Here is a 72,089-nt window from a genome sequence, read left to right on the forward strand (position 1 = left end):
TGGTAAGATATAGTCCATGGGGCTGCCAGTAGTCGGACACGACTGAGCACACTCGCCTACTAAGGGTGCATGACTAGGAAATGGGAACCCAAATAACAGTGCCAAAGCTGCGGGTTTGAAGGCTTTGCTCTATAGCTGACATGTCAAAAGGGCCCATGGGTGGGAGCTCAGGACCAAAGCTCAAGGCTCTGGGACCCAGGATACACTTTCAAGGCCACGGCCTCCTTCCACAGCAACCTGAAGACATACGGGTCCTGGCCTTGCCTCCCTGCAGCCATCACTAGAAGGAGCTGCCGTCTGAAGGGACACAACCCCACCCGGAGGAGGGCAGCTTCAGGGGTGAACAGGGAGGAGCCATGGGGTGAGAGCAAGGCCACAGGGACGAGATGACATGGGAAGTAGGGACTATTCTGAATCCCCTCCTCCGAGTTTTACCTTAACATGTGATTCTTGCACACTGGGGAGAGAGACCCCAATCCAGCACGACTCCAAGGTAGAGGATCATGGAGGAACCATAGAATAAATTAACATGTCCGGCTCTTAAGCTCCAAAGCTGCCATCCAGGTGGAAGTCTGGAAAGATCTAGGAGTAGTCCTACCTGAGCAGGATTTTCCTGGCCTGGGAGACTGGTTCGCAGCTTCCAAGCTGGGAACCAAGGGATTGGAAATGAACAAGGATGCTGTGTCTGATGCTGAATGGAGCCTTTCAGGGCATCCCGGGGAGTGGGTGGGGATGGATGGATGATCAGCCCCTTTTTAAAAGCAAAAGCTGAAAGAGGAGGCCCCTGCAGGACCCCTGGGAGGAGACAGCCCTGAGGATGCTCCCGGGACTGGGGTGGGCAGGGGGCAGAGTGGAGATGACTAGGGGGGTCCCAGGGTCCCAGGGGCCCTGAGACACCCAGTAGGTGTCCTCTGACCCAGAAGGGATGCAGGCATGGAGCCAACCTTCCCATGGAGGAGGGGCCTGGAGTGGAACTGAAGAAGCCCCATGAAAGCCTCAACATGTCTGAAATGCTATGAACTGTGAGCCCCGAGAAGTGTCCCTGGACAGTGACATGCCATCTTCACCATCTCTCCTTATAGCCCGGTGTTTGGCTCCTTCGTGTCACCACAGAGTCCCTCTGAGCGTCGCACATTCTGGGGAAATCCTTGCAGGCGTGACAGAGCCAGCCTGGCCTCTGGGAGCCAGAGTGGTGTTAAGGACTCAGGCCAGGGCTATTACTCAAACAAACCAACAATCTCAGGGCCAGAACAGCAGCAATTATTTAAGTATTCTTGGAAACGCCAAAATTTTCTTTCTTCTAGTTTGTACTAATCTTTTCCTCTGGGCTGCAGAACAGACTTGCATTGTCAGCACAACAGCACCAACTCCCTCATTCCACCCTCCCTTCCCCAAGACACACCACACACACACACACACACACACACACACACACACACACACACACACACGCTCGGAAGAGAAACCCATGAGGCAGAGGCTTCTGTGAGTTCCCAGAAAGCCCATGACCCAGGGAACTGGAGCCCATCCTCTGTGAGCCCTGGTCAGTGTGGTGAAACCCAGCTCCCCTGCGAGATGCAGCAGGTGGAGGAACCAAGGTTGGCAGAGAGGGAGGGTGTTGGGGACAACAGCTGGAGAAAAGGGTCCTCCTCAAACAGTTCAGAGCCCTGGAGAAGCCGCCCAGCATATTTAACTACACCTTTGCCCACAGTGGATGCAGAGAGCCACTTGATCTCCTCAGACAGTAGGTGGCGCTCTTGTATCTGGTACTCAGCACGGTGGACACACTCCCTCCCCTACCTGAGGCCTGACACTCAGGCGCCTCTCCCATAATGGCCCCTGAGGACCAGTAGCTGCCACCTAGAACCAACTTCTCCAGGAACAGCAGCCTCACTCCTGTCTCCATCACCAATCACATTAGTGAGGGCCTCAGTGACTGTCAACACATCACCAGGCTTTTACCGGGGTCTCCAGTGACATCACTTCCTCCGCCCAGCTCCCCATTTTCCAGTAATTGTGCCCAGAGCATGCAAGCTAATTGAAACAAGACGTGGGCTTTTGTGCTAAAGTAGCCTTCAACAGAGAGGCAAGGGCGGCTTCTGGAAAATGTTAATGCTTTCCTGTTGGATGCAAATCCTGCTTGGAACTTAGCTTCAAACGAAACCTCATCTGTAAAATGAGGGGGTTGGACAATCCCGAAGAGCCATGCTGGCTCTGAGAGTTTATGCTACTGTGAAAAAAATTCCAACTGAGCCCTGGGTTGGGGAGCCGAAGGCTACTTCTGGTTGGCAATGGTGTTGTCACAAAGTGGTTGCAAATCAGTTTTTATTTTAGGCCCTGCAGCTGATAGGTTAATTTCTATTTTGTGGGATGTACTCTGAATAATTCCATGAAAATCTCTCCATTGACATCACCAACCACCAGATAGGAGGTCCCCAATGTGCAAACCTCAGGCTGAGTCACTTTTCAAAGACTTGGCTCCAGGCAGAAAAAACCGTTGTTTATGATTGGGACTTATGATTGGGACCCCCTAGTTGCCATAGAAACCAAGTTTCTCCCTCTCTATCGATCTTCAGGAGGTGTAAGCTTCAGAGGGTTTCCCACCTACCCATGCGCAGAACCAAATTTAAGAAGTCCAATCTTGGGTCAGGCAAATCCACCAGATATTAAAGACAGACAAAAGTTCTGTGCTCTGGACAGCCGGACAACCTGAATTTGGGAGGTGCGCACTTCACTGCTATATAATTATGGCTTGGAGGTTTATTGTTTGTTTGGTTAATTATTTCTTGTGGAATTTCTCCACGTAGGTCCAGTCTTCCTGAGACTTCCTAAGTTCTTTATTTAGAAAAGAAAAAGATCCTTTAAAAAAAGAGAGAGAGAGAGAAAAGAGGTTTATAATCATTTCAGCTGGGAGACCCGAACTACTGAGTAGAGAAATGTGTTTAGAGGAGATGAGCCAGCTACGAGAGGAACCACAGCTAAGATCAGCAGACAATTTCTAAATCGACAAAGCAAAGAGATTTCTCTTTACTCCACTTTGAAATTCTTTGGGATCCTGGAATCTCCACACTGAAAGAAGTCTGAGAAGTCACCTGATGTAACCACCCAGGTTACGGCAGCCTCTGTTCCTCCATCCCTGGCAATTGCCAGCCGACTCTCTGCTTCCCTGGGCAGTCATTCCATATTCTTATAAATTGGCTGAAAAAAAACCTCCTGAGGTTCTTAGAATGAGCTGAAATCAGCCTCCCTGTTACTCCCATTCACCAGTCACAGATTTGTTCTCAGGAGGCCCATGCAGAGAAAAAAGTACAAACTCTAGTCCCAGTGAGCTTGGACAGCACTGTTGGCTGCGGGTGCCATGTCATCTTCTCTTCTGGATGAATACCCTTAGTTCTTTTCATCTCTCCTCATTTTCAGGCATTTCCAGACCCTTCACCCTCCTGGTCACCTGCCTCTGGATGCTTTCCAAACTGTTGGCTTCCCTTTCACTCTGTGACTGGAATTCTGTGCTGATGATCTGGATTCTGAGTTGATGGACTGACGGATGTAGAAAGTGAAAGTCACTCAGTCGTGCCCGACTCCTTGCGACCCCACGGACTATACAGTCCATGGAATTCTCCAGGCCAGGATACTGGAGTGGATAGCCTTTCCCTTCTCCAGGGGAATCTTCCCAACGCAGGGATCGAACCCAGGTCTCCCACATTGCAGGCAGATTCTTTACCAGCTGAGCCACAAGGAAAGCCCAAGAATACTGGAGTGGATAGCCTATCCCTTCTCCAACGGATCTTCCCGACCCAGGAATCAAACCAGGGTCTCCTGCATCGCAGGTGGATTCTTTACCAACTGAGCTAACAGGGAAGAGACAAGCTCAAACCTGAAGCTGCGAAGCCACATACGGGTGGTTCACCAGAAACGGGCTACAGGGACATGTCCTGTCATGAAAGGACATCTTTGAGTTGCTTGCAAACACTATGGCATGTTGTCTACCAGGAGAACCACATGCTGAAGTGAAAGTGTTAGTCACTCAGTAGTGTCTGACTCTTTGCAACCCCATGGACTGTAGCCTGCCCAGGAATCCATGTAGGTTCTCCAGGCAAGAATACTGGAGTGAGTTGCCCTCCTACAGGGCAATCTTCCCAACCCATGGATCAAACCCAGGTCTCCTGCATTGCAGACAGATTCTTTACCATCTGAGCCACCAGGGAGGCCCCAACCACATGCTACGTATCCTTGAGTGTCTCTAGAGAATCAGAGTATAGTTGGAAGCGATTCCTTTTTCCTTCAGTGAACACTTTGTATCGATCTTCTAAGATTCTATCTCTGATATAGATGAAAGGCTTTGGAGCATGATAATAGATGGTCCAGTCTCTGGCCTCAAGGAGATTCACTGGGATAATCTACAGCAGCTTAACTGGCAGCTTAACTACAACATTAACTGGTTTAACGTGTGCTAGCTCTAAACAACTTTGGAAGAATTCTGCTTGTGATTTTAATAAAAAGCATAATCATAGATGATTGGAGATGGAAGGACTCTCAGAAAGCTTGAATTGATGTCCCTTGGTTTCTAAACGTGCAAACTGAGCTCCAGAATTTGTAACTCATCCGCCTGGCCATCTATCCTTCCATCCATCGACACAACAAATGTATTTATTTAGCAGCCACAATTTGCAAGTAATATATTTGGGGAGAGTCCAAAGTGAACAGCAATACCAGATAAGGGGCAGGAAGTAACTTCGTTGGTGTATGGATAAAAAGCTCGTATTGAATGATCTGGCCAACATAATCTGGTTGGTTGACAGGCATCAAAGCCAGGACTCAAAACCAGGTCTCCTGCTATCTGGCACAGGGCTTTTCCAAAGCACATGCTTTCGCTAGTAAATGACTGTTGGTAGGCAATAGAGCATCTGCTCTATATCAGGGAACCCTGTCCTGATGGAATCCTATTTAGACATTTCAGACAATACATCTGTAATTGGGGAATGTGCTGGTTGCACAGATGTAGCACTTCACCACTGAAAAGCACGATGCAGGAGATAAACATCATTTCTGTCCATCTTCCAGAAGCATAGACAGTCTCTCCTTAACTCCTTCATTCATGACTCCTCCTTGCCAACAGTTTACCAAAACTCTCTCCCAGGATCCACCAGAGAGCAAGTCCAACTTGTTTTCTTTAACTTTCCTGCTCTTTGAGGAAGAAAGAGATAGAATGAGATAGGATGAGATAGCATCCATGAGGTAGGATGCTATTGGCTTTCATATGAAGGTTTTCAAGAAAACCTTCCTTGGTTTTCATATCCTTCTCTCTCTACTGCCCACTTGCTGAAACTATCCCTTGTCAGGCCCTTAACCATGAACATTTTCAGGAATATTACCTTATACATTATAACTTCTGGATAAATATATTTGTTGAGTGGATGGATGGTTGGATGGATGGATGGATGGATTGCTAGGTGAATGAATGACAAATTCTGGAGCCCAGTTTGCACATTTATAAACCAAAGGATATTAATTCAAGCTTCCGAGGGTTCCCCATTCTTTATATTTTGCCATAATGTCTCTCTTTTGAGGACTGACTCATTCACAAACTATCGGCTATCATCTCTATGTATGAAGTTTCCAAATTTACATTCCCCACCTTGACAAGAACCCCTTGTTCCACTTGGCTCTTGTTCTGCTGCTTCAAACCCAATAGATCTCTAATCAAGCCTGATCCCCACTCTGCAAGCTGAATATCCATCTCTTTTCCACAATCCTAACCAGCAGCCCTCCATTTCAGACTCATTCTCTTAGTCCATCAGGCTCAAAACATTGAGATGAAATTCAGTTTTCCTCTCTTAAATAAACAAATCATCCACATAAAGTCATTAGAGACTTCTCTCAGCTAAGCTTAATGTTATCCATCCATCTATCTGTGAATCCATCCTTTATCCTTTGAGAATGTCCCAGCTTTCTCTGGGATGACTACGTCGTGTGTCAGATAAGCCAGATCCCTCTCCTGCAAGTTCAGGGTGATGTCACATCTCAGCTGGAGTTGCTGGTATATGGATCCCTCAGGCGTTTGAGCCATGCCCAGCCAGATGCTTCCCTCACCTTCTTTTCACCCTTGAGTACAAGTCCAAGACTGAGAGCATGTGCAGGGCCACAGAGACACCTCCCCATCAGAAGTCTTGCTGGAGAGGCAATGGTCCTCCTGCTCCTCTGGGAAGGGAACATCTCCAGGAGCTCAATGGGCCATAACCTGAAATCAGACCCTGTTTAGAACAGGCAGCTGAGAGTTCAGGGCTCCCCGGGGCTGAGCAGTCACCCCTCCAGTGCAGCCCACTCCCAACTCCCTCCCTCCTTGACCTCATTGCCTCTCTCCCCAACTTCTGCTCCTGACACCAGCATCCAGCCATTCTCTATGATTGTCTGCAAAGAGAGGGAGGGATGAGGGGGGCTGTATACTAGCTAAACATCTTTGTTTATAATTTCATTTTATTTGTTTATTTTTGGCTGTGCTGGGTCTTCGTTGCTACAAGGGTTTTTCTCTACTTGCAGTGAGCGTGGGCTACTCTCTAGTTGGATGCGTGGGCTTCTCATTGCGATGGCTTCTCTTGTTGTGGAGAACAGGCTTTAGGCATGAGGGCCTCAGTGGTTGCAGCACCGGGGCTCAGCAGTTGCAGTTCCCGGGCTCTAAAATAAGACTCAATAGTTGTGGTACATGGGCTTACCTGCTCTGTGGCATGTGGGATCTTCCTGGATCAGGGATCGAACCCATGTCTCCTGCATTGGCAGCTGGATTCTTATCCACTGAGCCATCAGGGAAGCCCCAGCCAAACATCTTTAACATGGAGGCAAATGTCCAGGAGAAAACCCCTTTGGGGAGTGTTGCAGCATGCAGAGTGGCTAGCATCCAGGCATGACCTCCCATGTACTCATGTAAAGATACTTCCAATCTGATTGCATCCAGATTTCCAGACTGTCAGAAAATTGGAGCTTTGAGGGCCCTCAGCAACCAACCAATGCAATCCTTCCCCTGTGCAGATGAGAAGACCAAGGCTCGGTGACCTCCATGCTCATTCAGTGAGGCAGAGACAGAGCTGGAACTAGAAGACAGAGGGCCAGTGTGACAGGCAGGATAGCGACAGCGAGCCACCCGCTCACTGAGCTAGACCCCACGGCAGCTCCTCCTCAAACTTTGAGTAAGATAGCTTCTGCTGGTGGAGCCAGGCGGATGGTGTGAGCCCAGAATGGCAGTAGAGAACTGGGGTGGGGGTCTGAGCGGGGTGGGGAGCACGTCCAGCGAGAGAGAGCCCATGCTTGGCCTGGGAGCCTAGCACAGTGGGAGAGGCAGACAGAGAACAGCCCCACAAGGACTTGAACTCCCTCTTCCCCACCAGGAGCCTGATCACCTGGGAAGCCAGTCAGTTTCGCAGAAGGACCCCTCCCTGGCCTCTCTGCCCGCTCACAGGGACGGCTGGCCAGGAGGCAGTCCTTCCACCCACGGCTCCCGTGGCTGCCCAGGACTCAGGCATCCTGCCCGCTCACCTCACCCCTCGCATCCAGACGTGCTCAGGAGGCAGGCTGTCTTTGCCAAGGGCCCTCAGAGGTCCAGACGATCTTGATCCACTTCCAGGGACTGAGTCTCCCAGTGTACCGAAAAATAGAAAGATGCCAAACAGGGCTCCAAAAATTGAGGTGTGTTTAAAGCATTTCCTGTGAACAAATTAACACTCTTCACACACACACACACACACACACACACACACACACCAAACATAAAGCAACATAATCATGCTATTCACAAAATAATCATAGAAATTATATAAACATTCAGAGCCCGCCCCCCCCAACCCCCAACTTGGCAACATGGCCTAGCAGTGAACAAGGATTTAAAGTTGTATGGTGAAGGTCGGCCTCAGCAACTCTCTATGACTGCATGTGTGAAACTTCTCTCAACGTGAGTTACATCTCAAGTCGAGACAGAGACCAAATGGCTCTTGGGTCCCAGACCCTCTCCTTCGGTCAGCTCCCCACCAAGGTGTGCAGTTGAGGGACCAAACCTGAGGGTGACGGGCCCCCGCGGGGACTGGGCCTGACCTGGCGGCTCCACGCCCACACCCAACCCCAAGCCCGTACCTCAGGGAGAGAGGGAGGGAAGCCAGGCCGCCCCCAGGGACAGTGCAGGAGCCTGGGCTGCCGGTGGGCCGCCAGGCCCGGCTGAATGAAGCCTTTTCATAGCACACCACCCAGGAGGGGGGTGTGATCCCTCCCCAGCCACACAGAAGCCTCTCAACCCAGGCAGCACAGTGCCCTGTTCACACAGCTCAGGAAACAAAATAAATATATTCTCCCCCGAAGACCCCACAATGGGGCTTTTTCACGGCAGAGAATCAGAAACGGCCCTCTCTCTCTCCACCCGGCTGACAGGCTACTGGTCCTTATAGCCTTTGCCTGACCCTCTCTAGACTAGCCAGGGTTCCCTAGTGGCTCAGACAGTAAAGAATTTGCCTACAATACAGGAGATCCAGGTTCAAACCCTGGGTAAGGAAGATCCTCTGGAAAAGGGAATGGTTACCCATTCCAGTATTCTTGCCTGGAGAATCCCATGGACAGAGGAGCCTGGCAAGCTACAGTTGATGGGGTCACAAAGAGCTGGACACCTCTGAGCGACTAACACTTTCTAGACTCAGGGTCCACCTGGCCCAACCCAGGCCTGTCATTCTACTTTCTGGTCAAGTGGCCTCCTGGGTAGGTATTGGGCACAGTCTGCAAGAATTCAGAGAAAGGAAGGAGACAGGACCCAATGCTTATTGATTTTCTACTAAGTGTCAGGAAAGTGAGGGACTCAATGAAGAAACCACTTCTGGATGTATTAAAGCCATCTGCAGATTAGACAGCACTGGTCACGGCTGGGGGCAGCCGCCAAGATTACTCTTAAGATTCCTGATCAGCCGTGCAAAGCTCCAGGCCAAACTGCATAGCTGGGGGGAGCACCGAATGCTCGTTAACCCCTCCATCACACCCACTCTGAGCTATCCCATGCCCCCATGTCCAGGTAGGGGCTTGCTTTCAGAGGGATGTCAACCAGCCCCAGGAAGACTTCTCTGGTACTTTTCCCCACTGCCCAGTCACAGCCAAACCAAATCATCTATGAATCCCCAACATGCTTATCTCCCCTGGATGGTGTACTTCCCTCTGTTTGGAATGCCATCTTCCTCTCTACTCTACTCTCTCTAAAATCACGGGGAATAGTGAAAAACAAATAAATAATATTTGCTGAATGTTGACTCCGGGCCAAGCACTTTTTGGAACTCAAGCATCACCTCTTACAGGAAGCTTTCCCTGACTTCACTCAGCATTGAGATCATCTGTCTAAGAACCTCTCTCTGACTTGATGGGGAGGGCCTAGAGGTCATGGCCTTGCACTCCATCTCTGAGTACCTGGGTTCCTTCCCAGAGATGACCCCTAAAGGTTGGGTGGATGTGGTTGCCTCTACTTTCCTCACCAATACACTTGCTTATAGAGCACCTTGAACTAGTACAAGCCCTGAGCCACAGAGACTAATGGTTACAGTCTTGGAGTCAGCATCCCAGCTGTTAGGTCTGGGCCATTTCAACCATCTAAGCTTTTCTTTTCTTTTCTTTTCTTTTTTGCTTTATTTGCATTTGTTGTTGTTTTAGCTTTTAATTTCAAGCACTGCAAGGTGGTTAACGATATCCTTTAGCTGAAAATATATGATCACCATTAGTTAGTGCAAAGCTCTTTCTTGTTTCTTTTTATAGCTTCAGTTAACATAGAATAATGTTTAAAGTGCGCAATTTGATGAGTTTGGGCATGTTCTTACACTTGAAGAACCCACCACCATAACCCAGGTAGTGAACAAATCCATCACCTCCACGAGTGTCTTCGTGCCCTCTGGTCATCTCTCCCACCACCACTTCTCTCCTCCTATCCCCCACTCTGGGGGCAACCACTCATCTGCTTTCTGTCACTACAGATTAGTTTGTGTTTTCTAGAAATGCATATAAATAGAATCATACTGTCTGGACTCTTTCATTCTGTGTAATTATTTTGCAAGTCATCCATTCCATTGTGTGTATCGTGGTTGTTCCTCTTTCATTGTTGGGAAGCAGTCTATTGTAGTTACAGCACAATTTGTTCAGCTATTTATCTGTTGATGGACATTGGAGTAGTTCCCAGTTTGGGTCTATTACAAATAACGTGAACATGTATGTAGAAAACTTGATGTGAACATATACTTTCATTTCTCTCTCAAAGTAGAATGACTGGGTCATATTTTATTTTTCTTCTTCATTCCCAACCTTTACTCTCCCTCCCCCATAAGCACCCACTCTGATATTTAGCATATTCCCCTAACTATGAACAAATTCTCATCAAATGAGCAGAGCTGTTGCGTATGTGGTGGGCGGTGGGGGGTTAGCTCATGTACCTTGCTGTAAATCTAGTTGTTTCTTACCTTTTTCACTTGATCTTATTTTGGGAGCTCCACTATGGATACTCTTCAATGAGAAGTTTGCTATTTCTAATTACTAAGCAGCATTCATAGTGTGTCCCCATCACTTTACTTATCCTTCCCTTTAAAAGAAATATTTATTTGGCTGCACTGGGTCTCAGAAGCAGCACACTGATCTTGATTGCTGCATTCGGGCTCTCAGTTGTGGCACGCGGGCTCTAGTTCTTCCCCAGTCAGGGCTCGACCTCAGCCCCCCTGCATTGGGAGCTCAGAGTCTTACCCACTAGATCACCAGGGAGGTCCCTATCCCTCCCTTTGATCAACTCCAATCCAGCCCTCCCATAAATGCTGCCACAGGCAATATGTCATCCTTCCAGTCCCCTCGCTGATCCGTACAAGCACTGAGTTGGATATCTGGGTCCCAAGGTGTGCACTTACTGTATATCACTCAGCTCTGCTGGCTTGACTATTTTCTCACCACCTGAGCCAACTAGTTACCTGCCTGCCCTTCAGCAGTGCTCCAGCCCGCATCTCCCCACATCCTGGCCAGTGCTGAATACCCGTTTGCTTTGCTGATCTTTGCCATTCTGATGGGTGTCAGGTGATATCATGTTTCAATGTATACTCATCTTATTACTGAGATTGAGCATCTTTTCCTTTATAATATTTTTTTTAATATGAACCATTTTTAAAAGATTTTCTTGAATTTGCCACAATATTGCTTCTGCTTTATGTTTTGATTTTTTTGGCGGCAAGGAATGTGGGATATTAGCTCCCCAGCCAGGAATTGAACTTCACCCTCTGCATTGGAAGGTGACGTCTTAGCCACTGGACTGCCAAGGAATTCCAGAGCATCTGTTCAATTACTTGTTAGCTCTTAGGATTTCTTATTCCGTGAATTACCAATTTGCATTCTTTGCCTATCAAACTTTGTACTTCCTAGCTTTTCCTTCCTGATAGGCAGGAGTTCTTTGTTTTGCTTTGTTTGTATTGAGATATGACAGCATATTAAAAAGCAGAGACATTACTTTGCCAACAAAGGTCCATATAGTCAAAGCTATGATTTTTTTAGTAGTCATGTATGGATATGAGTTGGACCGTAAAGAAGGCTGAGCAACAAAGAATTGGTGCTTTTGAACTGTGGTGTTGGAGAAGACTCTTGAGAGTTCCTTGGACTGCAAGGAGTTCCAACTAGTCAATCCTAAAGGAAATCAGTCCTGAATATTCATTGGAAAGACTGATGCTGAAACTGAAGCTCCAATATTTTGGCCACCTGATGTGAAGAGCCAGCACACTGGAAAAGACCATGATGCTGGGAAAAGACTGAGGGCAGGAGGAGAAGGGGATGACAGAGGACGAGATGGTTGGATGGCTTCACTGACTCAATGGACGCTCCGGGAGATAGTGAAGGACAAGGAAGTCTGACGTGCTGCAGTCCATGGGGTTGCAGTCAGACATGACTGACTGACTGAACAACAATAACTTCCAAAAAGTAAAGTGCACAGATACTTAGTGTGGAACTTGGTTAGTTTCTACACATGTTTACACTGGTGTAACCATTGTCCAGATCAAGATTTAGAGCGTGTCTGGCACTCACAAAGTTCCTTGTGTCCCTCTAGTCAGTAACCTCTTAAGGTAGCCACTATTCTGACCTTTATCACCTTAAATTAGCCCTGAAACTTCATGTAAATGGAATTAACAGTATGCACTTTTTTCACCAACTATTATCTGTGAGACCCATCTGTGTTGCAGTCTGCAGCATTAGGTCATTCTTTTTCATTGCTGCATAATATTCCATCATGTGCCTATACCACAACGAATTCACCCTTTTTCTTGTTGCTGGACATTTGGGTTATTTCCAGTTTGGAGCTATTGTATATGAATAAAGCTTCTATTTATTATTTGGCTGTTTCAGGTCTTAGTTGTGGCACACAGAATCTTTCACTTCAGTACACAGATTCTCTAGTTGTGCCTCAGGGGCCTAGGTGCTCTGAGGCATGTGGGATCCCAGGTCCCTGACCACGGATAGAACCCAAGCCCCCTACACTGCAAGCTGGATTCGCAACCACTGGACCACCAGTGAAGTCCTGTGAATAAAACTTCTAGAAATATTCTGGACACGCTTTGGGTGGACATAAGCACCAGGTGCAGTTGGGAGTGGGATTGCTGCATCAGCTTTAGCTTTAACGGACGCCGCCAAGCATTTTCTAAAATGTTTGTTCCAACTGACCTCCTACCAATGGCGTTTGAAAATTCAAGTTGTTCCTCACCCCTGACAATTTTCAGTCTTTTCAATTGTAGCCACTCCAGTGGGTTTCGTAAGTGAGGTTTGTATATCCTAAGAGATTCACTTCTTTGGGGTTACATACTGTGTTGTAGATGTAATTTTACCCATTATCTTAGTCTATCCTGTACCGTTGGTATCTGTCTTCTTATCTGTAAATGAGGATACTACCACCTACCTTCAAAACCTGGCAAACAATAAACAGGTGCTCAATTCACGTTAGCAGGCATTTCTGTCTCCATCGTTAGACCGGTGCCCTTCCAGGGCAGTGCCTGGATCTTACTTTCTGTAGCAAACAGAGCCCAGCTCTGGGCCAACAAGGATTGGTTTTTTCAATAAAGTTTGTTGATTGACTAAAGGACCGAGTCTCCCAGAAGCAATCTCCAGACTGCAATTCAAAGATAGGAGGGAGGAAATGATGGGCTGTGGCAGTGAAATTGGAGGAACATTTCCCTTTCGGGCATCTAGCGGGCGGGGGGAGCCCCCTCCTCCAGGCATGGGGCCCGGGACCTAGCGAGGAGGGATGGGGGTGGGTGGGAGCCAGGGCTGAGAAGTGGTAGTTTTTCCTCTTGAGTGCTCGCTGCCCGGGTGGGCGGCGCGGAGCCGGCCCGCTGCCGTCTGCCTCTCTGCCCGTCCCTTTTTTCCAGAGGCTCTGCCCAGAGGAGCAGGAGGAGGAGGAGAAGGAGGCGGCGGCGGCAGAGACTGAGGAGGAGGGCGCTGGTCTCGCCCCCGCGCGGCCGCGGGAGCCTCCCTCGGGGCCTCGCTGCCCTGGGCGGGCGCTGCTGGACCGCGCGAGCCGCCGCTGGCAGCCAGACGGAGGCGCCTCGCCGCCTCGTCGCTCCGCCACCTGGCTGCCGCCTTCCCCGCCGCCGCGCCGCCCCCTCCGCCCGTAGAGCAGCCCGCAGGCCAGGCTGGGCAGCCACAGGGGCGCCGCCACCGCGGGCATCACCCTCCCCGGGCAAACAGCACTTCTTAGCCGGAGGGTTCGCCAGTCCTGCACTCAACCCTTATAGACTGGCACTAGAGTTTGGTCCATCCTCCCCCTTCCCCACTAGGGCCTGAGGACGGGGAGGGGAAGCAACTGGCCTAAGACCGCGTGGTGAATTAGGAACAGTCAGCACTAGGCTCAAACCCCCACTTCCTGTCCTGCCTTGCCTCTGCCCGGTGGCCAGCATACGAACATTTTACCCAAGTGTGCCTCCCCAATCCCCCTCGACTCCCCAAGCTGTCCCCCGCGCCCCGCCCCCGAGTCCCCCACCCAGTCCCCTCTCTGTGTACTACCTGAGGGCTGGCAACAGCCTTCACAGGTCTCCTGCCTGCCTTCTTGTCCCCTCAACATACCATCCTCCATCCAGCAGACAAAGTGATCTTGTAGAACATGAATCTGATCACCACTCTGTTTTAAGCCCTGATGTCTTCCAGCACAGGGGGGAATATGATTGAAAACCTACCACATCCCCACACCTCCACTCCCGCCCCCACAACCCCAGGCCCCTGGGTTTACTCCTCAGATCCCTATGTTCAGTCCCTTGGCCTGGGCTTCAACTTGCCAAGCTCATTTACACCTCAGGGACCGCAGGGTCTTTGAACTTGCTGTTCCCTCTTCTCCCAAACACTCCTTCTTTAAGGGTTCTTCATCAGAAGAGTCTATGGATTGAGGTCAATTTCAGTTTAATTGTTTTCCTCTGTAACTCTGTGTATATTGTTTCATGTGTCTAAAAACATCATTTGGGGAAGGGGTCCATCGGCTTCACCAGACTGTCCCAGCACCTGTGGCACAGAAGAGTTTAGAAACCCCTAGACCTTTGCAGAAAGGCAGAAAGTGAAGAGGAACTAAAGAGCCTCTTAATGAGGATGAAAAAGGAGAGTCAAAAAGCTGGCTTAAAACTCAACATTCAAAAAACTAAGATCATGGCATCCAGTCCCATCACCTCCTGGCAAATAGAAGGGGGAAAAGTGAAAGCAGTGACAGGTTTTATATTCTTGGGCTCCAAAATCACTGCGGTCGGTGACTGCAGTGAAATTAAAAGAAATTAAAAGACGCTTGTTCCTTGGAAGAAAATCTATGACAAACCTAGACAGTATATTAAAAAGCAAAGACAGTACTTTGCCTACAAAGGTTCATATAGTCAAAGTTATGGTTTTTCCAGTAGTCATGTACAGATGTGAGAGTTGGATCATAAAGAAGCCTGAACACTGAAGAACTGATGCCTTTGAATTGTGGTCCTGAAGAAGACGCAAGAGAGTCCCTTGGACTGCAAGGAGATCAAACCACTCATTCCTAAAGGAAATTAACTTGAATGTTCACCGGAAGAACTGATGCCGAAACTGAAGCTCCAATACTTTGGCCACCTGATGTGAAGAGCCGAGTCATTGGAAAAGATTCTGATGCTAGGAAAGATTGAAGGCAAAAGGAGAAGAGGGCAGCAGAAGATGAGACGTTTAGATGGCATCACCGACTCAATGGACATGAACTTGAATAAACCCTGGGACATAGTGAAGGACAGGGAAGCCTGGCATGCTGCAGTCCATGGGGTTGCAAAGAGTTGGACACAACTGAGTGACTGAAAAACAGACCTTCGCACATCTGGCTCTTCCTTGTCCTTCAAGTTCCAAGTCCATGTCACCTCCTCAGGGAGGTCTTCCCTGGTTGTGTCAGCTAAGGTTGCTCCCTTCCTCATCTCGTCATTACTTAGTACTGTATTTCCCTAAGTGTGGTCCCAGGACCCATAGCATCACTCAGGAATTTGTTAAAAATGCATGTTCTCAGGATCCATCTCAGACCTAGTGATTGAGAAACTCTGGGGAAGGGACCCAACATTATTTTTAAGAAGCCCTCGAAGGTGATTTGGATATTGGATCTTCAACTTGGACAACTAATGGTCCAGCATGGTATCACAGTTTTCACCATCCACCCAAGGAAAGTTGTAACCTGGGGGCTTGAAAAGAGGAAGCAGAATGGGGACAAAGATGGAAGAGGAGCTGGCTGGGTAATGAGACAGAACTATACCCAAGTATAACCCACAGAGGTCAAGCTGTCTTGGGGAAGGTGCATGGCTTGACTTTAGCCAGAGTAGGGCTTGGCAAGCCTGACTTCTGTCTCATGTTGGCTGGTCCAGGTCAGCATCAAGCTGGAGAGAAGGAGGTCCACATTTCTGTGTTTCACAGGTGACAGGAGAGGAGCTTGCATTCTCCTGGACACTCATACCTCTGCCCTGGTCTGAACATTAACCAGGATCCCTGAGGTCCCATTCAGAATCAGCCACAGTCGCTCACATCTCATACCAGCCTGGTCTCCTGGCCTCAGCTCTACTGGCCACAGGAAGTTCCAGGGCGATCCCAGGGCCCTCCCATCCTGAGCTGTTTCCTGTGTATTTTCCAGGAGGGCCAGATGTTCATGCAACCTGAGTCTGAGCCTTTCTTCAGACTGGAGAGCTGGTTCCTCTTTGCCAGTCCCTGGGAGCTGCCTGATGCTTCCTGCAGACCAGCTAGGTGCGGCCTCTGGCTCTGGTGTTGAATAAGAAGGGTTAAGGCCCTCTTCCCCTTGGCCACTAGTCTCTGGCCTTTGTGCAATTCCCAGGCCCCCGAGGAGGGAAACCAGACACTTTTAATTGACTTCCCCAATCTGATGATAGAGTATTGGGTATCAATAGACCGCAGGCGAGCTATTTTCATCCATGATTTCAGATGGCAGCCGAGGCCCAGGCTACCACCACCATCCTGCCACACCACCCCAGGGGATGAGCTCACCCCTGTTTGCTAGCACAGCAGCATTTGCTGTGGCCAGCCAGTCTGATGCAGGACCTCCCAGCAAAAGTTCTAGGAAGCGGGGGTGTAAGCAGTTACAGCAGTGGGCTGAACCAGGGCCACTGGAGAACAGCTTGGAGTCAGGAGACCTGGGCATTCTCCCAGCTCAGCCTCTTCCAAGCTGCGGACAATGGATGGATGACTTGTCCAATCTATGCCTCAGTTTCCTCGCCTGCCAAGAGGAGGCTGAAGTAGATGACAATTCTTGGCTCTGGAATTCTACAGTGAAGCCTGAATGCTTCTTTTCACCCTGTCTTATTTCAGAGTCCTGAACCTTGCTAGCTGTCATCAAGATAAGAATCACCAACTTAACAACACTCAGGGGGTCCTGAGTTTGATTCCGACTTCCCCACTTGCATGCACGTCCTGAACCTTGGCCAGCTCTCCTAAGCACAGGATGGAGATATCATCTCTAAAGTGTTTAGGGCACTTCACGGTTATATGTATACACTCTGGGTCCAGTGTGAGCAAGCATAAATTGAGGAGGAAGTGATATGACCAGGATGCTTGTGGGCACTTCTTCTCCTCACAGCCCCCTCATCCAACCCCTGCACTCAGCCTTTCACTAAGCATGACCTGACTGGTCTGCATGCCGCCCCTCCCCTACCAGTCTGTGACTTCAAAGGCAAGGAGGGGATCTGATTACCTCTGTGTCTACTGGACACAGTGGGCACTTAATGAGCAGTCATGGAACAAATGAATGAATAAGCAAATAAATGGATGGATGGAGGGATGAATGGGTGGGCAGATGAATGAAAGAAAGAAGGCAGTCCACAAGATGCATGCTTGCTTAAGACCCTGTGTGTATCTGTGTGTTGTTGCTAGGTGAGGAGAGGACAGGATTAGTCACAGTCAAGGAGTGGGGAACTCCATGGCTCTGCCTGGAAGCCTTCCACCTCAGTCATGGTCTGCAGACTCAAGAATAGGGAGAAGCTTTTCTCTGAGAGAAAAACCATAGAATCATGGAATGTTGGCTCCAAGCAAAAACCACAGGTCACTTAATCCGCACCCCTCCAGTGAGGAAGCAAAAAGCCCAGACAGGTTCAGTTCCTGCCTGTACTCTGAGCTCATCATGGAAACTGTTGTTTTTTCCATGAAAACTGAGCCAGGAGGGCAGAGGAGAAGGGGGCACGGGAGGAGTCAGCATTAAACAGAAAACTGTTAATCACAGAGAGAGTGTGTGCTTTCCCAAGGACCTGAGCAGCTCAGGGCAAGGGGCTCACAAAGCAAAGGTGGGCTTTGTCAAACTTCAGGGGTGCCAGCTTGCCTGGGCTGGGCCATCAGGCATTATGTAACCAAGCCAGAGCCTCCAAGAAACACCTAACCTGGTGTTCATCCTGGAACGCGGTTTCCTGCTATTTCCTTATAGAGGGAGGTTTTTGCTGAGCACAGGGTTTTCTGCATTTTTCAGCCCTTTGCTATTAAAGAAAAATAGGAGACAAAATAGAAAAATCCTACCCCAAGGTTGCCAGAAATCTCCCGGTTTTGAAAAAGGAAGAGCTTAAGCTCTGCGCCGTGGTCCCTGGAAGCCTGATATGTGAAGCAGCAGGAGCTAATCCCAAGGTGCAATACGGTCAAATAGGCGGCTCCCCTCGGAGCTGGCAGGGAGCAGGGTGCTCAGCCCTGATGCTGCCCCCTGAGCTTACATGGCTCCAGGAGGACAGATGGCGAGAGGACAGGGAGACCAGCGCAGGAGGGTTAGAGGTCCTGAGGAAGGAGCTCTAGTCCGAAGGTTTAAGTCAGCTTTGGAGAGGTTGAAACAGGCCCTGCTAACTTCATCACTGAAATGACCATCTTTGCCTTAGTGTCATGTCTCCAGAAATCCCTGCTTAGGGAAAGATATTTGTCTTTAATGCATTCCTATGGGGGGTGAGTGGGCTTCCCAGGTGGCTCAGTGGTAAAGAATCTGCCTGTCAATACAGGAGACATGAGTTTGATCCCTGGGTTGGGAAAGATCCCCTGGAGAAAGAAATGGAAATCCACTCCAATATTCTTGTCTGTGAAATCCCATGGACAGAGGAGTCTGGCGAGCTACGGTCCATGGAGTCACAAAGAGTCAGACACAACTGAGTATGCATGCATGGACACACACACACACACAAGGACTTTGGACACAAGAGGAACTGGTTCTACTGGCCCCTTCCCTCTTCTGGGTGACTTCCCTGAAGCTTTCCGTGCACTCTCAACTCTTTGTGTTCCCAAGTATCTCATCCTTAAGCTTGTATACACCATGCGCCACACTCAGCGCGACTTTTCAGCGCCTCCACCAGACTAAGTTCCCCAAGGGCAGGAACCGCGCTCTCCCATTGCCCAGCTCAGTCTGTCACTGCACCAGTACAGCAGGGACACACACACACGGGATTTTTCTGAAAAAACTTGGAATTGTGTGGTTTAGTCATTAAGTCGTATATGATTCTTGCGACCCCATGGACTGTAGCCTGCCAGGCTCCTCTGTCCATGGGATTCTCCACGCAAGAATACTAGAATGAGTTGCTATTTCCTTCTCCAAGCCATCTTCCTGGCCCAAGAATAGAACCCAGATTTCCTGTATTGCAGGAATTATGATTTTTCTTTAAAAAGCATCCTAGTCCCTATTAGAGGCAAAGCCACAATTTTGTTGGTCTCATTTACACTCCTATTGATTTAGTGTGACTTTCATATGGGGCATATTCTTCTAGGTCCAAAGCAACTTTCAAAGTCTCTCAGAGCTTTGTTGTTTTAAAAAAATGTATATATATGTATATATATATTATAAAATGGCTAAACACATAATTTCTTAAGAAAAAAACCATAATTAAGAAGAACATTATAAGGACTTCCCTGGTGGTCTCATGGTTAAGAATCCACCTTGCAATAAGGGGACACAGGTTCAGTCCCTGGTCAGGGAACTAAGATCCCACATGCTGCAGGGCAACTAAGCCCGCATGTCACAGCTACTGAAGCTTGCTCACTCTGGAGCCTCCAAGCCACAACCGGAGAGACTGTGTCCCACCCCCAACGGAAGATCTCCACGATGCAACAAAGATCCTATGTTCCACAACTGAGACTCGATGCGACCAAATAAAGACATAAAACGTTTTAAACAATGATCGTGTATCAGATTCACAAGTTTACTTAAAAAGAAAAAAAAGAAGAACATTATGAAGTCAGATCTGGGTTTGAATCCTGTCTCACCATTCAGCCAAATGAGTACTTGAGCAAATTACTTAATGTACCTAATACAACTTGACCCCTATGAATCCCTTGTTTCTTTATTTAATGATTTATTTGTCATTTAGTGAGTGCCTACTGTGTGTCAGCACTGCTCTAAGTGCCTGGCATACATCAGCACACAAAACAAATTCCTAGTGGTCCTTATATTCATTCATTCATTAATAAACCATAATCAATTAAGTAAAGTATATGTTAAGTTAGAGGGTGACAAGTTCTATAGGGAAAGGAAAAAATGGTAAAGGATTAAGCAATGGGGTGCTGAGAGTTGGAGTGAGGGGCAAGCTGCAGTATTAAATGTTTTTTTAATATAAAGCATTTGACATGATAAGTAAGAGCATGGATTCTGGAGCCAGACCTGGGTTTAAATCCCAGGCTGTGAATCTTTGCAACCCCATGGATTGCAGCATGCTAGGCTCCTCTGTCCTCCACTATCTCCCGGAGTTTTCTCAAATTCATGTCCATTGAGTTGGTGATGCATCTGACCATCTCATCCTCTGTCACCTCCTTTTCCTCTTGCCCTCAATCTTTCCCAGCATCAGAGTCTTTTCCAATGAGCCAGCTCTTCGAATCAGGTGGACTAAGTTTTGGAGCTTCAGCTTCAGCAACAGTCCTTCCAATGAATATTCAAGATTAATTTCCTTTAGGATTGACAGGTTTGAACTCCTTGCTGTCCAAAGGACTGTCAGGAGTCTTCTCTAGCATCACAATTCGAAAGCATCAGTTCTTCAGTGCTCAGGTTCAGGATCTTACTTGTGAACAACACGGTCCTAGGATGTGGAATCCTGATCTTCAGCACTGGACCGCCCTTTTATGGGTATGCTACAATGCTCTTCATTCTTTCCAGTTTCATATTCTTGGAAATGAAGCCAGAGCTCTGGACTAGATGGCTGCTAAATTCTGCCTGGGCCTAGAGGCACTTCATTTAAGGCTGGGGCCAGTCCAGAATCCCTCACCCAGATGACTGCTGGTGGTGGACCTAGGACTGGAATGGCGTTGCTTGCAGGAGTGCTTACCTGGAGGTCAGGAGACTGAAGCTCCATCCAGTTTTGTTTGTACCATGAAATATGTGGATGAAGATGGGGGTGGAGGCAACTGTTCTTAACTGTCCCATTCAAGTGATTACAAGCTTGACCTTTTAAGGAAAGTTTCAATGGTTTTATCATAAATGATTTTCTTTGAAAAATACTACTACTGCTATTAACAGCAGCCACCTCATAGGGGAGAATTATAAGAACTAAAAGAGTAAAGTGCTTGGTAAAGAGCTGGCACATGGCAAAAGCTGTATTTGTGTTGAATAGAAGCAGTAGGAAGCACTGGCTAAATGTCAGTATTTAAATGTCCTAGAATCCTGGACTCAACCTTCTTTCTCTGGGCCCCCATAGGTTGTGGGCATGGGAAAGGGTACGCAAGGGGTCCCTCAGCCTCTTCAGCTCAAGACTTAGCTGGAATCCCCTTCCTTTGCTTGGCAGTGAAGGGTGAGGGCAAGTCCACCAGCTCTGGATCAAGCTGATTAGGGCCTGAGACCCGTTTCCACCACCAGCTAGTTGTATGACCTTGAGCAACTCGTATGGATTCTGCAAGACTTAATTCCTTGTCTCTGTGCATGTAAAGTCACTTCAGTCATGTCCAACTCTTTGCGACCCTATGGACTGTAGCCCACCAAGCTCCTCTGTCCATGGGATTCTCCAGGCAAGAACTCTGGAGTGGGTTGCCCTGATCTCCAGGGGATCTTCCCAACCCAGGGATTGAACCTGCATCTCTTGCGTTTCCTGAATTGGCAGGGGGGTTCTTTACTACTAGTGCCACCTGGGAAGCCCTCCTCATCTCTAATCTGAGAATAATAATGATTGAGTATTGAGAAATGGAGTATTTCTTGCCATGTCAGTAAAAAAGGATGTCACAGCCATCAGCAACTCCAGCCCTCCGAATGTGATTTCCTGAGCTCTAAGGGCACTCAGGAAGAAGAATACGTATAATCTGAGAGCCGTCAGGCTACAGCCTCTACCTACAGTGAACCCTGAGGAACTGAGATGCATATGATAGCTGACCCCACAGCTGAGATGCATATGAAACTAATGATTTCAGCGAGCCCAGATTCTTATATCTCTGCATGCATAAAAAAGGCACTGAATTCCTTAACTTGGGATATCAGCTTTTGTTTAATTAACAATAATCTTTTGATGTTCAGACCACCTGCCCTTTGTTGTAAGACTTCTTATACAACCTGGCTCCTCCTCTTGCCTGCTTGGAGCAGTTTTCTTAGGGTCATTTGAGATGTTTTCTCCCACTGAATAAAACATAACTCTCAACTTTTAGGTTGTGACGATTTTTTAAGTCAATGGTATTTAACATGGACCAGGCACTACTATTCTAACTGCTCTGTAAATATCACTTCATGTCATCTTTGCCACAACCTTGTGAGTTGGTTCTTTTCTTATCCTCTTTTACAGGTGAGGAAACTGAGGCACAGATAGGAAAGAAGCTTCCCTGGTGGAGCCAGGATTTCAACCTCCATCTGCCTGACCCCAAGAGCTCCCCCGTCCCTCCCTGTAGTAACACCTAGGGTGAGTGTGAAACACACACACTCCAAGCTCAGAGCTTGACACCCAGCAGTGCCCTTCCCATCCTCAGCACCTTCCCCATGAGTGGCTGGATAGAAGCGGGGTAGTCTGGGCCCTTGGTCTCATTTGTCTTTTGTTTGCATTTTTAAAGTTCTTTCTGCCCAGAGAACAATCATCATGGGATCTGAGTTTGCAGTTGACCTATATTTTATACCCTGTGCCTCCTCCAGGCCCCTCCCCACCACCCCCCCCAAAAAAAAAACACCTGGTTTCTGCTACTCAGTAACATTAAAATAACTAAATTATTAAACATCTATCTTTGGTCCAAGCTCAGCCCTCTAAGAGGGATCTGGCTAAACTATGTTTCAGAAAGAAAAAAAATTTTTAATGAATAGGCTAGATTGTTTGTTCGTTTTAGTGAAAAGACTCAGAGAAGCTGAAATGGCTGGGGATGGGTAGGGTCAATAGGGGTGTGCAGTCATTCTTCAGAGAGAATCCCAGGGGGCCGTGTGGACAATCAGAAATAAACCGACTCGTGCTTATTCCAGTGTGTAGGTCTTTAAATAGAGCCCGGGTGCATTTCTGTAAATGTGGGACAAGGTGTCCCTGCTGAAGGCTGTTTATGGGACTCGGTGGTTCTGGCCTTCAATGGCTTCAATGGGCTGCTTTGTTGTGTGTCTGCTTGCGCAGCCACAGCGGCCGCCGAGCGGCTCCAAAGCTCATGCTCCCTCCGCCACTTTCCTTAAACAAACTCCAGAAGCAACAGTCACCCTGGGAGTGAGGATTGCACAAGAGCGGATGGGACCCAGGCTGTGCCCGAGACCTGCCAGGGCTCCCCAACAAGGACCGCCCTCCTGGGCCTCCTGTGCGGTGTTCCAGAGCAGTGCTGGTGGGACCCCAATAAAGTCTTGGCCCCTTGGTACCCCACTTCCCTGCCCTTAAGGGGCTTGCCTTGCTTCTTGACCCCTAATACAGTATACTTCCCACTGCAGGGAGACAGAGTACCTGGGGCCCACCACAGAAGGTCATGATGAGTTCAGCCCAGCCAGCCAGGGGACAGGCGAATGTCTATTTGTTCAGTCTCTTCTCCGTCCGTTCAGTCACCCACACTCTAAGCTACTGCTGTGTGTTGGGCACACATGAGCCATAATCACAACCACAATAGCTAAATCTATTGGATGTTTACTGTGTACCTGTGCTCAGTTGCTAAGTCATGTCTGACGCTTTGCCACCCCATGAACTGTAGCCTGCCAGGCTCCTTTCCCACGGGATTCTCCAGGCAAGAATACTGGAGTGGGTTGCCATTTCCTTCCCCATGGGATCTTCAACTCACAGACAGAACCCGAGTCTCCTGCATTGCCAGGTGAATTCTTCACTGCTGAGACATCAGGGAAGCCCTCCTGTGTACCTGGTTCTCTTCCAAACTCCCACATCCCTCCTTTCTTTAATCCTCTCAAGAGCTCTGAGTGTTTTACCCTCACTTTATTCCCATTTACAGATAAGAAAACCGAGATTCAAATTACTGGCAAGGAGACCAAGTTCCTGCCCTCAGTCAAGACCAGACCAGGACCCTCACCCAGATGTGTACAATATCAAAGCACACAGTCTTTTCTTTCCCATTAAACTCTTCTACCCTGAGGATACACTAAACACCATCCCTGGCCCCTAGGAGCTCAGCCTGATGGGAAAGACAAGCGAAAAAACAGACCATTAGAGACCTATAGGGATGCTAGCTCAGGCAAAGTCTAGCCCAAGCAGGGCAAGTAGGTCATAAGAACTTAAAAGAGATGATCTTCGAGTTCACACTTGAAAAAGGTAAAAGTTAGCCGGATGGAGGAAGCAGGCCCGCCGTCTAAGCTGAAAATTTCCTCAGAATGGGAGGAGGCGAGTGCTCGTGTGTGTGCTCCAGTCTGACTGTTGATGTAGGGAACAGTGAGGCAAGACTGGGCACTCGAGACTTCAGCAGATATAGGGGTAATGCCACTGGTGTCAGCTACTGACTTTGATCATTTAATAGCCACCCATATTTACTGAGAAACTATGTTAGTGACATCTTACGTGTCACTATAGCCTTGGGCTGTCAAAGCTCATTTGATCCTCATCATGATGCAACCCAGACACACTGTTTTTCAGATGGGGAAACTGAGGTTTGGTTAGATTAAAACACTTGCCAACATGCATGTCACTGACTCAATTCCTAGGACCTAAAGGTTTTGGGGATAGGACACATCCTTGAGAGAATCTCCTGCAACCACTCATCAGTTCATGATTCCCCTCCAGTTCAGTTCAGTTCAGTCGCTCAGTCGTGTCCGACTCTTCGCAACCCCATGAATCGCAGCACACCAGGCCTCCCTGTCCATCACCAACTCCTGGAGTTCACTCAAACTCATGTCCATCAAGTCAGTGATGCCATCCAGCCATCTCATCCTCGGTCGTCCCCTTCTCCTCCTGTCCGCAATCCCTCCCAGCATCAGGGTCTTTTCCAATGAGTCAGCTCTTCACATCAGGTGGCCAAAGTATTGGAGTTTTGGCTTCAGCATCAGTCCTTCCAATGAACATCCAGGGCTGATCTCCTTCAGAATGGACTGGTTGGATCTCCTTGCAGTCCAAGGGACCCTCAAGAGTCTTCTCTAAAACCACACTTCAAAAGCATCAATTCTTTGGTGCTCAGCTTTCTTCACAGTCCAACTCTCACATCCATACATGACCACTGGAAAAACCATAGCCTTGACTAGATGGACCTTTCCCCTCCAGACATCCAGCCAAAGTGGTTGCCGTACCTTTTATTTGAACACATTCAATGAAAGACAATTCATTATCTCTTTTTTGTTGTTGCTTAATTTATTTTATTGAAGTATAGTTGATTGACAATGTGTTAATTTCTGCTGTACAGCAAAGTGATTCAGTTATACATATATATAAACATGCCTTTTCATATTCTTTTCCATTATGGTTTATCACAGGACACTGAATGTAGTTCCCTATGCTATACAAGAGGACCTTGTTGTTTATCCATCCTATATATACTAGTTTTCATCTGCTAATCCCAAACCTCATCTGTCCTGAGAGAGACTTTACAGTTACTGACAAGTTCTTCCTGATTTTGAGGATGTCTCCAGGTTTGGGGCCTCTCTGGTTGTTCAGCAGTAAAGAACCCTCCTGCCAATGCAGGAGACGCAGGTCAGGAAGATCCACTGGAGAAGGAAATGGCAACTCACTCCAGTATTCCTGTCTGGAGAATCCCATGGAGAGAGGAGCCTGGCAGGCTACAGTCCATGGAGTAGCAAAGAGTCGGACCTGACTTAGGGACTGAACAACCGAATAACAACCAGGTTCTTTGATCCATCCCTCCAGTTTCCTTGGGGGATCCTAGAGAGCAGCATCACTCTCTTCTAGAGACCAGCTCTTTAAAATTTCAGAAAAGACCCTTGGGTCTTAGTCAAGAGGCCTCAGACATATGGTGAGGCTGGTCATAGAGGCCTCTGTCCCACTGCCCTGCCCCCTCTGAGCCATGTGTCTGACATCAGGCCAACACGTGTCTTGGAACGTGTCAGGTTCCAGGGACAGGGCACTGTTTGCAGATCCCAGCGCCTCTGCCTGGTGGCCCAGCCCCAGGGCCATTTGCCCAGCCAGGTCCTTGGACTGGCTCCAGCCAGCGTGGTCCTCCCCCTTGGGCCCACGTTGTCTGCTGCTGGTTCAGCTCGCCTTTCCCTTTCCCTGTGCTAGTAAGAGAGGGTAAGGAGCCAGGTGGCAGCAGAATGCCCCACTGTTCAGGCTTGCAACCCGCCAGCGTGACTCTCTCTGGGGACGCGTGGCCCCCTGACTCACCGGGGCCCGCCCTGGGTAAACGTCTCGTGCTGGGAGACCAGAGGCTGTCCTTTCAGAGCGTACATTTCCATGAGGCCCAGCTTTGGTTCCCAGAACAGCCTTAAAGGAAGGACCCACACATCCTCTTGGCCCCTCAGCCCCTCTTGCTCAGCCTTTATTGACAGAAGAGCCATGTGACATAGAGGGAGGCAGGTGGGGGGCGGGATAAGTGAGACAGGAAGCAGAAGGCCTAGCTGGTCAGCACCTGGGATGACACTGGGCGTGGTCCACACACCCCTTCCCCTGCTTCCCATTGTGGGGCCTTGGGATTCCGAGTGAAGCTTGCGTTGCTGGTTGAACTATGCTCAGTTCCTCCACCCACGAAGGGCCGGTCCCCAGGAAAACATCTCCTGCTTGGGCTCCGGGGGCAGCAGGTAGACAGCCTGCCTGACATCTTCTTCTCCCTCCCTCCTCTGCAGCTCCTTGGTCAAGTCCTGGTGGTGCAGTGAAGCCTCTGCATCTGGAATCTTCCAGCCTCCCACTCCCTTGGCTGGGCGTATTTGTCTTGGCTCCCTTCACCTGGGCTTTCTGAAACAGATTTTCTTTCCTTTGCTCTCCCCCAGCAGCTGGCCTCCACGGCACAGCACACAGAGCAAACCTTGTTTTTTAAGGAGCCACAGAACCCTGCTGTGCAAGGCAGCCCACCCGTGTCTTCACCCTCACAGACACTTTTCTCTGGGGCCACAGAGCGAACCTATGAGCAGAGGACCGGGAGAGTCAGGGCCGGGGACCAGAGAGCCAGGAAGGGGGACAGATGCGCCGAAGTTATCAGAAGCAGGAAGAGAAAGGCGTGCACATCACAGCAGGCACACGGCTCCCTTACTCTGAGATGTGTTGGAGGAAAACAGGGATCGAACAGAGAAAGGCAAGTCCCAAAACCACATGACGGGGAGTCAAGCTAGGGAGACAGGACCTGCATTCAAGTCCCCATGCGTGCATGCTAAGTCGCTTCAGTCATGTCCAACTCTGTGCAGCCCTATGGACTGTAACCTGCCGGGCTCCTCTGTCCGTGGGATTCTCCAGGCAAGAATACTGGAGTGGGTTGCCATGCCCTCCTCCAGGGGGATCTTCCTGACCCAGGGTTCGAACCCACATCTCTTGACTCTCCTGCGTTGGCAGGAGGGTTCTTTACCACTGGCGCCACCTGGGAAGCCCCATTCTAGTCTCCATCTGCTCTGTATTATCTATAAGGGCCTCTGTGCCCTCTTCCTAAACGGTCACATGGGCACAATAATATTTTACTTGCTCCCAGTAAGAAACTGGACTTCTGGAGGCACTTTCCAGTTTGAAAACCTATGACTTAATAGTTTTGTTTTGTTTTGTTTTTTAGTGTCAATAAAAGGTTATTTGTGTGCAAACGAACATTGACATAATGAGGTGTGCCTGGGTGACATAATGAGGTGTGAGTGGGTGACTTTCAGATCAATTGTAAGGACTAAGTCAGTTCTGACCACAGCCTGTCTTCCTGGGGCGGATGGTTTCTGAATGGAAGGATCTTTATGGCTTCCAGTCCACAGCCCCTCCTAGGAGCACAGGGCAGAGGGCAGACACTCTCCTGAAGTCCCCAGTCTTAGCCTGACATTCCGCCTCCTCTTCCTGGGCTGCTAAGGCCCCGCTGCTCCGGACTTTATCTCTGGCCAGCTGGCCCACAGGGTCGGCTTGGTGCCCAGGACAGACTCCCCTGTTCCAAGGACAGTTCTGGGCTTGTTCTGGAGGTATGTAGCCTGTGCCTGAAGTTCAGGAAGCCCGGTGCTGATCAGAAAGTCCTGTCCACTCCATCTCCCATGCCATGGAGGGAGGGATGACTCCTCATCTTCAAGGCCCAACCCCCCACTGCACCTTGGGGTGTTCTCCTCGTCAAAGAATTCCCTTCCAAGTGTACCTGCACCCTGCCCCACCCCCATCCCAGCTAAGACCCATCTCCCACTACATCCCTGCAGGGCTCAGGCATTTCTCTACGTGGGTCCCTCCTCCTTGACGTGACCTCTGACTGAAAGTGCTGATGGCCCAGCTGTCCTCCTCACAGCCTCACAGCTGCTGGCCCCTCGTTCAGCCCCAAGAATCCCATCCCCTTGACACTTCCTGCTGTCCGTCCTGCCTCTGCTTCATCCCACACTCCCCTCTCTTCTCTTGGTCAATTCTAATAGACATTGTCTATTTCTTGCCATTTGATCTGCAGAAAATTCTCCTTAGTCGCAGTAATGTTCTATAAGTCACTGCAAACACTGAATTAGCAAACACTGAAACATTGCTCCTCTGGGGGAATATAGGGTTAGGCTCCTGCCAGCCTCTGGTCACATTTTCATTAACCATCAATTCATAGCTCTGTTTTATGTGTGTTTCTATTTAAGGGCATCTTATTTAATAATATAGTTGGTTCATCAGCGTCGAATTCACAGTCAACAGCACCATGACTCATGCCTGAACTAAGCTTATCTAGTATGCGTATTTTCTCCATAAGGCACATCACAGCATTCTTGCTCTTAGGAAGCCAAGCCAACTATCTAACTGCTGCCACAGACCATATGCAAATGAAGAACTGTTACACAAAACAGGGGTCCCTCCACTGGGTCTACAAGAGTCTTGTCTCCTTACCTGTCTCCTGGTTCTTCCCCCCTCTTCTAGCTCATCAATTTCCACTCCCTGAATGTCACCCATTTTTGCCTACCTCTGCTGGAAATCCTCCCCAGTGCCTTGGACTTGAGAGTAGGGTTCATGACTCCTCTGCTGCCTGCTGTCAGGGACCAGCACAGCAGGGGACATTTCTTTGCTGGAGAAACAAACAAGTACATAAATCAGTGTCCTATATTTATGATTGCACAGGACCTAACTCTTGACACCAATGCACTTTACAAATATTTCAAGTCAGCTCCACGATTATATTTAAAAACAGACCCCTTCTGGGGCCCTGTCTGGAAGCAGCCCCTGAAAAATCACAAGCGCTTCTTTAGGGATGAGGTATCTGCTGGTCTCCAGCCCTATGTTTTCCTCAAGGGAGGGCCCTGAAGACAACATGGGCACACCATTGAGACAGAGAAAGAGGGAGCCTTCTCTTTATTTTTTCCTCTTTTTCCTCTTCATTCTTTTTTCTCTCCTTTTTTTTTCCTCTTCCCCTCCCCTAGGAAAGCCAGGTAGTTAGGAGGCTGCTGAAGGTTGCCTCTGGCCTAGGGTTTCAGGGAGCAAGGTGGTCAAAGTCCCTGTTTCTGGGCTGTCCTGCCCGCTCTTCCTCATTCTGTGGGAATAACAGTCCCTTGCACTTGGCTTGGGACCCCCTGGGATTATACCTCCTGGAGACACAGCCCAGTTGCAGGCAGGAGGAAGGGCTCCCAACAGATGTCTGTCCCCAACACAGAGCAATGACCTCTCCCCACCAGGGAAGGAGACACCAGGGATTGGGCCAAGAGAGTCAAGAAGAAAGTGAGTTCCCAGCCCCCCTCCCCCATTAAATCCCACCACACAGATCATCCTCTATGGTCAAAGGCAGCCCCAATCCTGGAGCCCCATGGCTCTGGCCCCATCAACTTATGTGTGTGGGCTCATACGCTCGTACAAATGTGGTCACATGGTCTGCAGGGCAGAAAAAGAATCTCGAGTCATTTTAGGGTTTCTTCTCAGTATGTCACTTCTACTTATAAAGTTTCCACTCCATAGGGAAAGATTGAGAAAATCTGGGGCATGATTCCTGGGGCCCTGGGTTGCAGAGAACTGTGGGTTGGTGTGAAGGTGAGTCAGTTTTCACACTTGCTCATAAGACTTCCATGGGTCCATACAAAACACAGCCTCACATCACCCTTCATGGCTGGGATCCATAAGGGGACTGGCCCAACACCACACAGAGGACAGAGACCCAGACAGAGATAAAGTTGGAGAGAACACAAGGGAACAGACTCTGGGGATGACCCTTCACATCTGCACATCTGGAGGTAGCTCCTATATGGTCATAGCCTTTGGACCACAGCAGACTGGGGTGGACACTCAAGATGCTGTGTGGACCCATGCCCTCCTGGAACAGAGGGCCAGGTCCACTGAAAGACCATGTGAGCACTGAAGCCTACAGAAATCACATGTTTGAGAAATGGAAGCACTGGAGGGGCACAGAGTGGCCGGTTATGAAGCCTCGGGCAGCCCTGAGTCAGGCACATACAGCTGTGCGACCTCGGCCCGTTGCAGCTCTGCACTCTTCATCTGTCCCACACACTAACACTAGCCACCTCCTCATAGGCTTGTTGGGAGGATTAATTAGGTCAGGCTTAGCTTTTTTTTTTTTTTTTTTTTTTGAGTTTGTATTTTCATCCTTCCTAGAGGAATACAGGCCTTCCTTTGTGGCTCAGCAGTAAAGAATCTGGCTGCCAATACAGGAGACATGGGTTCCATCCCTGAGTCAAGATCCCCTGAAGAAGGACATGGTAACCCACTCCAGTATTCTTGCCTGGGAAATCCCATGGACAGAGGCGCCTGGTGGCCTACAGTCCATGGGGTCACAAAGAGATGGACACAACTTAGCAACTAAACAACAACAAAGAGGAATACAGATTTGAATTAAATACATTCATTAGCAGCAAAACTTTCCCACCAGAGTTCTCTCTACTCCAGCCCAGAGGTTGTGCCTTAGAGCAGGAGAGCATGTTCTGTCAACCGTCAACTTCAGGATGTGCTTGCTTCTTGCTGAAGGCATGATATGCATGAGAGAGACCAGGTGAAAGATCAGCTGGGTGGATGAATTAACCACCTACATGGTGATTAATTAGATAGTTCCTGCCATGTAGTAAGTCTGTGAAATCTTAGCGGCCTTGTTGACAAAGATAATAATGATGATCATAGAACTCCTTTGTGTGTATGTATGTGTGTGTGTGTGTATGCTTAGTCATATCTGACTCTTTGCAGCCTCATGGACTGTAGCCAGCCAGGCTTCTCTGCCCATGGAATTTTCCAGGCAAGAATACTGGAGACGGGTGCCACTTTCTACTCGAGGGGATCGTCCCAACCCAAGGATCCAACCTACGTCTCTAGCATCTCCTGCACTGGCAGGCAGATGCTTTACCACTGCACCACCTGGGAAGCCCAGAACTCCTTTAGCTTTTAGGAATAAAGAGTTTAATCCAAGTTTTCATTTTTACAGTCCTTTTTCTTGTCAGCTCTAATTGGTTCTTCTATAAAACGAGATGGCTCAGCCAAATGAGTCCTAAGATTGTTGCTAGAGCTACATGATTTAGGTCTCTAGGAGTTCCCACATTTTGGGACTCATTAAAATTAATAACCTGTTCATCAAAAGACACTATTAAGAAAGCAAATAGAGGGAACTTCCCTGGTGGCCCAGTGGTTAAGACTTCACCTTCCAGTGCAGGGGGTGTGGGTTTGATCCTTGGTCCGGGAACTATCACCCCACATGCCTCATGGCCAAAAAACTAAAACAGAAGCAGTATTGTAACAAATGCAGTAAAGACATTAAAAAATGGTCCACATCAAAAAAAAATCTTTTTAAAAAAGAAAGCAAATAGATATTTGCAATACATATACTGACAAAGTAGTCTTATTTAGAATGTCTACTTTTGAAACTCCACAAGTCAGTGATAAGAAGAGAAACAACTCAGTTAAAAAATAGGGAAAATATTTGAACAGAAACTTTTTAAAAAGATGTCCAAAATGGTTACTTTGAAAGAAACAAACCAACATCATTACTTGTCAGGGAAATGTAAACAATAACCCAATGAGACATTGCTACATACCCACCAGGAAGACTAAAATTTAAAAAATGGATAATTCCAAGTGTTGGGGAGCACGTGGAGAAGTGTAACACTCAGACAGTGCTAGTGGGAGAGTAAGTCGGTACAGCTGCTTTCGAAAATCATTTGGTAGAATCTACTAAAGGTGAATAGCACTCTATGACTCAGTGATCCCACCAACAGAGAGCAGTACAAATGTTCACCAAAAAGACGTGAAAAAAAAAAATGTCTACAGCAGATTTATTCACAATACCCAGCATACTTTAAAGTATAAAATATAAATGTCTTCTAAGTGACTTTAGTCTTAGGGTTTTTTGTTTTGTTTTGCATTTCTGTTTTTTGTTTTGGTTGTGCTGGGTCTTTGTTGTGGCTTCTCACTGAAGCATGCATGCTTCTCAAGTTGCAGGACATGGGCTCAAGAGCCCACAGGCTCAGTAGTTGCAGCTCAAAGGCTTTCTAGTTGCCCCGCTGCATGTGGGATCTTAGTTCCCCAATCAGGGATGGAACCCACGTCTCCTGCATTGGGAGACAATTTTTAACCACTGGACCAGCGAGGAAGTCCGTAGCCTTAGGTTTGAAAGGACACAGAGCACCAGAAAGGAATACGTGGAAGACGGCACTGCACTGCTTTGTTCAGAGAAGAGACCAATGACAAAAGGGAATAAAAGCATGCGGTACCAAAAGAACTCTGCTTAGATGATAAACCTGGAAGCGGGGTGGGGGGCGGGCCTGACCTGAGCTAGCTAAGGGAGCCCTGTCAAGCTGTATATGAGCTTGAGAGCAACAGTCTCTCAACCTGTGCCCTGACATTGTTGCTTAGTTGTTAAGTTGTGTCCGACTCTTTGAGACCCCAAGGACTGTAGCCAGCCAGGCTCCTCTGTCCATGGGATTCTCCAGGCAAGAACACTGGAGTGGGTTGCCATTTCCTTCTCCAGGGGATCTCCCCAAAAGCCACCTCAAAGCCCATCTACACCGGTCAGCTCCTCTCCTCCCACACACCCTGCCAGGGTGGGAACCCTGGAAACCCCTGGGCCAGGAACACCCATCCACCCACAGTGATGGTGCACACCCAACCTGACATCTTTTCTGAAAGCAGAAATAACCTCATCCAAACACAGAATGGAAGAGATGTTTGACAAGGAGATTTGCAAGCATTTCCTGGGGTAGACACTATAGCTTTAGAACCGCAGGAAAAGGACACACACGGAGCTTGGTCCTAAGTCACCCGGCTCTTACACAGGAAATATTTGGGTAAACCTCTCACCTCAACACACACACTTGATTAAACTCTACCTCTTGGTGATAGGGGAAGAACCAAAAAAAAAAAAAAAAAAAATCTGTCATTTTTAGTAAGAGGAACTATTGGAAAATATTGTTAGGGAAAAATAGAAATAAATAGAACATTTTTCTGCTTTAAAAGTAAATAGGCCACAGGAAGCCACAGACTATTTAAAATGTCATATTGAAAGTCCAGGAAAGATGTGAGCTAGGGCTTCAAAACAGCTGTTAAATAATGAACCTGTCTGGCTGGGTTGGGGCTTCCCAGGTGGCGCTGATGGTAAAGAACCTGCCTGCCCATCCAGGAGATGCAAGAGACGCAGATTCAATCCCTGGGTTGGGAAGATCCCCTGGAGGAGAAAATGGCAACCCACTCCAAGATTCTTGCCAGCAAAATCCCATGGACAGAGGAGCCTGGAGGGCTATAGTCCACAGGGTCACAGAGAGTCGGACGCGACTGAGCAACTTAGCACACATGCATGCTGACTGGGCTAGTGAAACTTAGGTCATCGCAGAGCAAAAAGCATGCTTTCAAAAACAGGAAGTGAGTCTGAGGAAGCACGGGAACCCAGAAGCCCCCTACCCGAGAGAGACAGCCGGTCCTGAACCTCACTGTATCCCGATGTCTGCACTGTGTCCTGATCCATCCAAGCCCCAACTGCATTCCTCCTCTGTTTGTTCTAAATGGTAGCCTCTCTTCTGTAGAAGGATGAATTTTCTCATCCTCAAGCCTCTTTTATGAGCTGACTTAATAAGGTTCATAGGTCACAAACAGAATTCAAGGAACTTCTTACAGGAGAGATCTCAAACCAACAGTATGAGCTATTTCAAGTCAGAGATGGAGCCATGCCCCAGCCCCCTGTGAAGATCTCAGTTTAGGGGGAAAATAATGCAGCCTGATGGGGGTACCTAACCTGACAGTTACAGTGGAGTGGGATGAACGCTCTAATTGAGGGAGAGCAGGGGGCTTGGAGAGCCCAGTGGAAGGCATCTGGCTCTCCCTAGAGTATCAAGGAAGCCTTCTAGGGACCCAGAGCCTGAGCTGGGTCTTGAGCCAGAGGAGGAAGAGCAGGAAGGGCTTTCCAAGAGGAGAAGCTTCAAGTGCAAAGGCACAGAGCTGTGATTTTTCAACAGATGGCAGGGGCTAAGAGAGGGAAGCAGGATGGTGAGAGAGGCCAAATCTGAAAGAGAATGTTATAACCTGCTCCTCTTCTGAATTTACCCTGAAGGCACACACACGGGTACTGGATGGGTACCTGACAGTACGAGTTTCGTGATACGGAGCCAGGGTCGACGCACTCCCATTCCCCAGTGATAAAGGCATGATTACACAAGGGGAAAGATTGATTAAGCCTATCAGAGCATCCAGGAACCTAGACTGCAAATAGATTTACTTATTTGTCTGGTTCATTCTCAGGAGCATCGAGAAGAAGAGAGAAAGTGTTCACGTCGTGAAAAATATGGAGAAGGTTCAGCATTTCAAAATAGTAGAAGCAGTGCGTATCCCCAAGAAGCTTGGGAAGGGATGCTTTGGAAGAAAGAAAAAAAAAAAAAAACAGGAAGCAGTACTTTGCCCAGGAAGCTGCAAACATCTGGAATTAATCCACCCTAGAGATGGCAGGGAGGCAAACAAGAATTGGTTCAAGGAGGGTTTTGATAATTTCAGGGGTGGGAGAGTCACAGTGATTATTAAGGGAAGCTCGGGATGTTTGGCACTTATGCCTAACCACCTGAGGTTGGAGTCTTGGAGCACCAGCATGCTTTCCCAGCAAGCCTGCAGACAGGGCAGACCGATGGTTGGGCTGGACTGACCACTCATCCCAGCAGGCTTGGCGCCGCTCCTGCTCCCTGCATCCCTGACCTCAAGCCCAGGGAACCCTGGTTCTGATAATGACAGGGCACGGGACTCAGAGCGGGAGCTACTGAACATGTGGCGCCACCCTCTGAACTGAACATATGTTCTTTTCCCCCACTACTCACACATGTGCCAAGCTCTAGTGCCCAAGAAGGGCTGGGAATGTCCTTGTCCATGGGACTGAGCAAAATCTGACTTGACTTTCTTTATACAGTTCTCCTTAATCTCAACAGAATGAGGCTTATTTTTACACAGATATCATTTATGGGCAAGGGCCAGATTGGAGATTTCTATGTTCAGTGTCACAGGTAGGGACATGGAGACAATTAAGAAAAATCTGATAATAATGAGGAGGAGGTGCTAAGGATAGAAGTCAAAGAGAAAAACAGCAGGGGTCATAACAGCGGAGTTGATGAGTGAGAATAAGCCACGGAAGTGACGATGGAGAAGATGGGAGTGACGATGATGAAGGCAGCGACGGTGGAAGTGGTAGCGAAGATCATGGAGCAGCTTGGAGGTGATGAAGGAAGTGGATTCCATGGAAGTAAAATTGGGGGTGATGATAATTGTGCTGGAGGAAGTGATAGTGAAGGTGATAACGCATTGGTGGTGGAAGCATGAAAATGGTGTGGAAATAGAGAACCAGTGATGGTATAGGTGATGTAGGAGATGAAGATAAAGGTGGAGGAGATGGTGATGGTGGTCATGATGAATAGTGGTGCTAGTAAATATAAGGAACTAGGATGGTGGAAGTGATGAAGGCACTGGAAGTAGTGGTGGAGGGGATGATAAACAGAAGCAATCATTGCAGTGAAGGTGAGAATAAAGAAGGAAGTCAGTTGTGAGCTAGAGCAGTCAGGGAGAGATTCCTGGAATGTGTGAGTCTGGAACCCGAATTTACAGACTTGTAGAATTTAGACAGGAAAGAGCAGGACATTCCAAGCCAGGAAAATGTTAGTGAGGATTTGCAGGAGTAGAATATATAGATTGTATTTGTGTGGCAGTGAGGGGAGGATGAACACTGGACTGATGTGAGAAATGAAGTGGAGCAAGGAGAGAACGCCTAGACAGACAAGTTCAGACTCTGGGTGGTAAAGCGGAGAGCCCAAGAGCCTTGAGCAAAGATGGACTATTGGGAAAGATGGTGTGCTATGGACAGTCTGGGGATGGTGAGCAGCCGTCTGGAGGTGGGGGCATCCAGCTTGGAGACAGTGGAACCCACGGGGAACACAGTGAAGACTGAACTAGTTTCCAGCAGAGGAGGGGCCTAACTCCAGCTGGGAGGCTCATTTATCCTACATCTTAGCTGATACGTGCCTTCTTTCCTGAGGTCCAGATTCCAACTCTGAATACTTATTGGAAGGACTGATGTTGAAGCTGAAGCTCCAACACTTTGGCCACCTAACTCGAAGAGCCGACTCACTGGAAATTACTATCATGCTGGGAAAGATTGAGAGCAGGAGGAGAAGGGGGAGACAGAAGACGAGATGGTTGGATGGCATCATCGACTCAATGCACATGATTCTGAGCAAACTCTGGGAGAGAGTGAAGGACAGGGAAGCCTGTTGTGCTGCAGTTCATGGGGTCACAAAGAGTTGGACGTAACTGAGCCACTGAACAACAAAAACAAATGTTCCAACCACCAGCCCTGCCTTACCTCCTGAGAAATCAGGACGTGTCCTGTCTGCTCCAGCCCTTTGTCCGGCTGGACGGCAGGAGTGTGCTGCAGCCGGCTCGCGTGGGTCTGTGAGACCCATTTATGAGAAGGTCTTCTCAACTTGGAGTTCAGTGGCATCACATTGGAAGTGTTTTGTTTTTTTGGCCATGCAGCATGGGGATCTACATTCCCTGAACTTCCACTGGACCACCAGGGAAGCTCAGGACTCTTTTTAATTCTTAGTGTCACAATTAATGACCATAATTATTTTTGTGATTTGGCTCAAATTGGGCCACATTTGTTCAGAAGAAGGCCTTTCAGTTGGCTTCTATGTTCTTTTGGCATAACTTCCATTCATCTTTGAGTAACACCTTGCTTTATGACACAGACGATATTCCAGACTCATTTCATATTTTTCCTGCTCCAGAGCTGGCCTCAGGTGAGCTCCAAGGCACCATAATGTTTAGGAACCAAGATCTGGGCACTAGCAATGCTCATCACCACTGGGGTGTCAAAATAGAAAATAAAATGTTAAAGAACAAGCATCTATATTATAATTTTTAATGCATATTTAGTAGTGCAAGTTTTTTCTAATTTCTTTTATTTTTATATATTTGTATCTTTTTTCTCTTATGTTAAAAACCTTGGTTCCTAATAAAATTAGTATATTTTATTTTTTGCTTTATTTCATAAAAATGAAAGTTTCAAAATTACAGTGCTATTATTACTTCCAACAATAAGCCTACTAAGCGAAATTCTGAATTTTTTCCAGTTGTTTTACTCCTTAAAACATATCATACTCTAGTCAGAATATTATGTTTAAAAGTTGTTTGAAATAATTACTTTCTCCATGAAGTAATATTATAAATTTAGCATGGAGTTAGGTTTATCTGTTTCTGTTCAGCTTTAGAGGGTAGTTTTTCCTTTTATCTACTAGCAATTCTGCTTTCACATACATAAAACATTCAAAAAGTTAAAACTGAATGTTTTACCTTTCAGTTGCTCTCAATGCAGGGGGGGCAGATTCAATCCCTGCTCAGAGAACTAGATGCCACAACTAATAGTTCACACCCCACAGCTATAGATCGTGCATGCCACACCAAAGACTGAAGGGCCCATGTGCCACAACTAAGACCTGGCACAGCCAAATATATTTAAAGTTAAAACTACACGAGATGACATACTCAGAAAAAGGCTTGCTAGCATCTTTATCTTTTCTACCCTGTTCATCAGCAGCCCATCCCCACTGAATATGTAATTATTTTCTCTAGTTTCTGTTTTGCAAACAATGTCCAATTATTATTTTCATTTCTTTCTTACACAGAAAGTGAAGTGAAAGTGAAGTCATGTCTGACTCTTTGTGACGCCATGGACTGTAGCCTACCAGGTTCCTCTGTCCATGAGATTTTCCAGGCAAGAGTACTGGAGTGGGCTGCCATTTCCTTCTCCAAGAGGTCTTCCCGACCCAGAGATTGAACCCAGGTCTCCTGCATTGTAGGCAGATGCTTTACGGTCTGAGCCACCAGGGAAGTCCCTTTCTTACACAGAAGGTAATATATATTCTGTTCAGCCTCCTGCTTTCTTCACTTAACAATATACCCTAGAAATCAATATACATGTATTCATAGGGATTTTTCCTCGTTCTTTTTTAGACCTGCCTGGTATTCACTACTTGCACATACCAGAGTTTAGTCAACCAGCCCCCTTTTGATGGGTGTTCAGGTTCTTCCTATTTTTCACTTTGACAAATAATGCCACAGTGAGTAACCATGTACTTATTTGTTCAGTTCTGCCTGCAGCGTAGATTCCTGGAATGACAGTGTCGGGTCTTTGGATAACTATTGATAAAGGATAACTACTGGATTGGCCAAAAAGTTCACTCGGATTTTTCTGTGAGATAGTACAAAAAACTCAAATGAGCTTTTTGACCAATCCAGTACCTATGCCACTTGGTTAGGCTGCCAACTTCCCCTCTGTTTTGCACTCTCACAACAGCGCACCAGCCAGCCCGGCCTCAGATTGAATTGTTAATTTCATAAGTGAGAAATGATAGTTCAGTGAAGTATTAATATGCATTTCTCTGATTGCTTATGACACTGAACACAGTTTCATGTGTTAAAGAGCCATTTGCCTTTCTTTATCCTAAAACTATCTGCTCGTGTCATTTACCTATTTTTCTGTTGGGTTTTTGCTCTTTTTCTTCTCAAAGAGCTCTTTATATGCCATCACTTTACTTGTGATAGACTGTAAATATTGCCCCCTAGGGTGTCATTTGTCATCTGACTTTATGCTGTGTCCTGATGGTGTTTGCTCTTTGGAGAAGGAAGAGGGCAAGAGAAAAAAGCCAGCGGTCCTTCCCCAACTGTCCTCAGGATTTTAGACTACTTCTCTCCTTTCCCAGGGGCTTCCCTGGCAGCTCAGTGGTGAAGAATCCACCTGCCAATGCAGGAGACATGGGTTCAATCTCTGGATCAGGAAGATCCCCTGGAGAAGGAAATGGCAACTCACTCCAATATTCTTGCCTGGAGAATCCCATAGACAGAAAAGCCTGGCAGGCTGCGGTCCATGGAGTTGGAAAGAGTCAGACATGACTTAGCGACTACACAACAATAACTCCCTTCCTAGGGCAAAAAACAACCCAAACTACACACAATCTGAGGTGTATAAATGCCCACGAGCCATGGAGATCAGCGTGAGTGTGGGGATGGCTCCACCCCTCCACCTCTCAAGAGTTTGGGGAGCCATCAGTCGAGGGTTAAACAGCCTAAGAGAGAGGCCAGGGGTCAGGTTCTGCCTGGCTGGGCTTGTACAGAGGCTGTGAAATTCCTCCTGAGCTCGGCAGGACGTGGCATTTGGACTCTGGGTGAGCAGAGCATTCCAGACCCCACCCAGAATGAGGCATGAGGGAGGCCAGTCATGAGAGGGGAGGGGCAGGACCTTGAGTCAGTCCTTCTGAGTCTGACCCTTGTTGACTCACCCAGGCTGTGAGGTCTTCCCGCACCTGGAAGAAGAGAAAAAGTCCCAAGATTCCACTTCTAGGACTTGGGGGAATTCAGCATTCTCAGCTGCTTCCCTCTGTGTTCCCAAAATATGAAAACTAATACTATAACTGATTGTGTTGTTTTAGTTGCTAAGTTGTGTCTGACTCTCTTGCCACCTCATGGACTGTAGCCCACCAGGCTTCTCTGTCCATAGAATTTCCCAGCAAGAATACCAGAGTGGGTTTCCACTTCCTATTTCAGGGGATCTTCCTGACCAAGGGATCAAACTCACGTCTCTTATGTCTCCTGCATCAGCAGACAGATTTTCTACCACTGTGTCACCTGGGTAGCCCAACTAATGTGTAGTATCACTATTAATATTGCCAGAGAGACAGCAAAGTGATTCTATGGGAGCCAGGGAATAAACATACTCAGGTACATCAGCAAAAATTAAAATAATGGCTATTTTCCCCTCCATTCCAGTCCTTTCTTCAGGATTGAAAGTCAGTTCCTTGGGTTCTTGTGCCAACTTCTGATCTAGCCAGTTTTTGTTTGTTTGTTTGTTTTAAATTTAGGCCCACCTCCATTGGTTCAGCAGGTTAAGAATCTGCCTGCAATGCAGAAGACACAGGAGAGTCCATGATTCTTGGGTTGGGAAGATCCCCTGGAGAAGCAAATGGCAACCCACTCCAACATTCTTGCCTGGGAAATCCCATGGATGGAGAAGCCTGGTGGGCTACAGTCCATGGGGTCCCAAAGAGTCAGACACAAATGAGCAACTAAGCACTCATATGACGGCTAGCATCATGACAACTTTAATCTCCCAAGTCTATCAGTGTGAATGTTGTCCTTCTGAATAATCTCTTTAAGAAGAGAAAGGGGGATTGATATTCATCGAGTGGCTACTCTGCTAAATGCTTTACATAAATTATTCTTCTTCAAGTATTCATAATAGCACTGCCAAATTGGTCTCAATGGCTCCATTTTACAGATAAGGAAACCAATGCCCAGAGGTTAGTGCCTAAAGCTTGTTCCCTCAGCAAGAAGAGAGAGATCTGGGATGCACCCCAAGTCTGTCTGCCTCCCAAAGCCATGCTCCTCCAAGATTGGAAGGGTTCCTCCACAGGAAGTCCCATTGTATCTCTATGGAAAGGCGGTGATGATAAAGCAAGATAATTAATCCATGTAAAGTACTTACCCTCATGCCTAGTACATAAAGAGTGTTCAGTAAACACTGGTGATTGCTGTCCTTTCCAGGAAAGCCCTGGCTGATGCTCCATCCCTCCTGTGTGTGGTTAGGGCTCCCTCCTCTCTGTTCCCTCAGCATCCCCAAGCTGCTGTCATTGTGTTAAACCCCTGGGCATTGTCATTTCCTGCCATCATACACCAGGCCTGAGCTGTGCTCCATGAGGGCTGGCACCATTCCCAAACCATGTGGGTCAAGGGGCCTCTTGGAAGGATGACAAGTTGGTCACCAGGCTGGTCAACCTGCTGATGGCCCCTAGCAAGCCATGAACCCTTTCAGGAACTTCTCATCCCCAAGCAACAAGAACAATGACTGGCTCATAGTAAGCAATAGGTGAATGAACGCCAAATGACCATTCGCTATTTTTAATTTTAAAACATCCACCATCTTCCCTGAGAAAATTCAAGATCACCGGGAGAAGGGGCTGGGAGTAGTTCCTCAAATAGTGGTGGCCTCCCTGGATATGTGAGTACCAGGGAGCAAATTCATTTGCATGAATAAATTCTGATCTGTGGTTTTTCAAATCAGTGCTTCTTTGTGTCCTTCACCAAGCTGCGCACACAGTAGGAGCTCAATAAATAGGTGTTTATTTATTGAAGTACTCCAGAGCCCCTGAATTCGAAAACAGAAACCAGAATCAAGAGTCTCCTCCCCAGCAGGTCAGGCCTTGGTCCATCTGGGCAGACAGATGATCATTCAGCAGTCTGCTCCCTCTGGGAATACTGTCCTGGCTCCAAGCAGGGCTGCTGAAAGGGGGCCATTCTCTCATCTCAAAAGGGCCTCAGACACTTCACAGTGAGGAATTTTTTTTTTTTTTTCTCAACTGCCTCACTTGACCTTTGAGCCTAATGGGCAGTGGGCAAAGCCTAGGGAGTCCTGTAACAAATGACCTTCCTTCCACCAGCCGAGGATCTATCTGCTCTCTTGAACTCCCAATCTGGCACTTTGGGGGACTTCCTGGAAACTTGGACAAGCATAGAAGACTGCAACATTTCTATCCTTTCCTCTGGTTTGGGTGCTGCTCTCCATTAGAAGCTGGGCTTCCTGGTGGCTCAGCGGAAAAGAATCTGCCTGCAATGCAGGAGACACAGACTTAGGTTCAATCTCTGGGTCGGAAGATCCCCTGGAGGAAGAAATGGCAACCCATTCAAGTATTCTTACCGGGACAATCTCATGGATAGAGGAGACTGACGGGCTACAGCCCATAGGGTCTTGAAGAGTCAGACACGACTCAGCAAGTGAGCGCACACACACGCTCTGTCAGAAGTTAGGAGGCTCCTTTCTATGGCCACAGTACCTCACCTGACCCACCAGCCTCTCCCTTTCACTGTCTCCCTCCTACATGGTAGGGAGTCATGACAATCAGTTATCTTACATGCAACAAAAGCCCTGACTGGCCAGGGTGAGGATTTCAAAGAGACTGGACAATAGAACAATGGCTCCATCTCTGCAGACTGGCATGCTAGGGAAGGGAAGATGCTGCTGGTCATTGCCCAGGAACCTGTGCTTCATCAAGTCAGCCGGCGGGGTGGAGGGCAGCTAGTGGAGAAGGCGCGGTACCAGAGGAACGTGAGTTGGAGAAAGAAAGAACGATCTAAAACAGGAGACCATCTGGGGGCTCCCAAGAGATCCAGGTCAATTGGTCTCATCTCTTGCTTTTGGTATCTTCACCCCAAACTTTCAGAATATTCACAGCATCAATTTGCTAGAGACCACACAGGACATAGCATTGTGATTCCGAAGATCTCGATAATTGTCAAGTTTTTAGGTTCTGGGGCGTGCGTGCGTGCACGCATGCTATCGCTTCAGTCATGTTCAACTCTTTGCAACCCCATGGACTGTAGCCCACCAGACTCTTCTGTCCATGGGATTCTCCAGGCAAGAATACTGGAGTGGGTTGCCATGCCCTCCTCCAGGGGATCTTCCCAAACCAGGAATCAAATCCAAGTCTCTTACATCTCCAGTATTAGCAGGCGGGTTCTCTACCACTACTGGTTCTGGGGACTGGGTTCAAATTCCCACTTACTGGGTGATCTCGGGTGAGTCAGGAACTATTCCTGGTGTCGGTTTTCTCATCTGTTAAGGTAATAACACTTCCTACCTTGTAGGACTGAGATAAGGGAAGCTCAGGACCTAGCATGTAGTGAATCCTGAGCGAGTGTCTGTTACCATGGTTATCAAGCGCCAAGGCAGCAGGGCACACAGGCAGCAATGCGTTGTCCTATGTGATAGAGCTGGGGACAGGTGAGAAAAATCACATGAGATGGAACTGAAAAAAACCCTGGAGTTCACATTACAGCTGTGGCCTTTGGGAATTTTATACTCAAGTCGGTGGTCATGGGAGCCACTGAAGGAGATGGAGATGCAGAGTTTAAAATCAGCCTGTCACCAGTGCCCACGTGTTCAGATCAGGCCTACCCCATTCCCCCCAAACTCCCAGCCTCACCCCCAGCCTCCACAGCAAAGGGGTCAGCTTTGCCATTGAGGATCATAGCTTTCTTCTTTCCAGCCCTCTGGACGCGACCATGAAATCTTGCTTGAATTTGCTGAGTAAAAATAACAGGACTCAGCAAGACATAGCAGGTCTGCACTTGTTCCTCAGCAGGTCCTGGTTTGATTGAACGCTGATCTAGTGTGGTATCTATTTTTCGCACACGTTTCTTCTCACTTCCCTGGAATTTCTTTTTTTTTTTTTCCCCTTAACTCCGCACCGTGCTCTTTGCTAGTCACCCATTAGAGAATCCTTAGCAAAAATGCTGCCCAGAACTGGCGGGTCTGTCCTGTGGACCCGTTATGTTGAATCTGTAGCTAGGGAAAGCTAAGGCCAGCGGGAGTGATCTGCCAAAGTCAACGTAATAGCTGTGAAGGAACAGGTTTTGGAGTCAGGCCACAGCACCCTGTGGGTTAAGACTAGGTCTGCCCTGTTCTCTGATGTATTTCCTGCATCACTGGAATAGTGCCTAGCACACAGCAGGCACTCAATAAGTGGATGCTAAGTAGAGAAGTGGATGCTAAGTAGAGAAGTGAACGGAGGGATGGCTGCCCATCATGAGAGGTGCAAGTGTAAGGAATGCCAGGCAGGGTCAGGGGACTCCAGCTGGAGAGTACCTCATTGCCATCTGCCAGGTTTTGGGAAAACGGGCCACTCCCTCTGGGGGATGGTGGGCAGTGGGTGATAAAGCTGTATGGGGGGAGGAGGGCCGGGAGGGGAGGCAGATCCCCCTCTGAGGATGAGTCTGGCCAAGGCTTGCCCAGAGTGATGCTCTGTCAAAACAGCACAGGAGAAGGCGCCTGGCTCCTGTGTCCACCTCAGTCCACTACCACTCAGCACCCCATCCTGCCCACTGCAAGGGTGACCGTGACAAGGGCACCTTTACTGCCTCAGTAGGTGGCGAACGTCCATGACTCACAGCGGGAGCAACCCACCACTGGGGGCCAAGCAACCAGGGTCGGGGCCTGGCCTTCCTTGGCAGAACAGAGCCCGAGACTGGGCCCCAGGATCCCGAGCAGAGCTGTCCACCCCACCGCCAAGCTCCACCTTCCCCCCGCCCCCATCCCCAGCAGGAGTCTGCGGCAGGCGGCACGTCCCCTTCCCGGCGTGGTCCGGACAGAGAGGGACCCCGGGAGGTCTGGGCCCAGGGCACGCATCCGAGGCAGCCGAACAAGGGCGGGCTTTGTGCCGCGGGCCGGCGGCAGGACGGCGAGTCCCCGCGCCCCTCCCGGCCTAGGTCTCCTCGCCGCTCCCCGGCGGATTCCTGCGGCCGCGGCGTCTTGGCAGCTCCGCAGTGGCGGCGGCGGCGGCGGGCGGGCGGGCCGGCGGAGACTTCAGCCTCGGCCCCCTCGCCCTCTCCTCCCACTCGGGGAGAAAAGCTCCAGAGCAGAGAGAACCTTCCCCTTAGACCTCCGGGGGACCCAAATCCGCCACGGAGTCGACCGACGGCGGTGATCGCAGCACAAGCTGGCTTTTCACCCAGCAGGCGTTAGGGCTAACACAGCGCCGGTTCACTTGGCTGCTCTGCCCGCTGGAAGGGCGGAAAGTGCATCCAGGGCGGCAGAGGTTGCGGGGCGGGGGGTGTCCAAGGGCTCGTCCCTGCTATCCCAGGGCCTGCTTCCCCAAGACCCTCTGGAGCTGGGGCTGGGGGGAGGGGTGGCCTGCAGAACGCAGACACTGAGTCTTGCCCTCTCTGATCCGTTGCCTGGATCTGTTGCAGGCTCTGAGTGCAGAGTCCACAACACGGACAACAGGTGGGAGGCAGAAGGGGCTCATCCTAAGATCCCAGTCCCAAGCCACACCCACCCAGTGATCCCAGACCAGGGCAGCAGCCTACCACACCCCTGCCTCTGTCTTGCAACTGACTGGGGCTCTGTCTGAAGCCTGACTGTCCCTACTCCCCTTCCAGGGGTCAGTGTGACCTTGGGAACCCAGTTGTTTGAATGTTCGCTGAGCATACTTATACTCTGCTGGAAAATGTCCGCACAAAAGTGTGTGATATTTCAGGAGGCAAGGCCTTTAAAATGGTTCTTTCCTTCTGATCAGCAATTTCAAGGAATTTTTCCTAAGGGAGGAGCTAGATGTGGACACAAAGATGTTCAGTGCATAGTTACTTATAACAAAGCAATCGGAAACCAACTCACGGACAACAATAGAGTTATACAGACGTCACATGGCATAGACAGGAGAAAAACTGTCACCATGTCATTAAGTGGAGAAAATGTAAGATACAAAACTGGATGCTTTCAGTTTAAGAGCTCTGATAGGTTCAGAGGAAGCCAGTGTTCTGAATATTTAGAGCTAAAAGATAAAGCGAATCCATGATTTCCAAGTATACATCCATGCCAAATAACATAAAGCACAGAGTTTTCTTGACCAGCAAATCAAATCACACTAGTCAGCATTCACCAAATGCTTATGATGCAGAGGGAAATTTTTAAAAACAAGATGAAAAAGATAGAAAAGCAGAAGAGGGGGTTTAAAAAGAAGCATCAGAAAGGCAAGATGAATCTAAAACATACAGTAAGATGGTGAAAATAATAACTATATTAGGAATTAAAACAAATGGTAGAAGTCTAAAATCAGCACTTAAAAGTTTGCCAAATTTTGTTTTAAAAATATGCGCACAAATCAAAAAGTGATAGAAATTTATAAATTCACAACTATATGTGTAAGATTTATAAGAGAAACAGTCAAAATATGAAACAGAAAGGTTGAAAATAAGACTGAAAAAGATATGCCAAAAAATGCTAATCCCAGTCCCCCCGCAAAAAAAAAGCCCAGCTTCTATGGCTATATTAAATTTTAAGGAGAAAAAGCATTTTTAAGAATATCAGCAACTACATAATTGTAAAAGGTGCAATTCACCACGAACCTATGACAACTGTAATAACATAAGTTTAAGATCCAAATTTGTAAAACAATGTGATAGAATTACAAGGAGAAGTTTATAAATCCTCAATAATAATGGCAGATTTATTACACTTCTTTCAGTAACTGATAGATCAAGCAGACAAAAACGTAGTAAAGATAATGAATTTAAACAATACAATTAAGTTTAATCTATGAACATGTATAGAACCATGTATCCAACACCTAGAGATACTTCAAGAACACATACCCCATGTGCAAAAACTAATTATTTGCTAGGCACGAGGCAAATCGTAATAAAAACCAGAATCAGTTGCATATAAACCATATGCCCTGAACACAATGCAATTAAGATAGAAATCAAGAATCAAAGAGATGACTGTACGTTTTTTGTAAAATTCAAAATAAACTTCTAAACAACACATGGATTACAGAAAAATTAAAATGGGAAATTAGAAATTATTTAACACTGAATGACATTGAAAGTCTTATGTATCAAAACATATGGGATGCTCTTCTCCTGCACTTCCCTTCCTGACCCATTCAGTTTTAAGCTGTTAGGTGGACAAAGCAAGATAGGTGCCCACTGAGAGGGGTGACCTGGAGCCCATGTCGCAGCCCAAGTAGAATGAGGAGCACGTCCATGCAGAGGGTGCCGCGTGGCGTGGGGAGTCAGAGCCTGAGCCAGGAGAGGAGGGCGTCTGTGCAAGGAAGCAGCCTGGTGTGGGATGTTGAAGCCCAAAGCCAGTAAGCACGGCATCCACTAGGCTAGGGGGGTGCCTGATGGGAGGTGCCAGAGTCCCAGTAGGGTGAGGAGGGCAACCACACAAAGCAGCAGACTAGTGCCAGGTGTCAGAGCCCAAGCTGGGTGAGGAAGGGTACCCACAGACCTCACACTATGCCTCCAGTTCCAATCCAACATCAAGGGTTCGTTCTAGTTCTCTCTTTCTCCATTAATGTAACTCCTTTCTCCAACAGTAAGAAACCTGGCTCCCATTATTCTTAATACCTTAATATAATGACACCTTTGACCCATTCCCCTTGAAACCAACCCCCCACTACTGCTGCCGCCTCTCTGCTAAACAGACAGACATCCTTCTTACCCTGGCTGGTCTCTGACATCCCATGACAGATTTTTTTATACTGTGCTTGAAACTTTTCTATAAGTTGATTGTGTTTAAAAAATCATTTAAAAAACCTTATAGGATGCAGCTAAAGCCATACAAGGAGATTTTGTAGCCTTAAAGGCTCAAATAAGAAAAGCAGACTAAAAATTAATCAGCAAAGTACCCGCGACATTTGAGAAAGAAAAAACAGAGTAAACTTGAAGAAAGCAGAAGGAAGGAAATAATAACGATAAGTGCTGGCAACATCATAAGGTCATGTCAACGCTTCTATGTCTACGGAGAGAATGTAACTGGATACAATCAATTTAGAAAATAATTTTCCTCATCTAGCAAAGTTTAAGATGTGGGGGAAAAAGATGGGCATAACCTATAATCCAACAATTCCACTCTCAGAAACTTTTCCATATGCCCCAAGAGCCAGTACAAGAATGCTACTGCAGTTCTGTTTATGATAGTAAAAGAAGGAAAACGAATGAAATGGCCCTTGATAAAATGCATAAACAAATCATAATCTATTAATAAAATGAAATACTGTGGATCAGTAAATGCATGAACCACAGCTACGCTCACGACCATAGATGAATTTCAAAACCATAGCATTGGGCAACAATTGCTAGTAACAGAAGAATTCATATTTCTGAAAATATTTCAAGAAAACATAGATTAACATATTTACCCTATGTTTGGGGCTGGGTAGAATGTCCCAAATAAGACATAAAAGATATGAAAAAACCATAATGTGATAAAAATAATAATATTAAAATTAAAGCTTCCTGCATGACAAGGGAAGAAAAAAAAAGAGAGAGACAAGTGACAGGCTGGGAGAAGACTTTTTTAGCAGATTTAATTGACATGGATTGGTCCCACAATTTATAAAAGACTTCTTAAATATCACCAAAAGTCAAGCTCAATAGTAAAAATGAGCAAAGGATATGGAGATCCAATTTAAAGAAAAGGAAGGTAGAATGAATGACGAACATACTTGTAAAATGCTCTATTGCTCTGGAGATGGGGGGATGCAAATTTAAATTCTAACCTTACACCTCAGATCCCACCCCAAGGGGATCAACACCATGCTCACCATCCTGCTCCTATAACCACTCACCTTCAGTGCTCACCACACCTTGATGCTCTCAATTGCCTTCCTAGGGGTCAGAGCTCACCTGTCTCCTGCCCGGTGCCCCACTCTCTTAGAGCTACACAGGTCCTCAGGTCCCCAGGGGCTTAGACACACACAGTCACTTCTTCCTCAGTCCACATATACATTTCCAGGGAGACTGGGCTTGGGCAGGTTCAAGACACAGTGAAATACTGTGACTAATGAAATGCTGGTCCCCTTCAGTCCTCAACCCCTTTGCTGAGTCAGCCTCACCATGGCTTGTCCTCCTTTCCCTGTGGTGTCCTCCTTTCTCTTCCAGGTCCTCAAATATTCATCCCCCTTGCAATTAAGTGTCTGTTGGCTTCTACACTCCATTCCTGTGTGTCTGAACCCCCACATGTGGACACAATCTGGGATCACTCCCAGAAGTCTACTGAGTCCCCATCAATATCAATGAATGTGAAACATATTTCATAGTAATATTTTTTCTGAGATAGGTAAAAATTGCTAGTTTTTAATTTTTTTTATTTATTTTTACTTGAAGGATAATTGCTTTACAATGTTGTATTGGTTTCTGCCATACATCAACATGAATCAGCCATAGATATACACGTTTCCTCCCTCTTGAACCTTCCTCTCACCTCTCACCACATCCCACCCCTCTAGGTTGTCACAGAGCTCTGAGCTGTGTTCCCTGTGTTATACAGCAACTTCCCATTAGCTATCTGTTTTACACATGGTGGTATATATATTTCAATGCTATTTTCTCAATTCACTCCACCCTCTTCTTCCCCCATAAGGAGAGGGAACAGTCCATAAATCTGTTCTCTATGTCTCTATCCCTGCCCTGCAAATAGGTTCATCAGTACCCATCTTTCTAGATTCCATATGTGTTAATATATGGTATTTGTTTTACTCTTTCTGACTTTTTTCACTCTGTATAATAGGCTCTAGGTTAAAAATTGCTAATTTGTTATCAAGGTAGAATGTAAAAGCAAAGACCTTTGGAATAACCAAGCTTTGATAACATCTCAAGCCTGCCCTCCTGCCAACAGACCTTTATTGCATCCTGGATGTAACTGAGCATTCCTGCCACTCCAGCATTATGCCTCTATTAAGAAATTCAGGGATGAGAATGAAATCATTCAAGAAATACATGCTTCTTATCTGGCTGTAAATGAAGCCATGTCATGGAACTGGCAAGAGTCAGCTGCCATGTTTCAGGAACACAGAAGCTTGGCAGTTATCCAGTTCAAGCTGTCACCCATGGCAGTAATGCTCCCTACAACTCCTGACCTGGGGTCAGTGAACTCTGCTTAATCTGTCCATGGAGACAGAGGTAAAGTCTGACAACACCAGGCCTTGGTATCTGCAACGTAGAGCAGGAGACATGGTCAGCCGCTGGATTCAATCAATATCTGCTGAGCAAATATGTGATTTTTTTTAATGTACTGAACTATTTATTAAAAGCTTCATTTGAATGTGGTCTTTGACCTATTAGCTTTATTTTGTGACTTGGAATGATATTTCTATATATTTACACAAGGGTTACATTTAGAAATCTAACCACCCACAGAAAAATAGCTTTTTGTGAATCTAAAAATTCTCAAGCTTGTTGTTTCAATGAGTGGAAACAACATTTTTCTAAATGGCTTCTTTAAAAGCAGGCATAAATCAGCATGACTTTATTGGCTACAAAAATACTGATGCAACTAACGGATTAAAAGTTATTTGCAGACGGTAGCATGCTAAATTTATCCTTAAAATCTACTCGTCACCAAATATGGGTTTCTCTATAGTACTGAAAAATAAGAGTTATTTTTAAATGTAATGTAACCCAAATGTCAACGGTCCCCAGTCCCTCTCATTCTTTCCTCTTCTTTTCTATGAACTCTTCACTGGTAAGTGTAAATACAATTTCTTACTTTGGTTACATTAATATTGCACAGAATTTGGAAAATAAAACAAATTATTTTAAATGTAAGCATTTTTGTGGTTTTCTTTCTTTCTTTCTTTGTTTTTTTGGTTACTGTTGTTAGTTTGCAAATATATTTTTGTATGTTTGTTACATGGTTTGTACATACATGTCACATACATTTTTTGCTTCATTCTTTATTTTCTGGAAAATGTCCCTTCCCCAGTTCATAGTGTCCAGTCTACTTCCTTCCATCTTGTCTCTATGAAATCTCTTCAAAGATAGAGATCATATCTTTGTCTCTCTATAATCCTTTTGATATCAATAAATATCAATAACCTCAGACACACAGATGACACCACCCTTATGGCAGAAAATGAAGAAGAACTAAAAAGCCTCTTGATGAAAGTGAAAGAGAAGAGTGAAAAAGTTGGCTCAAAACTCAACATTCAGAAAACAAAAATCATGGCATCTGGTCCCATCACTTCATGGCAAAGAGATGCGGAAACAGTGACAGACTTTATTTTGGGGGGCTCCAAAATCACTGCAGATGGTGATTGCAGCCATGCAATTAAAAGATACTTGCTCCTTGGAAGAAAAGCTATGACCAACCTAGACAGCATATTAAAAAGCAGACATTACTTTGCCAACAAAGGTCCATATAGGCAAAGCTATGGTTTTTCCAGTAGTCACGTGTGAATGTGAGAGTTGGACTATAAAGAAAGCTGAGAACTGAAGAATAGATGCTTTTGAACTGTGTTGTTAGAGAAGACTCTTGAGAGTCTGTTGGACTGCAAGGAGATCCAACTAGTCAATCCTAAAGGAAATCACTCCTAAATATTCATTGTAAGGACTGATGCTGAAGCTGAAGCTCCAATACTTTGGCACCTGATGCGAAGAGCTGACTCATTTGAAAAGATCCTGATGCTGGGAAAGATTGAAGGCAGGAGAAGGGGATGACAAAGGATGAGATGGTTGGATGGCATCACCATTCAATGGACATGAATTTGAGCAAGCTCCAGCGGCTGGTGATAGACAGGGAAGCCTGACATGCTGCAGTCCATGGGATCGCAAAGAGTCGGACGCGACTCAGTGACTGAACTGAACTGAACTGAATCCTTTTGAGGGCACAGCACCTGCACACAGCATGTGCTTTTAATAATGTTCATTAAAATTCTTAATAATATTCACCAAAATCACCAAGGAACACTCCAAGTCTTAAGAATTATGACATGGCATTATTATGTGGACGATACTGTTATTTTTCTCACTTGATAAGTGAGAAAAGCTCAGATTCAGAGAGTTTAAATAACCTGCCCCAGGTCACACAGTGTTCTAACAAATGGCCCAGCCAGGACTCACTCACAAGTCTTAAGTGTCTCAACCCCAAACTCCTGAACAGTTTGTATGTTGAGTGTCCAGCGAATATAGAAGCTTCTTACTTTAATAATGCTTCTCTTCCAAAGTTGAAGGGATTCCATTGTTAGAGAAAAGCGAACCATGCATTTTGATAGTCACTGACTTTGACTATCAAACTAGTTATGTCCACCCTGGTCTTCTCTATTCAAGGCTAGTTAACCCTGTGTTTTTCATAGGGATAGTATGAAATAGTATGATATATTATAGTTGATATTTTAGTATGTGCATATATGGCTTCAAATAAGTGCCAAAAAAACAAACAACAATCCAAAATAATAAGAAAATAATCTCATTTACAATAGCATCAAAAAAAATAAAATACTTGGGAATTTAACTAAATTTAAATTTTAGTTAAATTTAATCAAAATTTAACTGAAGAGTCAAAAGACTTGTAGATTGAAAACTACAAAACATCGCTGAAATAAAGAAGACCCAAATAAATGGAAAGACATAATGTGATCAGAGATGATAGATCATAACTTAATCATGGATTAGGAAGATTTAATAGTTAACATGTCCATACTATCCAAAGCAGCCCACAGATTCAAAGCAACCCCTATCAAAATCCCAATGGTATATTTTACAAAAATAGAAAAACCAATCCTAAAATTCACATGGAACCACAAAGGAACCTGAATAGCCAAAACAATCTTGAAAAAGAAGAAAAAAGCTGAAGGTGTCACACATCCTGATTTCAAAACATATTACAAAGCTACTGTAATAAAACAATATGATACTGACATAAAGACAAACATATACACCAATGGAGCAGAACAGAGAGTCCAGAAAAAACCCAGGCATATACTGTCAACAGATTTTCAACAAAGATGCCAAGAATGTCCAATGGGGAAAAATATAATCTCTTCAACAAATGGTGTTACAAAAAATGAATATCTGCATGTAAAATAATGAAACTGAATACTTTTATTACATGAAATAAAGATCAACTCAAAATGAATTATTCAAACCAAATATCTTGTGGGGATTAACATCCAGAATATATAAAGAGCTCAAAACTGAATAACAAAAAACAATAACCCAATTAAAAATTGGGCAAAGGACTTAAATAGATATGTCTCCAAAAAAGACATACAAATGGCCAACAATGATATGAAAAAATGTTCAACATCACAAATCATCAGGGAAATGAAAATCAGATATCACTTCACACCTGTAACGATGGCTACTATTGAAAAAAAAACAAACAAACAGAGAATATCATGTGCTGGTAAGGTTACAGAGAAACTGGAACCCTTGTGCACTGCTGTTAGGACTGTAAAGTGGTGCAGCATCTATGGAAAACCGTAGGACGTCCCATTCCTAGATGTTTATAAAAAAGAATTGAAATCAGGATTCCATAAAGATATTTTCATTCCCATGCTCAATGCAGGATTAATCACAATATCCAAGAGACTAAAGCAACCTAAACGTCCACTGAGGGATGAATGGATAAAGAAATGAATAAAGACAATGTGGTATATACATACAATGGAATATTATTCAGCTGTAAAATGAAAAACAAACAAACAAAAAAAAACCTTCTGTCATATGCTACAACATGGGTGAAGCTTGTGGATATTATGTTAATTGAAACGTCAGTCCCTGAAGGACAGATACTGCATGACTCCACTTATATGAGGTATCTAAAGTAATCAAACTCATAGAAGCACAAAGTAAAAAGGTTGCTGCCAGGGTCTGAGGGGAGAGGGAAATGGGGAGTTGCTTTCAATGGGTATAAAGTTTCAGTCATCTAAGATTTTTTTTTTAAAGCCCTAGAAATTTACTAAACGATACCATGCTTATAGTTAACAATACTGCATTGTACACTTGAAATTTTGTGAAGAGGATTGATTTCATGGATATACGGGTATGTGTGTGTGTGTACATATATATTCAGCAATTTGGCCTTTTGACTTGAGAATAAAAAGTTCCTCTTCTCTTGTAGGTCATGACTGATTGTTCCTCAACCGTAGTAAGAAATAAGTGCCATGAGACTTTGAAACCTGTTCCATTCACAGGCTTCAAACCAGAATCCAAGCTTCTGAGAGTCAGCCAATCAATGAATGACCCACGCTTCTGATAGCCAGCCAATCAAAAACACCCCTGTGATTCTGTCAGCCAATCAGCAATAGTTGCACTTCAGTAAACCACACCTCCACAGCTAAAGGTCAACCAATCCTCAACATCCTCACTTCTGAAACTTCAGCTAATCCTTGAATTCTTTTACTTTGTTTAGGAAGAGCGACTCAAGGCAGTTTTCCTTTGCTTCACAGAAAATAGATCTGTTTAAAGTTTTCAATAATGCTTTCGTGACTTGGCATACCTAATAATTCCATTTTCTGGGAGTTTATCCTAAGAAAATAGCCCGGAATGTGTGCAGATTTAGCACTAAAGACGACATTGTTTAATTTGAAGAAGCAGCATGTGTGCAAAAGCATTTTTAGCTCTAAATTTTGATTCCTTCATCAAATGAAATAAATACTAAATAGTCATTAAAAATCATATTGTAGCAGATTATTTAATTGATATGGTATTGACATTTTATTGATATGTTTAAGATACGGTGAAAAAACATATTATGGTAAGTCCCCTGTATACCAAAGAGTTCCATTACAAGAGTATGCTCTTAAGTCCAATTTGTTCCTAAGTCCAACAAAGTTAGCCTAGATACCCAACTAACATAATTGTCTATATAGTATTGTAATAGGTTTATGTTACTTTTCACACAAATAATACATAAAAAACAAACACAAAAAAGAAAACATTTTTAATCTTTACAGTACAGCACCTTGAAAAATACAGTAGCACAGTACAAACAGCTGGCATACAGGAACTGGAATCAAGTGATCAGGCAAGAAGAGTAGAAGAGTTACTGACTGGAGAAGCTGGAGGTGGGAGATGGTAGAGCTGAAAGATCACCAGCAACAGGAGATGGAGGGCAAGCTGCAATTTCACTCATGCCTGACACTGATAGAAAAATATTTACCTCTTTTGAGATTTCACAACTTGAAGGTTTGCATGTCGGGCGCTTACTGTACAATGTAGTATTTACCATATAGCTCCAATTCTGTAAACTAGTTAAGATATATATATAGAAATAAAAGACAAGAAAGATATCTATGAAGCCATTAATTATTATAGATGGCAGGATTACAGGTAATTTTCCTTTTCTCAATTTCAATATTTTTCCTACTTTTCTGTTTTGAAATATATTACTTTTGTAATTTAAGAGAAAAATAATATATTTTAAAATAGTATTTGGAACACAGTATAATCTTCTCATAAGTTCAGAGAGCAAGACACTGTAGATAAATGCCTCCTTGATGATGCCAGACACTAACTCTGATCATATAACACTGCAGCTGCCTATTGCTGTAAGTGCGTATTGAATTCAGTGTTAATTACATCCTCCTTGTCCTTGCCTCTTGGATATGCCCAGCCATGAATTCAAATGCAACTTGTTAAATCAGAACTAATTTTTCCTCTGGTTTCCCATCTGAACTCATCTTCCTACCCCAACCCACCACACTCTCTCTCTCTCTCTCTCTCTCTCTCTCTCTCTCTCTCTCTTTCTTTCTCCTTATACCAAAGCAAGCTCTCCTTCAGTTCACAATCCTGAGTTCTCCCAGGTCTTCAAGCTGTTCTTCTCCTTGCACCCAGTCCACCACCAATCTTCCTCCAGAACACAGTGTGCACTCGGCCCCTTCTGCCAACACTCCACTTCGGTTTTTCCTGTCTAACAAGATGTCTCAGGTTGTCAACCTGAGAACCAAACCTTGCCCACAAATCAGTTTTGCTTGACCTACATACTACTGGATTACACATCAACATTTAAGATTTGAGAAACATAGCATAAATACAGATTTCTGGCTACTCATTAAAAAAAAAAAAAAAAGGTATACTGATGCTGGAAACTGCCTTCCCTTTTAGACACAGACGATCCTTTCCAGTTTTCCACAGTCTCCAGCACTCCCTACTAAAGCTCTAACACTAAATTCCAGGGATTATTTAATATCAAGATTATATGGTTTTCTTGCACAGTCTCTGTGCACATTTGAGTGTGTGACTCCAACCTCCATTCATGGAATTCTATTAGCAAGCAGTCTTCAAAGTCTTTTTAGAGTAGGAACATCATGTATAAATTTTTTTAATAGTATTTTCTCTTTGCTTTAATCAATTCCAAAATGATAAACTGCCTAGGAATAGGTAAGGTAGAAAAATGCATCCAAACCTTTCTCTTTTCATCTTTGAACAAATAGGAAAAGGAAGACTGAGTCCACTACATAATGCAACATTTTGTTTCTTAAGTTATCCTAGCTTGAAATGAGGTCAGCCATGCCTGCTCCTTACATACGTCCATTTAAATGCTATTTCTGCTTTATTGACTATGCCAAAGCCTTTGACTGTGTGGATCACAATAAACTGTGGAAAATTCTGAAAGAGATGGGAATACCAGACCACCTGACCTGCCTCTTGAGAAATCTGTATGCAGGTCAGGAAGCAACAGTTAGAACTGGACATGGAACAACAGACTGGTTTCAAATAGGAAAAGGAGTACATCAAGGCTGTATATTGTCACCCTGCTTATTTTACTTCTATGTAGAGTACATCATGAGAAACACTGGGCTGGAAGAAGAACAAGCTGGAATCAAGATTGCCGGGAGAAATATCAATAACCTCAGATATGCAGATGACACCACCCTTATGGCAGAAAGTGAAGAGGAACTAAAAAGCCTCTTGATGAAAGTGAAAGAGGAGAGTGGAAAAGTTGGCTTAAAACTCAACATTCAGAAAACTAAGATCATGGCATCTGGTCCCATCACTTCATGGGAAATAGATAGGGAAACAGTGGAAACAGTGTCAGACTTTATTTTGGGGTGCTGCAAACTCACTGCAGATGGTGACTGCAGCTATGAAATTAAAAGATGCTTACTCCTTGGAAGGAAACTTATGACCAACCTAGATAGCATATTCAAAAGCAGAGATATTACTTTGCCAACAAAGGTCCATCTAGTCAAGGCTATGGTTTTTCCAGTGGTCATGTATGGATGTGAGAGTTGGACTGTGAAGAAAGCTGAGCACCGAAGATTTGATGCTTTTGAACTGTGGTGTTGGAGAAGACTCTTGAGAGTCCCTTGAACTGCAAGGAGATCCAACCAGTCCATCCTAAAGGAGATCAGTCCTGGGTGTACTTTGGAAGGAATGATGCTAAAGCTGAAACTGCAGTACTTTGGCCACCTCATGCGAAGAGTTGACTCATTGGAAAAGACTCTGATGCTGGGAGGGATTGGGGGCAGGAAGAGAAGGGGACAACAGAGGATGAGATGGCTGGATGACATTACCGACTCGATGGACATGAGTTTGAGTGAACTCCGGGAGTTGGTGATGGACAGGGAGGCCTGGCGTGCTGCAATTCATGGGGTTGCAAAGAGTCGGACACAACTGAGTGACTGAACTGAACTGAACTGAATGCTAAGCCCTTTAACCTACGTTATCACACCCTGATACTTCAAAGTCAGTAGGGAAAGCTGCATTATGCATTTTCAAAAGAAAAATAATTTAATACTTACAGTAAAAAAATGAATTGCCCCAGGGCCCAAGGTCTGGAAGTTATGCTAAGATTGGCCCTAAACCTTGAGGCTGGGAGGTAAATGGATCTGAGTTTCTTTACATTCAGTTTCTTAGAGGAAGAAGGTATCCACACAAAGGGATATGGAGGAAAAGCCTGCCCAAGATGTGTACCTTTGCTGGAGCATTCTGGATAGCTGCAGTGACTGGATAACGTCAGTGCCGTAAATGAAAAGCAGATCATCTACCTGATTCTAGATCCAGCTCAGTTACTGGCCAACATGATCCTGGGAAAATCCCTCCCCCTTCTCCCATCCAAGACCTCCTATTCTTTAATCCTGGAAAACCAAGTGGACAATTTCTAAGGCCCAGGCTGGAGCCAGGATATAGATTTTTCTGTTCATCTTCATTGTATTTGGATCTTTATGGTTTATGCTTTTGGAAAGCATATCAATCTGATTTCTTATTATAAACACTTGATCTTCCTCCATATAAATGCTGGTGAATATGAAGTTATATGTCCCCAGGGGGATTTTATTTTCCATGCCAAACCACAGAGCCTATTCCATGACCCAAAAAAGTGGCAGCTTTACTCTCCTGATGACAGCTAGTAGAGATAAATGCAGAGGGTGGAAGAGGCACTAAGCCAGACTGTATCAGGACATCATCCCAAACCTCAACCAGGTTTTGAATCATCTTCCAAGTGGGTTTCCAAGGTGCTCCATGAACCCAAGGACTCAACGCCCCGTAATAATAATGCTAATTAAGCATTTATTATGTGCAGGTGCCAGTCTCTGTGCTTTCCATACATTTGCCTATTTAATCCTCATAACAACTCTGTAAAGTTATTGTTCCCATTTCAAATATGAAGAAAATGAGACACAGATAGGGTGGGTAACTTGTACGAGGTCACAGAACAAGTAAGTGGTAAAGCTAAGATTCAAACCCAAGCACTCTGTTTTCAGGCTGGTTTATCACAACACACGTTGGCACAATTTATAATCCATAAAATTAGGACATTTTACTATGGGATGAGCATATTGCCACTGTACTTAGATAATATTTTGAAATCTCAACTGTGGGGTTTTTTTTTGTCTTGACTCTTACATTGCTATGAACACTGTGGCTCTTTCTCCGTTTCAGCAGACATAGCGTGTGGGATCTTTTGCCTCAAAGAAGGGATAATGAGGCAGAATGATAGAGGAAAATAAGAAAATGAATCTTTTTTCCTGGCTTCTGAGTTGAGGCCCTAGAGCTAATGGGAAGGATTTTAGCAGAGACCATCAGTCTGGGAGAATGTTCAATGTCAGAGGAAGGCTTGGAGCCCAGGACTAGATGAGGCCCATGTAAGAGAAGCGTAAGAGACTGATGGGAAGCAAAAAGCATTGAAACACAGATGTGTCCACGGGAGGTGGAACCTATTTTGTCCATCTACTTCACCCAGCAAATAAGAGGAGAAAAAGTAGAAGCAGTGACTGATTTTATTTTCTTGGGCTCAAAAATCTGCAGCCAGGAAATTAAAAGACTCTTGCTCCTTGAAAGGAAAGCTGTGACAAACCCAGACAGAGTACTAAAAAGCAGAGACGTTGCTTTGCCGACAAAGGTCTGTATGGTGAAAACTATAATTTTTCTAGAAGTCATGTACAGATGTGAAAGTTAGACTATAAAGAAGGCTGAAAGCTGAAGAACTGATGCTTTTGAACTGTAGTGTTGGAGAAGACTGTGAGTCCCTTGGACAGCAAGAAGATCAAACGAGTCAATCCTAAAGGAAATCAGTCCTGAATATTCATGGGAGGACTAATGCTGAAGCTGAAGCTCCAATATTTTGGCCACCTGATGCAAAGAGCCAGCACATTGAAAAAGATTTTGATGCTGGGAAAGATTGAGGGCAGGAGGAGAAGAGGGCAACAGAAAATGAGATGGTTAGATGGCATCATCAACTCAACAGACATGAGTCTGAGCAAACTCCAGGAGAGAGTGAAGGACAGGGAAGCCTGGTGTGCTGTCACCCATGGGTTTGCAAAGAGTTGGACATGACTTAGCGACCAAACAACAACAAGAACCTGGTCAAACAGGGATGACAGAGCCATATGGGGATGACAGAGCCAGTTCAGAAAATCTGAGAGCAACGGAGGGGTGTCAACAACCCAAAGTAGACATGTCGGAGTGGGTTGTGCAGGCAGGCAGGACTCAGTGACATCACCAAGTTCCCATGGCCCAGCAGAGCAGGCAAGCATCTCTGTGCTTGCCCTGAAGGACCAGGACAGTTATTCAACCTGAAGGACCTCACATACAGAGACAAGAATGACACAGGAGTGGCTCACTGCCCCAAGCCCAGCCCCCTGGCACCACAACTCAAGGGGGAAGCAACAGAAACCACAGGTTAACTGAGAGTATCTCCACCATGAAGGGTAATCAGAACTCAGAGCAGAGATCAGTCTCAAAAAGATAAAGTTACTCTTTTTGCACATTGTAGTTTGTGGATTGAAATTTGCACTTTATTTTGTACACTAGGATTTTTTTTTAATTTATTTATTTTGAGTTGTGCTGGGTCTTCGTTGCTACACCCTACAGGCTTTCTCTAGAGGCAATGTGCAGGCCTCATTGTGATGGCTTCTTTTGCTGTGGAGCATGGGCTCTGGGCACTCAGACTTCAGTAGTTGCGGCTCCCGGGCTCTAGAGGCAAGCTCAGTAGCTGTGGTGCACGGGCTCAATTGCTCGCAGCGTGTGGAATCTTCCCAGACCAGGGTTCAACCTCATATCCCCTGCATTGGCAGGCTGATTCTTAACCATTGGACCACCAGGGGAGTCGAAATTTTATACAACATTTTTTTGAAATCACAAAATATGGATCCTGTTTCCAAGTTACTACCAACCCAAGAAGGAGATGACTATGCTATAACAGCCAGAACCCAGGGTGTAGGGTGCGCAAGGTCATACATAAGGCCTGATTTCAAGACTAGTTCTCCCACTTTCCAAAATAATCTAAGCTCCAGGTCCTTCATCTATAAATTTGGCACATGGCACTAACTCACTAGGTATTGGGTATATTAATAAAAGGCATGTGAAGGAATTCTGATCATTATAATTATTGTTATTACAAAGACACATAAAACGATTAGAGAACTCAAGCTGGGTTGTCATTTCGTAGTACACAGGGAATGCAAAGGCGGGAGTCCAAGTAGGTGCACAGGGGGCGTACAAGGAGTTCAAGGAGGACTAGAATATGTCATTAGGCATGAAGTGAGAATTTAAAATGCCCTCTTCACCCCTTCCAAATTATTGTGACTGCACTGCAGTCTCGCCGTGTAGAAAAGGTTACCACCCATTGTTTAAAGCACAATCATTTATCCTGCTCAGCACCCTTGTTCCCACCTGTCCTCACAAACCACCTCCTTACTACCTGTAGACCTGACCTTGGGTTGAGCTCCCCCAGCAACCACACATTTCCCAAGTTCACCTAGGTCCAGGTGCCCAGCCCCCAGGCCCAGCCCAGTGCCAGAAACGGAGAGGGCGTATACTCAACACTGAGATTTCCCTGGTGGTCCAGTGGCTAAGACTCCATGCTTCCAATGCAGGGAGCCTGGCTTTGATCTCTGGTCAGGGAACTAGATCCAACAAGCCCCAGTGAAAATCTGCAATGAAGATCAAGGATCCCACAGGCCGCAACTGGGACCAGGCTCAGTCAAATGAATGGGTGAATAAATAAATAAAATAAATATATGTTGTTGTTCTTTTAAGTCCACCCTTATCTTGAGCTAAGTGGAGCTCTTATTTCAAGACTCACTTCCAGCTCCATTTCCTCCATGAGATGGTTCCCAGTTCTCTGATTTGCCTTCCACTGGGGGGATTTGTTGCCATATTTGTGACTTTATTTGAACTCTTGTCACCAGAGCCTCTATCACCTCCCTTACCAGGCAGCCTCCTTGTGCCCACCCTGACCTCACATGGCATGGCACAGACCCTCCCATTTCAGAGGTGACTGAGAACAAGAAACAATGAAGGGATGAGTATAAAACACACATGTCTTTTTAAAATATTTAATTTATTTATTTAGGCTGCACTGGTTCTGAGTTGCAGCATGCTTGTGGGATCTTAGTTCTCCAACCAGGAACTGAAATAGGGCCCGCTGAACTGGGAACGTGGAGTCTTACCCACTAGATCCCCAGGATGTATTTTTGGATCCCCTCATACATGTATTTTGGATCCCCTCATACATGTATTTTTTAAACTATATATTAAGGGCGTGTTCATGGCAAATATTCCAACAGTGACAAAGGAGATAGAGGCAGAAAGCAAAATTCCCCTGATTCTTCTCTCTCAGGACTAAGAGGCGGTCCCTGTTGTCATTTTCTTGTGTATCCTTCCAGAAATGATCTTGTATTTTTGTGTAAGCCCCTGGTACCCAATGAATGAAGACAGATAATGAAGACAATTTAGCATAAGAGGAGGATGAGTGCAGCCCAGGAACCTGAATGGAATTTTGCCTATTATAGCTGACACTATAAATCAGGGGCCCCCAACCTTCGTGATCTATGCCTGATGATCTGCGGTGGCACTGATGTAAAAATAATAGAAATAAAGTGCACAATAAATATAATGCACTTGAATCATCCAGAAAGCAATCCCCATCCCTCCACGCCATCCATGGAAAACTGTCTTCCATGAAACTGGTCCCTGATGCCAAAAAAGTTGGTCTTCCTGTGTCCTAAGTCACTTTAGTCATGTCCGACTCTTTATAACCATATGGATCATAGCCAACCAGGCTCCTCCATCCATGGGATTCTCCAGGCAAGAATACTGGAGTGGGTTGCCATTTCCTTCTCCAGGGGATCTTCTTGACCCAGGGATTGAACCCACATCTCCTGTCTTTCTTGCATGGGCAGATGGGTTCCTTACCACTAGTGCCACCTGGACTACTGCTATAAATGCTTTAGCTCAGATCCTGTTCACTGGTTCTGTGAGTTCTCTCCAGGTTCTGTGTGCTTTGCTTTTGAAGGCTTGCATCTGTGATCTTCAGAAGGCTGCTCTGGGCTATTGGAGGCATTTCCTCTCCAACAGTTACTGATGCAAAACAGAAAGTGCCCAGGAAGTAATGTCCACCCCCCTAACACCACCACACACACACAGAGACTCACATGCACACCCAGGTAGCCAGCAGCTACCTGGAGGTATCTGGTGTGTAGGAGGAAAACTCTGAGATGTGATGCACACTCTAGAGCTCCCCTGGGGATCAGACTGAAATTGGAATCTCATTTCAAATCTCATCCTTGTTTGACTTCTTCCCTCTTCTTCCATCCCTCCTTTCTCCCCCACTTGTTTATCCAAGGAGAATTTTCTTAATAAATCACTTGCCCACAAATCCTCACCTCAGGGTCTGTTTCTGGGAAACCAGACTAAAATATTCAGTGATATAAACCAGAGGTCCCCAACCCTTGGACCGCAGACCAGTACTGGTCCTTGGCCTGTTAGAAACTGGTCTGTGTAGTAGGAAGTAAGCGGTGGGCAACTGAGTGAAGTTTCATCTGTATTTACAGCCACTCCCAATCACTCTCATTACTGCCTGAGCATCACCTCCTTTCGGGTCAGCAGCAGCATTAGATTCTCATGGAAGCAGGAACCCTAACCCTAAAATCAAGATAGAATATCCTGAGAGTGCCACAAAATAGGAATAAAGTGCAAAATAAATGTAAGGCACTTGAATCATCCCCAAACCATCCTGTCCCTGTCCATGGAAAATTATTCCATGAGATGGGGCCCTCATGCCAAAAAGGTTAGGGACCACTGCTATAGACAGTGTTTTTGTTCCCCAACATATAGGACTTATATGTTAAAATTATAACCCCTAAGGGGATGGTTTTAGGAGGCAGGGCCCTTGGGAGGTACTTAGGTCACAAGGGTGGAACCCTCCTGAATGGGTTTAGTGCCCTTATAATGGGACTCCTGAGAGTTTCCTTGCCCCTTCTGTCATGTGAAGACACTACAAAAAGAGAGTCCTCTATGAACCAGGAAGCAGATCGTCACCAGACACAGAATCTTCCAATGCTTTAATCTTGGCAGCCTCCAGGACTGTGAGAAATAAACCTCTGTTGTTTAAGGCATCTAACCTACGGCATTTTGTCATAGCAGCCCAAACAGACTAAGACACTAGAGAGTTTTTACCCTAGTAATGGAGATAGACAATAAGCAAGAGAAAAATGCAAAAAATAATTAGAATGTTAGTGATAAATACAAAGGAGAAAATGAAGAAGCAAAGGGAGCGTGTGATGTTTAGAAGAGAACTGAACTTTTGATAGCATGATCTGAGTAGGCAGTATTTTTTTTTAACATTTATTTAAGTATTTGGCTGTACTGGGTCTTAGTTGCAGCACATGGGACCTTTGATCTTTGTTGAAACATGTGAACTCTTAGTTATGGCATGTGGGATCTAGTTCCCTGACCAAGGATCAAACTCAGGCCCCTTGCATTGACAGTGTGGAGTCTTGGCCACTGGACCACCTGGGAAAACCCTGACTAGGTGGTATGTGAATGCAAATCTCAAAAGAGAGAGAGAGAGAGCAATGGAGACAGAGCTCTGAGCAACAACATATGCAAAGGCCCTGTGGCAAGTGTGTGCCTAGTATGTCCCAGGAACATCATGGAGGAACAGAGTGAGGAAGAGAGTAATGGAGATGAGGACAGAGAAGGAGAGAACAATGAAGCGGGGAGATGATAAATGGTTTTGAGTAGAGAAGTGTTATGATCTGATGTGGGTTTTAATGCTGGCTTCCATATGAAGACCAAAGGGGGACAAAATAGAGGAAGAGGGACCTGTTAGGAGGCAACTCAAAGGAGAGATGATGATGGTGTGGCCCATGGTGATAACAATGGAAGTGGTGAGAAGTGGTTGGATTCTGCATACATTTTGAAGACAACATCAAAGATTTCCTGTCTCTCACGCTCCCCTTCTGAGATATTTTATTCTATTTCAAGGAAAGAAAATAGTGATATCAGAACAGAAATGAAGCATGCTGTTTTAGAAAAGGCAGAGGAACCAGAGATCAAATTGCCAACATCTGAAAGATCATTGAAAAACAAGAGAGTTCCAGAAAAACATCTATTTCTGCTTTATTGACTATACCAAAGCCTTTGACTGTGTGGATCACAATAAACTGTGGAAAATTCTGAAAGAGATGGGAATACAGACCACCTGACCTGCCTCTTGAGAAATCTGTATGCAGGTCAGGAAGCAACAGTTAGAACTGGACATGGAACAACAGACTGGTTCCAAATAGGAAAAGGAGTACGTCAAGGCTGTATATTGTCACCCTGCTTATTTAACTTCTATGCAGAGTACATCATGAGAAACGCTGGACTGGAAGAAGCACAAGCTGGAATCAAGATTGCCGGGAGAAATACCAATAACCTCAGATATGCAGATGACACCACCCTTATGGCAGAAAGTGAAGAAGAACTAAAAAGCCTCTTGATGAAAGTGAAAGAGGAGACTGAAAAAGTTGGCTTAAAACTCAACATTCAGAAAACCAAGATCATGGCATCTGGGCCCATCACTTCATGGGAAATAGATGGGGAAACAGTGGAAACAGTGTCAGACTTTATTCTGGGGGGCTCCAAAATCACTGCAGATGGTGATTGCAGCCATGAAATTAAAAGACACTTGCTCCTTGGAAGGAAACTTATGACCAACCTGGATAACATATTAAAAAGCAGAAGTCAACAAAGGTCCATCTAGTCAAGGCTATGGTTTTTCCAATGGTCATGTATGGATGTGAGAGTTGGACTGTGAAGAAGGCTGAGCGCCGAAGAATTGATGCTTTTGAACTGTGGTGTTGGAGAAGACTCTTGAGAGTCCCTTGGACAGCAAGGAGATCCAACCAGTCCATCCTAGAGGAGAACAGTCCTGGGTGTTCCTTGGAAGGACTGATGCTGAGGCTGAAACTCCAGTACTTTGGCCACCTCATGCGAAGAGTTGACTCATTGGAAAAGACACTGATGCTGGGAGGGATTTGGGGCAGGAGGAGAAGGGACGACAGAGGTTGAGATGGCTGGATGGCATCACCGACTCGATACACATGAGTTTGGGTGAACTCCGGGAGCTGGTGATGGACAGGGAGGCCTGGTGTGCTGCGATTCATGGGGTTGCAAAGAGTCGGACACGACTGAGAGACTGCACTGCACTGCACTGCACTGCACTGCACTGCACTGCACTGAGCTGAACTGAGCTGAGCTGCACTGAGCTGCGCTGCACTGCACTGCGCTGCGCTGAGCTGAACTGCACTGAACTGCACTGAGCTGAACTGCACTGCACTGAGCTGAACTGAACTGCACTGCACTGAGCTGAACTGAGCTGAACTGCACTGAGCTGTACTGCACTGCACTGCACTGCGCTGAGCTGAACTGCACTGAGCTGAACTGCACTGCACTGCGCTGAGCTGAACTGATGCCTAGAATGGTCTGCAGAGTCTGCCTTTGCTTCTCTGGAAGCCCTGCTTCACCCAAGACCACCCGTATAGGTGATGGCCTTTTTTTAAATTGGAGGCTAATTACGATATTACAGTGGTTTTTGCTGTACATTGACGTGAATCAGCCAGGAGTGCACATGTGTCCCCCATCCTGAACTCCCCTCCCAGCTCCCTCCCCATTTCATCTCTCTGGGTTGTCCCAGTGCACTGGCTTTGAGTGCCCTGTTTCTTGCATCAGACTTGGACTGGTGATCTATTTCACATATGGTAATATACATGTTTCAATGCTATTCTCTTAAATCTTCCCACCGTCGCCTTCTCCCACATAATCCAAAAGTGTGTTCTTTAGATCTGTGTCTCTTTTAGTGTCTCGCATATAGGGTACGATGATGGACTTTTGAAGGTGAGTTTCTTACCAGCCTCATCAATCACTACTTGGAAATGTACATTTCACACAAGGACTCAACAATCTAGAACAATAGTCAATTGCAGAGCTGTGGCTTGCCTATAAAATCTGTGCCCACATTTGAGGATGCAAAGCATCCATTCTGTAGGAGACAGAACCCACCCCACCCCTGAGAGAATAGATCATGTATAGGTATGGCTGAGTTCTTTCGCTGTCCACCTGAAACAGTTACAACATTGTTAATCAGCTATACTCCAATACAGAATTAAAAGGTTTTTTTTTTAATTCAAGGGAAAATAAATAAAGAGCTCTCTTAGCAAAAAAAAAAAAAAGAACCCCCACCCTGAGAGTTGGGCTTTGACAAGAAGCACAAGTCCAGCCAAAGCTCCCCACCACCCAGCATCAGCCAGAGAGGATGGGAGATGCCTCACAACACAGCTTTATTTGCAAACAGCTCTCACAAGGGGCCAAGATGGAAATTTACTGAGTGTTAAGCATCAACCACCGGGAAAAAGACTTTCTACTATGTTTTCTCCTGAGGCCTTTTGCCAAGGTTTCTGAGGCCACCCACACTCCCAGAATCATATTGTCACCCAGATGCTACTGCTGAATGCAGTACTCAGACAGGCCAGCCTGGCCTTTTTGGGCAGAAAGTTTCTCTATCTATGAACAAATATTTATTGGGGATGTATTTGGGCCAAATATTGATCTAGGCACAAAGCATGAAGCAATGGACAAAACAGACAAGCATCCTTGCCCTCATGGAGCTTACATTCTATTGTGTGCAGCAGGGAAAGAAGAAGAGACAGACAGTTAACAAAATAAGTAAATGAAATATGTGGCATGTTGAGTATCAATAAGTGCAATGGAGAAAACAGCAGAAGGAAGAGGAGATACAGTGTGGAAATGTGCTGCACTTTTTGAGAGGACACAAATGTTTACTGGGGTGCAGGTGCAATGAAGAACAATTAAAAAGACACACATGAAACCAAGAACAGAGATTTCAGAGAAAAGGGAGTCCAAGGATGCCTTTTTCAAAATGCACTGAAGAAAACAAGCAATTTTCAGTCAGTTCAGTTCAGTTCAGTTGCTCAGTCGTGTCCAACTCTTTGCGACCCCATGAATTGCAGCATGCCAGGCCTCCCTGTCCATCACCATCTCCCGGAGTTCACCCAAACTCACGTCCATCAAGTCGGTGATGCCATCCAGCCATCTCATCCTTTGTCGTCCCCTCTTCCTCCTGCCCCCAATCCCTCCCAGCATCAGGGTCTTTTCCAATGAGTCAACTCTTCGCATGAGGTGGCCAAAGTATTACAGTTTCAGCTTCAGCATCAGTCCTTCTAAAGAACACCCAGGTGAGAGGGGGGTTCAGGATTTGGAACTCATATACACCTGTGGCTGATTCATGTCAACATATGGCAAAACCAATACAGTATTGTAAAGCAAAATAAAGTGAAAATAAAAATTAAAAAATAAAATAAAGAACACCCAGGGCTGATCTCCTTTAGAATGGACTTGTTGGATTTCCTTGCAGTCCAAGGGACTCTCAAGAGTCTTCTCCAACACCACAGTTCAAAAGCATCAATTCTTCGGTGCTCAGCTTTCTTCACAGTCCAGCTCTTATTTCCATACATGAACACCGGAAAAACCATAGCCTTGACTAGATGGACCTTTGTAGGCAATGTAACGTCTCTGCTTTTCAATATGCTATCTAGGTTGGTCATATAAGAGTCTTCCAATTTCATGGCTGCGATCACCATCTGCAGTGATTCTGGAGCCCAGAAAAAGCAATTTTAGGTCACAACAAAATAGGGCAGAAGGTACCCAGATTTCCCCTATACTCCTTCCACCCCCACACAAGCATAGTCTCTTCCACATCAACATTCCCCAGTAAGATTGTACATTTGTTGCAACTGAACCTACATTGGTGGCTCAGACAGTAAAGAATCTGCCTGCAGTACGGGAGACCTGGGTTCAATCCCTGGGTTGGGAAGATCCCTTGGATGAGGAATGGCAACCCACTCCAGTATTCTTGCCTGGAGAATTCCATGGACAGAGGAGCCCGATGGGCTACAGTCCATGGGGTCACAAAGAGTCAGACACAACTGAGCGACTAACACACTCACTCTTTGATGTACACGCCATGTAAAATATTCTGATGATAGATATCCACCATTATAGTATCCTGCAATGTAGTTTCGCCATTCTAAAAAACCCTCTGTGCTCTGCTCCCCATTCCTTTCCTTACCACTCAGTTTAGTTTAGTCTCTCAGTCATGTCCGACTCTTCGAGACCCCATGGACCACAGCACACCAGGCCTCCCTGTGTCCATCACCAACTCCCAGAGTTTACTCAAACTCATTTCCATTGAGTCGGTCATGCCATCTAACCATCTCATCCTCTGTCGTCCCCTTCTCCTCCTGCCTTCAATCCTCCCCAGCATCAGGGTCTTTTTAAATGAGTCAACTTCACATCAGGTGGCCAAAGCATTGGCGTTTCACCTTCAACATCAGTCCTTCCAATGAACACTCAGGATCGATCTCCTTTAGGATGGACTGGATGGATCTCCTTGCAGTTCAAGGGACTTTCAAGAGTCTTCTCCAACACCCCAGTTCAAAAGCGTCAATTCTTCAGCACTCAGCTTTCTTTATAGTCCAACTCTCACATTCATACATGACTACTGGAAAAACCATAGCCTTGACTAGACAGACCTTTGTTGGCAAAGTAATGTCTCTGCTTTTTAATATGCTGTCTAGGTTCTCACCACTGACCCCTGGCAATTATTGATGTTTCACTGTTAATGTGCTGCATCTTTATTCAGGGAAGTCAGGGACACCTTACTGAAAAGGGACCAGATAATCAAGGACTCGAGAGGATGAAGAAGGGAGGCTGTGTGTATGTGGTGAAAGGGTAATTCAAGATGAAGAACCAGGAAGTGCAAAAGCCCTGAGGTGGAAGCAAGGCTGAAAAGAAACAAACTCTTGTTCTCAGAGCCTGGGCCCAGACAGGCCTGCTCTTAAACAAGACTGAAGACAAGAAGTTGGGCTTTTTGTTTGCTTTTTTATTCATTTTTGGCTGTGTTGCATCTTCGCTGCTTGGAGGGCTTTTCTCTACTTATGGTGAGTTGGGGGGCTACTCTAGCTGCGGAGTGCAGGCTTCTCATTGTGGTAGCTTCTCTTGTTGTGGAGTGCAGGCCGCAGGGTGAGCAGTCTTCAGTAGTTGCGGTTCCCAGGTTTCAGAGCACAGGCTGAGTAGTTGTGGCGCATGGGATTAGTTGCCCCACAGTATGTGGGGTCTTCCCAGATCTGGGATCAAACTTGTGTAGCCTGCATTGGTAGGTGGATTCTTTACCACTGGACCATGATGGAAGCCCGAGAAGTTGCTTTTAAATTAAAGCACCTCTCCTTTGTACATGCGTGCGTGCGTGCTAACTCTCCTCTGAGAACAGACCAATTATTCTTGAATTGGCTGGGTACACATCCCAGGGAGCAAAGAGTCTGGCCTGCTCCCACCTCAATCCCCTCTGCGTACAGACTCCTCTCCTACTATCTGCGCTCACAGATGTGAGTGGTGGCAACTGCTCTCCTGGGACTCTCAACTTTGAATTTACCCTGAGGTCACTGCCTTGGGCAGTGGACACTCCCAGAGCATAGGCCCTGTCCTGGGTGCCAGCAAGTACCCACAGCAGGAGGATTTCAGTTCCCACAGTCATAAAGCCACTCTATCCCCCATGCTCTCTGTTTAATACCAGGCCTCGCAGGCTCAGCAGAAGACAGCAAGGGGGATTCTGGGGAGGAGCCAGGTCTATGGAGGCAGATCTTGAGTCCCCAGGCTTGCCTTCAACCTCACCTCCCCTCACCTCATCCTCTTCTTCATCCTTCAGTGTCCTGCTGGCTTACCCCACCCTCCTGAAAGCCTCCTCCTGGCTGAAGGAACTTCTCTCTTCCTTGGACTCACACAGTAATTGTGCTGTCTCCTGAGCAGAAGCCACAGCCTACTATACTCCTGTTGGTTGAGCCAGTTTCCCCACTAAACTGAGACTCCTTGAGGCAGGAAGTGGCCTTGAGGCTCCTTGAGGCAGGCTCCTTGCGTTGCTATTGTTCAGTCACTAAGTTATGTCTGACTGTCTGCAACCCTATGGACTGCAGCCCACCAGACTTCCCTGTCCTTCACTATCTCCAGGAGTTTGCTCAAACTCATGTCCATTGAGTCAGTGATGCTATCCAACCATCTCATCCTCTGCTGCCCTCTTCTCCTTTTACCTTCAGTCTTTCCCAGCATCAGGATCTTTACCAATGAGTCAGCTCTTTGCATCAGACAGGCCCCTGCAGGGAGTTCTAATTCAATAAAGGTTTCTTGGGTTGACTTGTAACAGGCTGATTAAACACCTTCTTCCTGAGCTCCAAGGCTCCATTCCTCAAGAGCCAATATCCAACCGCTCCCTGGTAGGGTAAAATCTGGGGTACAGTGGCCCCAGCCTCCTTGGGAAACCTCCAGAAGATTAGCTGCCCAGAAACCCAGGGTACTATGGGTCAGAAGGTGAGGCCACAGTTTTAAACACAGAATACCCTATAATAATAAAAAGATTAAACATGAATGTTTTTTCTCAAAACACAAGACTTTGCCCATCTTTGGCATCAGAGCCGATCTGAGCTTTTCTCTGGTGTTGATTGGGCTCAGTTCAGGAGGGACAGAATGTTTTACAACTGTTTATAGGGGGGGAAAAGGGAAGCTCTGAGGAACCAAAGAAAGGCCTACTGTTGGGAGACCAGATGGACCAAGGTTCCCAAATTAGGGAGGTTAGCATCTCTGGTCAGCCCTAGGCCAGGATAGTAAGGTCACAGAGAGGAGCTTGTTCCTCAGGTAAACAATACCAGGCATTTGCAGCTTAAGAAGTACTTCTGTAACCAAAACTATTCAAATGCTAATGCTGTAACTAGGATGTGTTTGGCATAGGGGACCCAGGGTGTGGCAGAGAAGGGTTGATTGACTTGAATTTCAAATTTCACAAAGTGCTTCAAACTCAGAATTTTAAAATTCTCCCCAATAAGGCTTTTGGTACAGTCACACATATCAGCTGCCAGGATGGACACAAGAGAATGATCATCATTTGGCTTCAAGGTCCCAAGACAGAACCACCAAGCACTGTGAAATGTGGTTTTATAAATCCCATTATTCTCTTGCAAATAGTACAATCCTACTATATTGTGTTTTTATAAAACATCAATTTATGTCAATATTTTAAATACACCACAATTTCAAGTATTGTGTCAATATTAAGGGCTTCCCTGGTAGCTCACCTGGTAAAGAATCCACCTGCAATGCAGGAAATCCCAGTTTGATTCCTGGATCAGGAAGTTCCCCTGAAGAAGGAACAGGCTACCCACTCCAGTATCCTTGCCTGGAGAATCCCCTTGACAGAGGAGCCTGGCGATCTACAGTCCATGGGGTTGCAAAGAGTCAGACATGACTGAGCTACTAAGCGCAAGCTCAGCATATCAATATTCAATTAATGACATTTATAACTGTACTATGGTTATGTACAAGAATATCCCTATTCTTTGGAAGTAAACCCTGAAATATGTAGGGGTAAAGGGTCATAATGTATATAACTTACCCTCAAATGGTTCAGAAAAGAAAATAGATAGGTGATAGGTGGGTAGATAGATGGATGGCTGTGGGGGTGGACAGGTAGAGATGATAATGAGAGAGAAGGAGGGGAAGCAAATGATGAAGCAAATGAGTAAGATGGTAACAGGAGGTGAATCTGGGTAAAGGATTATAGGTATATTTGTACAGGTT

This window comes from Ovis aries, chromosome 18, assembly GCF_016772045.2.
Source record: "Ovis aries strain OAR_USU_Benz2616 breed Rambouillet chromosome 18, ARS-UI_Ramb_v3.0, whole genome shotgun sequence".
Lineage (NCBI taxonomy): Eukaryota > Metazoa > Chordata > Mammalia > Artiodactyla > Bovidae > Ovis > Ovis aries.